This window comes from Balaenoptera ricei, chromosome 19, assembly GCF_028023285.1.
Source record: "Balaenoptera ricei isolate mBalRic1 chromosome 19, mBalRic1.hap2, whole genome shotgun sequence".
Classification (NCBI taxonomy): Eukaryota; Metazoa; Chordata; class Mammalia; order Artiodactyla; family Balaenopteridae; genus Balaenoptera; species Balaenoptera ricei.
The window spans coordinates 5,055,171-5,116,118 of NC_082657.1; the positions used below are offsets into that span (position 1 = coordinate 5,055,171).

Consider the following 60,948-nt stretch of genomic DNA (forward strand, 5'->3'; position numbering starts at 1 on the left):
TTTGTCAACTGCTTTTTCTGCATCAGTAGAGATGATCATGTTGTCCTTTTCTTTCATTCTGTTAACATGCTGTTTTACATTGAACGATTTCCGTATGTTGAACCATCCTTATATTTTAAAAATACATTCCCATTAGCCATGGTATATAATCGTTTTAACGTGCCATTGAGTTGTTAGGTATAATGTGTAGAGTTTTTTCATAGCTTCTTTATATCATTTTGATGTATTCATGTTCTGTAGTAATATTCCTTATGTCATTTGAAATTAGTAGTTTTATTTATTTATTGTGAACAGAGGAGGGACAAATTATTTGTGACGGAAGCTGCAGTATCATATATTGTAATAATTTCCAATTAATTATCACCCTGTGAGATTATACATGTCTGCCCTTTGATATCAAGATTGGCTGCTTGACTTAGGCAACCCTTACTTTCCTTTGAGAGGATTGGTACTTCCTTGCCCATTTATGCCTTTTGAGTTCCTTGGCCAATTTGGTGTGAGTAGAATGGCATGTTTCAACATGAAATCAAAGCTTTCAAAGCTTTTATTTGCTTCATATAACCCTGTCTTCTCTCTACTGCAAGAATGGTCTTGGATAGACTGAAATTTTACCCAGAATGACAGAATCAAATTATTGAAAGAAGCAAGAGATGAATAATGATTGATATAATATGAGGAAGCAATCAGTGTTTCTTGTTGTAAGCCATTGAGAATTCAGGAATATTTGTTACCATAGCAAAACTTGTAGACAGTTAACTGGTACACTTTCAATGACCTTTTCTTTTTGCATACCCATCTTAACCTCCCAACGTCAAGGTTATAGGTGAGAACTCATTATCTCCAGTAATTACTCCACCTTTAACCCTTGGATTCACTTCCTAAATTATTACCCTTATTCCTTCTCATATATTGCCTCTTGCCATTAGAATATGCATTTATTCTTTTTTAAAAAATATTTATTTATTTATTTAGGCTGCACCATATCTTAGTTGTGGCACGCAGGATCTTCGTTGTGGCATGCGGGATCTTTTAGTTGCAGCATGTGGACTTCTTAGTTGCGGCATGCATGCGGGATCTAGTTCCCCAACCAGGGATGGAACCTGGGCCCCCTGCATTGGGAGCTCAGAGTCTTACCCACTGGACCACCAGGGAAGTCCCGCATTTATTATTATTTATTTATTTTTAACATCTTTATTGGGATATAATTGCTTTACAATGGTGTGTTAGTTTCTACTGTATAACAGAGTGAATCAGCTATATGTATACATATATCCCCATATCCCCTCCCTCTTGTGTGTCCCTCCCACCCTCCCTATCCCACCCCTCTAGGTGGTCACAAAGCACCGAGCTGATCTCCCTGTGCTGTGCGGTTGCTTCCCACTAGCTATCTATTTTACATTTGGTAGTGTATATATGTCCATGCCACTCTCTCACTTTGTCCCAGCTTACCCTTCCCCCTCCCTGTGTCCTCAAGTCCATTCTCTACGTCTGTGTCTTTATTCCTGTCCTGCCCCTAGGTTCTTCAGAACCTTTTTTTTTTTTTTTTAGATTCCATATATACGTGTTAGCATATGGTATTTGTTTTTCTCTTTCTGACTTACTTCACTCTGTATGACAGACTCTAGGTCCATCCACCTCACTACAAATAACTCAATTTCATTTCTTTTTATGGCTGAGTAATATTCCATTGTATATATGTGCCACATCTTCTTTATCCATTCATCTGTCGATGGACATTTAGGTTGCTTCCATGTCCTGGCTATTGTAAATAGAGCTGCAATGAACATTTTGGTACATGACTCTTTTTGAACTATGGTTTTCTCAGGGTATATGCCCAGTAGTGGGATTGCTGGGTTGTATGGTAGTTCTATTTGTAGTTTTTTAAGGAACCTCCATACTGTTCTCCATAGTGGCTGTATCAATTTACATTCCCACCAACAGTGCAAGAGTGTTCCCTTTCCTCCACACCCTCTCCAGCATTTATTGTTTCTAGATTTTTTGATGATGGCCATTCTGACCGGTGTGAGATGATATCTCATTGTAGTTTTGATTTGCATTTCTCTAATGATTAATGATGTTGAGCATTCTTTCATGTGTCTGTTGGCAATCTGTATATCTTCTTTGAAGAAATGTCTATTTAGGTCTTCTGCCCATTTTTGGATTGGGTTGTTCGTTTTTTTGTTATTGAGCTGCATGAGCTGCTTGTAAATCTTGGAGATTAATCCTTTGTCAGTTGCTTCATTTGCAAATATTTTCTCCCATTCTGAGGGTTGTCTTTTGGTCTTGTTTATGGTTTCCTTTGCTGTGCAAAAGCTTTTAAGTTTCATTAGGTCCCATTTGTTTATTTGTGTTCTTATTTCCATTTCTCTGGGAGCTGGGTCAAAAAGAATCTTGCTGTGATGTATGTCATAGAGTGTTCTGCCTATGTTTTCCTCTAAGAGTTTGATAGTGTCTGGCCTTACACTTAGGTCTTTAATCCATTTTGAGTTTATTTTTGTGCATGGTGTCAGGGAGTGGTATTTGTTTTTTGTCTACTTGATATACAGTGCTGTATATCTGTTAATCCCAAACTCTAATTTATTCCTCCCCCACTTTCCCCTTTGGTAATAAGTTTGTTTTCTATGTTTTTGAGTTTATTTCTGTTTTGTAAATAAGTTCATTTGTATAGTATATTCATTTGTTTTTAATTCAATTACAAATATATTACATTCATTGTCTAACTACCCTTAAAGGACTTTGTGTTTTCAGTTATAAAACTTCCAACTGGTTTATCATGATCAAATATTTGTAAATAATCTCACTGAAATTGCCCTATTTCATGGTGCTGCCTTCATTTGAGTGAGGAAGCCTCGGAACTGGATGAGCTCAGTTAAGACTAAATTTTGGTCTGAAAATATCCTCTAGGATTTTGTTCAGTTTATGGTTCATAGACTTCTGACTTGGTGATTTAGAGCAACATATTTCAGCACTTAATGATTTCTCTTGTATGTGACAGGGAGAGTCACAACACAGGCACGACGAGTATGACGGGTCCTTCAATACCATTCAAAGTCATAAACGCTAAGGTTCCTGGGCAAGTTTGTTATTACCAGTATTAGTTTAAATTTTCTAATATTCCTTTATTCAAATATAACACGTGTATTTATTATTTTTTGAATTTCACTTGATGTCATATTACGGAGTGAAAATGTTAGACTTTACTTAAACTCTGTAACTTGAAAATAGCAAAGGTTAAAGAGCTCCTTTTCTTCTTTTGTGCTAAAGGAAACAGCTTACTTAGCTAAGAACTACACCTCCCTGTCAATTTCAATGACTCATGATAGCTCCCTTGTTTCCTTAGGAACCAGCCAGATAGGAATACTCCAGATTCCCAGCCTCAGTGTCGTCCTCAGTTGTTCTCAGTGATCACTGGGTACAATGACCGTTACCATGATTTAATCAAAATTTAGTATGCTTTTCTCCTCTCCCAAGGTCACTATTTTAGACCGCTTTTGAGCATTGTAATTCAGAACAATAGCACTGCCTGAACATCTCCTCCAAGTAAGAGACTTTAGTGTAAAACATCCCCTGAGAATGTAGCCTCAGGCCACCTAATCATCCACTCTTCCATATGGGGGCTTTCCTACCTTGTTGACCTCTCGGTGTAAAAGAAAAGCTGTTCATTGGTCTGATTTTTGAGGCTTTACAGACTTTTATGGTTGGCAAGTTTCCTACATTGTAATAACTCTTTGGAATAAAATCTATCCTTACCTAAGTTTGACAGTGGTAAAAATTTCAGTCATTCAATCTAGACTCAAAAATATATATGTTTAAAAATTTTCTAGGACACGGTTTGAAAGCCTGCATATATATATTTCAAACTATATCTTTCTTTTTACATTCTTGAATCGTTCATAATTTGCATTTGTTACATTATGATATACAGGGTGACATCAAAATCTTCCTGTGATTTAGGAAATTTCCTTTTTTCTTGTGAATTTGTTCAGTTTGATGCCTTGTTAATTATATAAGCAATAAAACTCCCCATTCAAAAAAATGATTCATGACTTTCCCCTATAATTGGCTTCTCCTCTCCTGTTCTGTGTTTAATGAAAAGTTCCACCGCCAACTCATTTCCTTGTGTGGAATCATGGAAGTCCATGCTGAAATGTCTTTTTTGCCAACATCGCTAGTGAGCAATACTGTATAATACAGAGTAATCTACCTAATAAAGTTCACAAAATTTATTTGAGTCACTGCATCTTTTAAAAATGTGAAGGACTTCCCTGGCGGTCCAGTGGTTAGGACTCCTTGCTTTCACTGCCATGGGCCTGAGTTCAATCCCTGGTCAGGGAACTAAGATCCTACAAGCCACACAGGGTGGCAAAAAAAAAAAAAAAAGTGATATATCTTCTTGTATTCATATGTGTGCTATACCAGGACATTCTGCTCATCTTACCTGAAAATATTTTAAATACACTAAGTTCCGTATCTAAACATCATCATATTTCAATTTATTCCCATGTCTGTATGGATGAAATGTTTCACATGCACAGATGTGATAAAACACACATAGTAGTAGATGTTATCTAACAGATAGTGCCTTAAAAATATTGAGGGCTGAAATGAAGTTATTGCATATTTGACAACCTAGTTTTACTTTTTTAGGGTTCATATTAAAGAGAGTGTATCTCCTTACTAAATATCCTTAGAAACATTGCAACTTAATTATTCTTTACATGGAAATAAATCCCAGTGTCTTCTGAAGACTATATGTTTTACAGACTTTGTTATCCACATTTGACAGAACTTTTAGAAGTAGAAAATAAAGAGCTAAAATATATTACAATTTAAAAATAAGATGTGAAACTTTCTAATTACCTGTATAATGGACGTATAGTCAATTTGAAATTACATTGTGTAGTTATTATATATTTAAGTATTTTTCATAAACAAGTTTTTGTGAAAGATACTTAAAGGTAATTAAGTGTGGGATAGAGGAAGTATTTTAAAGAATAATGCAGTTATTCTTATTGTGGTAGTTATTTCAATATATGTAAATCAGAACATTATGCTGTATACCTTAAACTCATACAGTGATGTATGCCAAGTATGGCTCAATAAAGCAGGGGGGAAAATGTGGTTTTAAAAGGCAAATAAAACACTTTAGCAACAAGCAGGAACTGTAATAGGGAAGAACACTTTGTATTCCATGACAAGTTCATCCCTGAAGGCATGTTGCCTAGAAGCTTAAATTATACATAATGGCCCATCTCTGGGAACCCTGCCTCCCAGGTCATGAGCGTTAAGCTAAAATACCTTTGTTTAGCTCAAAGGAAGCCTCCTGACCAGACCCACCTGTGAAAGACTGCAGAGAGGAAGAAATTAACACATTCCCCCTCTGGAGGCTGATGGGAACCAGGAAGTGTTTGACTTTACTGCCTCCCCTTTTAGTATAAAAGGAGCCTGAATTCTAACTCAGGCAAGATGGTCCTCTGGGGGGCATGAGCCCACCATCTTCTTGGTTTGCTGGCTTTCTGAATAAAGTCGCTACTCCTTGTCCCAACAACTCGTCTTTCGATCATTGGCCTGTCATGTTGCAAGCAGTACGAGCTACGTTAGACTCGGTGACAAATTTTGGTGAAGCCAGCCAGGAGCCTTGCTGCTCGTGGCCAGCTGGCCCCGGCTGGGGGATTTTCGGGTAAGCCCCTACAGCTTCCAGGACCACTTGCCCTGAGGATCTGCCCTCCAAAATTCCCTGCTGGCAGTTGGAGCAAGGAATCGACATTTGAGAGCCGACAGGCTCCATATGGTAGGGTAAGTCGCTCCTGTGTGTACAGCCAGGAACATTATTTTCTCTCCGTTTGGGGCTTTTTCTCTGGAATAAGCCAATTTGTTTTGTATTTGAGCGGGGTACCCTGCTGGAGAGAGGAAAGAGTTGTTGGACTTCTACCCAATTTGTGAATGGGTTCATTGGTTTCTCTGGATGCTAGCATTTGTTTGTGTTTTGTTTGTCTTGAAAAGGGGGGGATGTTTCAGCTATCCCTAAATAAAGTCCTCTGAGGCACATTTTGGATAACGGATCTGATTATAGCTATGAGCCCATGGGTAAGAGGAAGATGTTATCTTGTTGTAACAATGTGTGGCCACAGTACCTGTTAGGATCTCCACTGGGGGTGTAGAAAGGGTTATCTTGGGACCCTGTGCACCATGTACTGCTACTCTTGCTGTGTTAATTACGTCGTTTGTGGTCTCCTGTGTTGTTGATATATGTAAAACCCCAAGACCAAACTTGGAGGTTTATTTAGGATTTTCTGTCTGTTCTTTGGGCTTTTTGTTTCATTTTGTGTGGTACTGTTTCTCCATTTACAGCCAAATCAGTTTGTGGTAATTAAAACTTTTACTGATATCAAACGGAGGAAAAGAACAGGAAAAAACCTGTCTGTTCTTGTCCAAGAGTGGGACATTCTGATGAAGAAGAGAAAGCTTCCACTTGGTTCCTAAAATCACCAAAGGCTACAAATAGAAGTGTCTTTTCCACCATAAATACTATTAAAAGGGTTTAGCTATGTAGACAGGTGACCTTGATTTGTCCCATCTGCCAGAAGCCCAATTTGAATCCAGCCTCTTTGTAACTGATGGGTTTTATGTGGTTGTACCTGATTCATGGCTAAAATTTTGGAATGGGAACTATGAGGTCCCTGTGTTTGTGTGTTTGTACATGTGTTATAGAAGTATGGCATTGCCAAAATTAATTTTAAAAGAGCTCTATTTAATTGGCTTAAAGGAAATTAAGTGCTTATATAACTACTCAAACATAAAGAAACTGGCCAGAATGAGTTTCAGGTTCACATGATGTAGGAAATACTCAATATTGAATTAATATCTGGTGTTAAAAAGTCAGCTTAAGCTCGTTGGTTTGATACAGTTTAGAGTCATCAACATTAAGTATAATACTTTCATTGTACCTGGGTTTACTAGAAGTCAAATACATTATTCCTGTTACAAAGTTTGTCAGCAAGAAAAATAATAATGAGACAAAGCTTTTAAGTAAATAAAATAGAGGCAAATGAAGTAGAGAGTTCTGGGGTATACTATATGGGAATACTGTTTTGAGAATGTCTATATAGGATAGTCTCTCCAGATTTTCATAAATTGAAACTAAGTTCTAAGATTGAACTTAATTAAGAAATAAATCTTAAAGTGGTACAAAACCTCAATTTCATTCTCTAAGAGGACAAATTTTTTCTTCAAATATTGAACTGCTTTTGGTAATAGATTATGAGTTTCTTTAAGTGATCTGTATTTACCATTGAGATCTCTTCCACTGGTTAAAACTTTTTGATATTTTTGACAAACTTCCCAAAGATCAAGTTCTAAATGGGGTTCATTTGACCTCTGGCTAACTTGGGGGTTTTCTGGAGGGTCCCTGGAACACCTCAAATTATTTGTTTTCTCTCCATCTCAGAGAGAGGAATATTAAACTAATTGGGCTTATTTGGTGTGTCGAAAGCATGGGAGACATTGTCAAACGAGTGATAAACTTCTTAGATTGTTATCATATGGGTAAACGTTATCAATATACATATTTTAGAAATTATATGGAACTCCTAAAATCCTGGTATATCCTGGTAAATGATGTCAGTCATAATTTTAGTAATTATATTAAGTGGTTTGTCACAGCAGTAATTAAGTTTCTGTTCAATTGCATCGTAATCCCAGTTGTTTGATCCCAAATCAAAAAGTCACCCTTTGGGGCTTCCCTGGTGGCGCAGTGGTTGAGAATCCGCCTGCCAATGCAGGGGACATGGGTTCGAGCCCTGGTTTGGGAAGATCCCACATGCCGTGGAGCAATTGGGCCCGTGAGCCACAACTACTGAGTCTGCGCGTCTGGAGCCTGTGCTCCGCAACAAAAGAGGCCGCGATAGTGAGAGGCCCGCGCACCGCGATGAAGAGTGGCCCCCGCTTGCCGCAACTAGAGAAAGCCCTCGTGCAGAAACGAAGACCCAACACAGCCATAAATAAATTAAAAAAAAAAAAAAAAAAAAAAAAAAGGCACCCTTTGAGACCTTTCTGCCCTTGGATGCCTCCGAGTCAGCATCGTTGACGTCTCCCCCCCCTCCCCCCCCATCGTGTCTAAGTCAGAGTCTCCCAAAGAGCCCGAACAGCTGCGGAAGCTCTTTATCGGAGGTTTGAGCTTTGAAACAACCGATGAGAGTCTGAGGAGCCATTCTGAGCATGGGGAACGCTCACAGATTGTGCGGTAATGAGGGATCCAAACACCAAGCGCTCCAGGGGCTTTGGGTTTGTCACATATGCCACCGTGGAGGAGGTGGAGGAGGCCATGAATGCAAGGCCACACAAGGTGGATGGGAGAGTTGTGGAGCCAAAGAGGGCCGTCTCAAGAGAAGATTCTCAAAGACCTGGTGCCCGCTTCACTGTGAAAAAGAGTTTTGTTGGTGGCATTAAAGAAGATGCTGAAGAACATCACCTAAGATATTATTTTGAACAGTATGGGAAAACTGAAGTGACTGAAATCATGACTGAGCAAGGTAGTGGCAAAAAGAGAGGCTTTGCTTTCATAACCTTTGATGACCATGACTCTGTAGACAAGACTGTTGGTCAGAAATACCACACGGTGAATGGCCACAACTGGAAGTAAGGAAAGCCCTATCTAAGCAAGAGATGGCTAGTGCCTCATCCAGCCAAAGAGGTCAAAGTGGTTCTGGAAACTTTGGCGGTGGTCACGGAGGTGGTTTTGGTGGGAATGACAGCTTTGGTCATGGAGGAGACTTCAGTGGCCGAGGTGGCTTTGGTGGCAGCCGTGGTGGCGGTGGATATGGTGGCAGTGGGGATGGCTATAATGGATTCGGTAACGATGGAAGCAATTTTGGAGGCGGTGGAAGCTACAATGATTCTGGCAATTACAACAACCAATCTTCAAATTTTGGACCCATGAAAGGAGGAAACTTTGGAGGCAGAAGTGCTGGCCCCTGTGGTGGTGGAGACCAATACTTTGCCAAACCACAAAACCAAGGTGGCTGTGGTGGTTCCAGCAGCAGCAGGAGCTATGGCAGGGGCACAAGGTTTTAACTACTGCCAGGAAACAAAGCTTAGCAGGAGAGGAGAGCCAGAGAAGTGACAGGGTAGCTCCAGGTTACAACAGATTTGTGAACTCAGCCAAGCACAGTGGTGGCAGGGCCTAGCTGCTACAAAGAAGACATGTTTTAGACAATACGCATGTGTGTAGGGAAAAAAAACTCGAAGACTGTATTTGTGACTAATTGTATAACAGGTTATTTTAGTTTCTGTTCTGTGGAAAGTGTAAAGCATTCCAACAAAGGGTTTTAATGTAGATTTTTTTTTTTTTTTGCACCCATGCTGTTGATGGCTAAATGTAATATAATCTGATCATGACGCTGAATACCTGTGTTTTTTTTTTTAAAAATGTGCTGTGTAAAGTTAGTCTACTCTGAAGCCATTTTGGTAAACTACCCCAACAGTATGAACTTAGAATTCCTTCAGGGTGATGCCAGGTTCCATTCAAAATTTATTTACAACCTGGTTTGGTGGAGAAGCTATTGTCTTCAGAAACCTTGGTGTAGTTGAACAGACAGTTACTGTGTTGTGACCTAGAGTTCATCGTTAAAAGAGTCACCCAAGCAAAGTCATGGAGTTTTTTGGATATTAATATGATTGTTAATTGGGTGATTGAGATTGACATGTATACACTGATGTGTATAAAATTGATGACTAATAAGAACCTGCAGTATAAAAAAACAAAACAACTAATACTAAACTTTCATTGGGTTATTTGTATGGAAATATGTTGAGAACCTCTGCTGCCAGTGTCCTTATCCCCACGGTGAAACAGAGCCACCACTCGCCTCTGCAGGAGACCCCCCAACACCAGCAGGTCCTTTTCTTCTCTTGTGTTTCCCACTTAGAGAAGTTACAGAAAGATAGAGAAGATGAAAAGGCAGAGGGCTATGTACCAGATGAAGGAACAAGAAAAAACCCCAGAAAAACAACTAAATGAAGTGGAGATCAGCAACCTTCCAGAAAAAGAATTCAGAATGATGATAGTGAAGATGATCCAGGACCTTGGAATAAGAATGGAGGCAAAGATTGAGAAGATGCAAGAAATGATTAACAAAGACCTAGAAGAATTAAAGAACAAACAAACAGAGATGACCAATACAATAACTGAAATGAAAACTACACTAGAAGGAATCAATAGCAGAATAACTGAGGCAGAAGAACGGATAAGTGACCTGGAAGACAGAATGATGGAATTCACTGCTGTGGAACAGACTAAAGAAAAAAGAATGAAAAGAAATGAAGACAGCCTAAGAGACCTCTGGGACAACATTAAACGCAACAACACTCGCATTATAGGGGTCCCAGAAGGAGAAGAGAGAGAGAAAGGACCAGAGAAAATATTTGAAGAGATTATAGTCGAAAACTTCCCTAACATGGGAAAGGAAATAGCCACCCAAGTCCAGGAAGCACAGAGAGTCCCATACAGGATAAACCCAAGGAGAAACACGCCGAGACACATAGTAATCAAAGTGGCAAAAATTAAAGACAAAGAAAAATTATTGAAAGCAGCAAGGGAAAAACGACAAATAACATACAAGGGAACTCCCATAAGGTTAACAGCTGATTTCTCAGCAGAAACTCTGCAAGCCAGAAGGGAGTGGCATGATATACTTAAAGTGATGAAAGGGAAGAACCTACAACCAAGATTACTCTACCCGGCAAGGATCTCATTTAGATTTGATGGAGAAATCAAAAGCTTTACAGACAAGCAAAAGCTAAGAGAATTCAGCACCACCAAACCAGCTCTACAACAAATGCTAAAGGAACTTCTCTAAGTGGGAAACACAAGAGAAGAAAAGGACCTATGTCACCCTTTTTCATTTGTATTTCTTGAAATAATTTCTTCTTCGCAAAGAATGATTACTTTTAGTATCAGAGACAGAGACACGGTATATTAAAATGGAGAATAGTACAAAGAAGTCACTTCCAAAATTTTGGAGTTCTGTGGAAATTGCTAGTGGAATCATCAGCTGTTTGAGTGTGACCCTTTTACTTCAAAGGTGACTCGTCATTTTTAAATGTATATTGTGGAAAATCCCATTAGAGTCATCTGGCTCCATTCCATTCATAATAAATCAGGATCCTGGGGTAGGCTGAAAGGTAAAGAAGACCATAATCTATATATGTTTAAAGCTCCCCTGGTGATTCCAACCAGAACTGGAAACCAATGCAATAAATATTTTCATCCCCCCACCAAAAAAAAAAAAAAAAAGAAATATGTTAATATAAATGTTTCAGACATTACATGAAATTTCTAAAAATCTTATATGTTCTGGTATAATGTTATAAGTCATAATCCTAGTTATTACTTTAAAATGTATATCTCAGAAATAATGCAATTGACAAGGAAATTTAGTTATTATGAACTTTCATCAAATCTTTAACCGTGGTCATTTTTAAGTCTTTTGTCATTTACAGACAGTTCTGGGTGTACTCTGATGCTTTTGCAAATATGTTCCTATAAAAGGGTTTCATCTTCAAGAAATTCATGGAAAAGACTCTGACAAGTACAGGTTTCTGGTAACTGACTGTACTGCTGAACTGAATGAATAAGCATTTTCAGAACTCTAATGAAAAACTGATGAACTCATAAAAGTGCTAACAAAAGATCAAGATGAAAAAAGAAAATTAATTACATGGGACTGAGTGAACTGATGAGGATGAGTATAATTTTTGTGACTTTCTGTTTCAATTAAAAAAAAAAAATCCCACAAGGACTCAGAGGCAAAGAATATACAAATCAATTTTCACTGCAAAGTAAAGGAGCTGTTACAGTGGAGGATTACTGGACGGAATGTCAATATTATGACATAGTATGAGTGTGTTTCATGTTTGGTAATTGCAATCATTGTTGCTTTTGTTGTGGTCACCCATGTACAATGCTTGGTGTCAGTCTATTTATCTCTTGTAAAAATAAAATACAGTGTGTGTGTGTGTGTGTGTGTGTGTGTGTGTGTGTGTGAAAAATAAATAAATAAATAAATTTAAAAAAAGAGATTACCCTGAACAGAGGGCAGGGCCAGATGATACACGGCCTTGAGAGATGGCAACCAAGGAAGCACCTTAGAAATGATGTGATCATTTCTGCCTCTTCTCTCTTGCACTGAGGATTCCAATAAAAACTTTCACCCCCATCATTTTCAAATGCCATGTTCTGCCCCCTAAGCCAGCTTTATCCTCCACTTAGGACCCAGCCAGACAATGTCCTTCACACCTAAATCAGAGCCCGGTGAGTAAATGATTCACCCTACTCAAATTATTCCCAGCAGCACCCTGAAACTTCTTTTCCCTTCCAGCCCCACCGCGGCCTCCCCATCCAAATTAACATGGAACTTTCCAAGGCACTTTGTTATGGATTCCCCACAGGGGTGACAACCATTGGTAACCTGGCCCCGTTGTTAGATATCATACAATTTTTTTTTTAAAGAAATTCAAAAAAAAAATATGATTGTTGGCACATCCTGTGCAATATATCTAAATTGAATTATGATACCAGGTAAAGTTATAGATGGGAATGAAGCTTGTGTATCATCCATTATCATGTGTAATCAATAAATGATTTAATACCCTCTTAAAAAGAAATTCACCCTTTTAATGGTTATATGATCAATTGTTATCTATAGTTTTACAGTGGCTGTTGAATGACTCTATAGCTATTTTGTGAAAAAGCAGGGAAGAATGATGACGTCCTTTATGCGCAAGGATTGGTACTATTATCAGGGAAGGTACGAAAAGGCAGGGAATGAGAGCGAGGCTGTGTTGCTCCAAACCTTAACTCCTCTGGCCGAGCCAGGTGTCCCAGCTGCTCTGGCAATTATGCCACCCCTTCCACCACTTTCCGTTCCCATCCAGCCCCTATTCCTTACACTGAGGCCCAGGACTTCCCCTCCTTATAGGGATCAGTTAGAAAATCCTGTGTTAGTTTCAGGGGTACAGGGACTTGGTCTGGTATTGCCATCTAAGACCCAACAGGGCACCCAATTTGGGCCAGGAGCCATATCCGGGATGGGCAGTTTCCCTTACGCTGTTATCTCACAGGGGGCCTAAATGCAAATGAATAGCTGGCTGGGTTTCTCAGACTTGTTTAATTGGAAAGATTGCAGTCCTCATAAGATCGCAGCCCTCCTTATAGGGAGGATCTCCTACACCTGAAGCGGGACCCCAGTGAGGGAAGAAGACCCTTATTAGAGCACTACTCATTAGTGCACCTTGGCAGGGCCTTGCAAAGGGAAACCAAAGCAAAAGCGTTTGAGCAACATTCAAGACATTCAGCAAAACAAATGAAGACCCCTCTGAAATTTTGGAAAGGATTTACCAGGCCTACAGACGTCATACTAATGCAGATCCTGAGGCCACTGAAAATATTAGAATGGTACATTTGAGCTTTTGGGGCAAAGTGCCTCCGATATCAGGAGAAAGTTGCAACAATTAGATGGTACATTTGGAATGAACCCTCCTCAATTGGTAGATGTTGCTTTTAAAGTGTTCAACAGGGAACAACAACAGAAAAATGAAGATGCAAAACGACATGCCACTCTTTTCGCAGTGGCATTGGATTCCTGGGAGGTGAGTAACCTGAAGAGAGGTGAGCGCCCACTGGGGAATGAACAATGTGCTTACTGGAGGGAGGCGGAACACTGGAGAAGATTGCCCTCGGCTAAAACAGAAGAACAATAAAAGACAAGAACCTCTCATATGGTAGAAAGAGAGGAACACTGAATGAAGAGGCCCAGGGGCTCCCTTGGCCTTGAGGCACCTAATTCCCCACAGAAGTCGGGGGTGAAGTTGACAGTGGGGAATGAGCTGATTAACTTTCTGATAGACCTCACCCTGAAGTTTTTCCACCAGAATAGCTTGACATCAGAGTCCCACCAGAACACGCTTTAAGCCTACAGATGGGGCTCATGAAAATCCCTGGAAAGGAGACAGAGCTCTTTCCCGCAGGGTCTTAAAAATAACCCAAAGACTGCTGTCAGACCTCCACAGATGGGGACTCAACACAGGAAACTGCCCCACCCAGGACTGAAAAACAGACTTTCCTCAAATGCCTTGAACTGCAAGAAATTTCAGATAACCTGCTAGTGTTTGTGTGGACACTTTTTCAGGATGGGTGGAAGCATATCCCACGGACAGAAAATCTCTGAAGTGGTTAAAGCCCTTCTAAAGGATATTATCCCCTGATTTGGAAGAAGGCATTAAAACTACATTCATCCTGGAGACCATAATCAACAGGAAAAACCAAGAAAATGAATCATACATTAAAAAGGAACGTCGCTAAAACATGTTAAGAGACATTGAACTTGGGATAAGGCCTTGCCAGCTGCCCTGCTATGGATCAGTGGCTCCCAGAAGCAGGCTTAAATTAAGCCCCTTTAGAATATTGTATGGCAGGCCATTGCAGGTGTGTGCCCAGGCAGGAGAATCTATAAATGCTAAAGACCTAGTGGTGGCCAATCACATTAAAACTGTGGGCGCTATTTATTCATGAGTTTACCTCCAACAGGTCTGCCCATCCAACCGAAGTAGACGGGAATTCCATCGCCATTGCCCATTGGAGAAGGGGCAACCAATTTGTTTAATTGTGTCCAAAGAAATAGCACCAGAATTTAGTATATGTATTAAACTGGAACCAAAACCCCAAGTTCAGTTACGAATTAGACAAGAAACTGCTAAGAGGTTTCATCAGGTTTAAATAGTTGTAGATAAAAAGGACTAACTAAAGATTCTAAGGAATATTCCTCACCTCCGTTCAGCAGAAGGGTCTTCATTCCTTTTCCCACACGATTGTGGGATGGAAATTGATAGTGGGGAATTGTAATAGGGAAGAACACTTTGTATTCCATGACAAGTTCATCCCTGAAGGCATGTTGCCTAGAAGCTTAAATTATACATAATGGCCCATCTCTGGGAACCCTGCCTCCCAGGTCATGAGCGTTAAGCTAAAATACCTTTGTTTAGCTCAAAGGAAGCCTCCTGACCAGACCCACCTGTGAAAGACGGCAGGGAGGAAGAAATTGACACGTTCCCGCTCTGGAGGCTGATGGGAACCAGGAAGTGTTTGACTTTACTGCCTCCCCTTTTAGTATAAAAGGAGCCTGAATTCTGACTCAGGCAAGATGGTTCTGTGGGGGCATGAGCCCACCATCTTCTTGGTTTGCTGGCTTTCTGAATAAAGTCGCTACTCCTTGTCCCAACAACTCGTCTTTTGATCATTGGCCTGTCATGTGGCAAGCAGTAGGAGCTTAGACTCAGTAACAAAAGAACAGTGTAATTTATATCAGTTTTTGAAAATGTATTGCTCTTTTTAAAGCAGTGGTTAGTAAAAATGTTTTTAATTTAAAAATTAAAAAAGAGGAGACAGGACAAAGGAAGGAGACACAGGACTGGAGTGACCTCAGCTGGGGGCGGGGTTTCACAGTGTTGGGTGCTGCAGAGAGGTAGTCAGCAGGAGCAGGGGCTGTGTACATCATCAGAGGCATTTTTTATTTTATTGTTTTTATTGACGTATAGTTGATTTACAATCTTGTGCCAATCTGCTGTATGGCAAAGTGACTCAGTTATACACATATAGACATTCTTTTTTTATATTCTTTTCCATTACAGTTTATCACAGGATATTGACTCTAGTTCCCTGTGCTGTAGAGTAGGACCTTGTTGTTTATCCCTCCTATATATAATAGTTTACATCTGCTAATGCCACACTCCCAGCCCTTCCCTCTCCCACCCCCCTCCTCCTTGGCAACCACAAGTCTGTTCTCTATGTCTGTGAGTCTGTTGCTGTTTCATAGATAGGTTCATTTGTGCCATAGTTTAGATTCCACATGTAAGTGGTATCACATGGTATTTGTCTTTCTCTTTCTGACTTACTTCACTTAATAATCTCTAGTTGCATCCATGTTGCTGCAGTCATCAGAGGCATTTTAGAAGAGGCTCTGCTTGCCATAGCTTCTGGCAGCGTTGCTTCCTACAGTGGAAAGAAGAATGTTGTTGATGGGAATTCCCAAAGTTAGGCTAAAGTGGGGGTGAAGTAACTTTTCTAGGTGAAGAGGTGATCTTTTTTTTTTTTTTTTGATTTTTATGTGTGTGTTTTATTATATATTAGTCTCTTAAATCAAATAGAAGACAAAAAGTGGAGCTACAAACCAAAGTTACAACAGTACTAGCTTTTCTCGTCGCCCGTCTGTCTACTTTTACCAGAGGTCTTTATTTCTTCATAAGGCTTTGAGCTACTGTCCAGGGTCCTTGACTCCAACCTGAAGAACTCCCTGTGGCAGGCGGGTCTGGTGGTTAAGAACTCTCTCAACTCTTGATTAACTGGGAATGTCTTGATTTCTCCCTCATTTTCGAAGGAAAGTTTTGCTAGATATAGGATTCTTGGTTGACGGTTTCTTTCCTTCAACACTTCAAGTACATTGAGTCATGCCATCTGGCCTCCGAGGCTCCTGATGAGAAATCTGCTCAATGACCTTCCTGGCAAACCTTCTCTCAGCTTCATAGACTTTCATAATGTACCGTATCATGTCTTATGCAACAGAACATTTTGTATAGTATCGTGAAGTCAGTTAAGTTGTAACGTTATTTTGAGACCAGAATTTAAGGAAAAGGAATTGAACATTTCAAGTGTAGACATTATGAGGTCTCTAAAATTATTACACATTTTCAAACTAGAAATAAAAAGGCCACTGAAGTATCCTGCAGATTTTTATTTATAACAAAGTGAATACCAATATCTAATAACACACGTAAAGAAAAATTTCTTCGGGATCCTTTTTCCTAAGTGTAAAGGGGCCTTGAACTCAAAAAGTGAGAAAACCACTGTGGTGTATCCCCAGCGGTGATGGGTCCATTTCTTGCTCTGACCTCAGAGTGCACCATTGTGATGTACTTCACAAAGCCCTATGAAAGAGAAAGGTGGGCCCAGGTTTTTGGTCCTTAGAGCCCAGGAAGCTGCTTTTGGTGACCTGACGGCCTTGGACCTACAGTTAGCTTGTGTTTTCCTTGTTTCTGCCATTTTGTTGATTTTCGTTTCTCTTTTCTCTACTCTTTTTTATTTGTGTCATTGTTCTTTCTACAGTTAGCATAGTGAGTATTGTTGGTATAGTTAATACTTGATTAGCATAGTTAGTGTAGTTAGTACTAGTTAGCGCTGTTGGTACAGTTAGCGTAGTTAGCGTTGTTAGTAGAGACAGCATACTTAGCCCTGTTAGTACAGTTAGCATTGTTAGTTAGCGTAGTTAGCGTTGCTCGGTAGTGCTGTCAGTCAGTGTAGTTAGCAGATCACCAGGATGCAGGGCCTCACAGCCAAATCTGCTGGCAAGGCGGCTCATATTGATGACTTCGAGATCCTCCACACCATTGGTGAAGGCACCTTCGGTAAAGTGAAGTTGGCCCGGCACGTTCTGACCGGGACACGGATGGCTGTGAAGGTCATAAAGAAAAGGCGTCAGAGCTTCTCAAGTGTCCAGGCACTTTTCTGGGAAGTGTGCAGTCTGAAGGCTCTGAATCACCCCAATATTGTAAAACTGCTGGGGGTGATTGACACGGAGGAGACATTTTTCGTGGTGATGGAGTACCTCAGTGGGGGGGACATGTTCCGCTACTTGAAGATCCATGGCCGTATGACAGAGGCGCAGGCCCGAGGCCCGTTCCGGCAGCTGCTCTCCGCCCTGCAGCACTGCCACCGGAGGGGCATCGTGCACCGGGACCTGAAGCCACCGAGCCTCCTCTTTGATTCCAAGATGAATATCAAACTTACAGACTTTGGCCTCAGCAACAAGTGTGATGACATTTTCCCACTGCACACGATCTGCGGCACACCCCCTTATGCTGCCCCGGAACTCTTCCTGGGGCAGAGCTCCAGCGGCCCTGCGGTGGACGTGTGGAGCTTGGGAGTAGTGCTCTACACCATGGTAACTGGGTCCCAGCCCTTTGTGGGAAAAGACTTCCAGGAGCTGCGGAAGCAAATCCTACAAGGGCAATACCCCATCCCACCTTATCTGTCTTTGAAGATAAGGGATCTGTTACAAAAAATGATTGCCCTCAACCCCAGTGACAGAGGCACCTTACCTGACCTCATGAGGCATCCATGGGTCAACATGGGCCAGAAGGAGCCACTCCAGCCACCCTGTGAAGAGGACCTGGAGGTGACAATGGTGAGGACTCCGGGCTTGACTTGCGACCAGATCCAGGACACTGGGACAGGCAGTGTGAGCTCCAAGAAACCCAAGGTGGAGGTCTCCATCGTAACTCTGAAGCCCTTCTCTTGTGGGGACCTCTGTGGCAGTGAACTTGAGCCTCCTCCAAGCCCTGTGGTGTCCTCCCTGCAAACCAGGTGGCTCTACCACAGAAAAAGTGTGCAGCTGCAGGAAGACCAGCAGGCGGGGCAGAAGACCGGTGAGTCTGCCTGTCCCCCACCCAGCCTGGAGTCGAGGACTGCCACCCCCAGCCCAGCCCCCCAGTGTGGCACTGGGACATCCACCTCCAGCAGCAGCAGCAGGATTGGAGCCCCAGAGGGAAGCAGCTGCCCCCTGGGTGTGTCCAACACTGGAGGGTCCTCCCACGCTGGGCAGCCTGAGAGTGTGTCCTCATCCACTCTCTCTGGCCAGAGCCAGAAAAAGCAAGGGGTGGCTGGGAGAATCTGGAACTTTATTTTGAAACATCTTTGTTGCAAGCTGCCCAGCATGAGGCGTCATAATAAAGTGAGCCCATGTGAACCCCATGGATGACCGAGGCAGGAAGGTCAGGCCGCCGCGCTCCCTGGGGCCCGGTGCAGGGGAAGAGGAGTGTGTTCTCTGCACGGCCTTCAGAAGCATCGTATCCAAGACCCTGGCCAGCTCAGAGGATGGTCCGGAGCAGCCCGGGCGACCGAAAGCGAGGCCACCGTGGCTGCAGGTCTGCCCCTCAACCCCCACCTGGGTGAAACTTGAGAGACTGGACTGTCATTCCTGGGGCACGTCTCCCCTCCCCCACTCTTCTGTCTTCCGTGTTGGTGGGGGAGGGGGATAGTTCTTGTTCCAAGAACTCCTCGGTTCTTCCAATTCTAGTTAATAAACTTGATGCTCCAGAGGAAAAAAAATAAAATAAAATAAAATAAAATTTTTTAAAAAGTAAAGTAATCATTACTGACAGAAGTTATCACATACCTTAGTCCTCCAGTCTCAGACCCTGGGTTTTGTCCCTGAGTCTCTGGAACTGAGCAGTGTTGAGTTGGCCTCCTGGCTGAATAAGGAACAGAAAGGACAAGTTGTTCTGCAGGGTGTCAGTATGAAATGGCCCATTCTCCCCAGGGAGAGTTTTGTATTTATTTATTTACTTATTATTTATTTGTTTACTTATTATTTATTTTTGGCTGCGTTGGGTCTTCTTGCTGTGCGCAGGCTTTCTCTAGTTGCAGCGAGTGGGAGCTACTCTTTATTGTGGTGCGTGGGCTTCTCGTTGTGGTGGCTTCTCTTGCTGCAGAGCACAGGCTCTAGGAGCACGGGCTTCAGTAGTTGTGGCATGTGGGCTTCAGTAGTCGCGGCCCGTGGGCTCTAGAGCGCAGGCTCAGTAGTTGTGGTGCACGGGCTTAGTTGCTCCGCGGCATGTGGGATCTTCCTGGACCAGGGCTCGAACCCGTGTCCCCTGCATTGGCAGTCGGATTCTTAACCACTGCGCCAGCAGGGAAGTCCCAGAGTTTTGTATTTTTTATTCTAGTTTGTAATACAGAGACAAGTCAAGCTCTTGTTTTTTTAAACTGCTTAAATTAATACTAATTGCAGGAAATGTTCCACATCCAATGACTGCCCCACAGCTACCACTTGGAGACCCAAGTTCCCAACCACTGAATTGCTTGAGCCTCAGCAGCAGGATTTGTGAGCAACATGCTGGCAAAAACAATTTTTTATTAAAATCATTTTCTGCTTGTTAGGAGGAAACATCGTAGTTTCCAACATAACTGGTCCCCAAAGCTATAAGCTTTTACCTGAAAACTGTAACAGCCAGTAACTTAAGGGGTTTCAAAGTACTGGGAAGCACCATTCCCTGACTGCCCCCTACCCCCTGTCCCACCCCCTGTCCCGCCTGTCGGGCTCTCGGGCTCAGACCTGGACTCTCCTCGCCCCGCCCCTCACCTTCAGCGCTCCGCCCAAGTCCCGCCTAGAAGCCTCGCCTCTTAAGTACGTCCCTCGTGCGCAGTTTCTTACGGAAGCGGAAGCGGAGACCTGAGAGTGAAGGTCGCGCAGCTGAGCTTAAGTTTTTCCTTTCTAGTGTTCAGTCTGTGCTGCGCGGACCCCCTTACTCCATCTTTAGGGTCTCCGAGGTTCTGCGGGCGTAACAGCCCAGCTCCCGCCGTCCGCCCCAGGTAAATCCAGAAGTCGCCCTTACAGGTCGAGTATTAATTTCTTTTGGGTTTGAAACTGCTGTGAGGTTGGTCCTTGCCCTTTGCTTTTCGGCCTTCGGTCCACTGAGACACCGCCTTTCGCGACATTTTCCTGCTTACAATCCTTTATTACTTCCGCCTGCGCCTTGTGAAGTCGCCTTCTGCGAGGTGGATTCGCGCGCCCCCAGCTTCGCTCTCTCTCCCCGCCCCCCAGAGGGCAGCGCCGGCCGCCCCGCTCCCGGAGGGGCCGCGTCCTCTCCCCGGTCCTGGGGTTCTGCAGAGCCCGCCCCTCTCCTGAGACCCCCCTCCCTCCCTCCCAGCGCCTCTGTCTTCGCCTCCTCCTCAGGCCGGTCCTTCGGCTCCCCCGGCCTCCCCTTCGTAGTCAGCCCTTCCCCTCACCCCGCGTGGGGGGCGGGGAGTGACCTGGGCCAGCCTTGTGACACCCAGTGTTCTTCCGTCACAAGTTCATCTCGCTGGAAATTGTTCTCAAAGGGATAGTAAAGTGAAACAGATTTAGCTCTTAAAGTAGCAGGTGGATAAAATAGAGAAGTGAATAAAGGAGTGTGATCTCCTGGGATTGGAGAGCAACGTGGGGACAGGGGCCCTGCGTCAGGTGTAACAGGAGGGACAGCAGCGGTGACAGCACTTCACGGAGGGGGGGGGGGGTAGGGGATAAAAGAGTTAGAAGTAAGGCCTTCGGAGCATCGTGGTCCTGGGAGAGAAACAGAGAGGACAGGTGTTGATTAGAAGAGCAGAGGAAGACAGAGCAGGAAGGAAGCATAGCCGTCTGGGGTGCCGTAGAGTGGGGGTGTAACAGGAATAGAAGGAGTGTAATCTGGAGGGCAGAGAGGGAGCAGAGATGGAGGAAGAAAGAGGCAGAAATACATGGATATTTAGGACAATCGGAAAAGTTGGGCGTAAAGTGCAACAAGAGGGGGAACGAGTTGCAGAGTAGTGGGGCAGGACAGGTGTGATAAAATAAATAGGAGGGCAGGAACAGCAGGAGAGTAGAGGGGAACAAAGAGAAATAGGGAGATAGATAAAGAATGAAATAGAAACACGTAGTAGTCAGGTAGAGGGGGAAACTGGATACAGATGGGGGGTGAGTTCTTTGGATATGGATGATTAAGTTGTGACATTTTAATTTGTTGCTTTAGAATGTAAAACATTTAAAGTTTATTTGCTTAAGTTTTCCACCTCTGGCTAGATATCCAAGGGAAATGAAATCATTATAGCGAGGGAAATATTTGCACTGCAATGAACATTACTGTATTATTCACAACAGCCAAGATGTAGAAAGAACTAAAATGTCTGACAAATGAATGGATATAGAAAATTTATTTCAGCCATAAATTATGACATTATTATGACAGAAAAAGACAGATAGTATATGTGGAAAGTAGAAATGTCTTACTCATAGGGCCATAGAGTATAAAGGGTATTAGGAGGGGGTTGGATGGTGGGGTAAATGGGGAGATGTTGATCAGAGGTTACAAACGTTCAGTTGTAAAATGAAAAAGTACCACATGTATATCTAATGTACAGCATGCAGACTATAGTTAATCACACTGCGTTTCTATATACTTGGAGTTTGCTCTGAGCGTAACGCTCAAGTGTTCTCACTACGCAGAAATAAAATGGTAATTGTAAGTTGATGGAAACGTAAACTACTTTATTGTGATAATTATTACACAGTGAATATACATCTGTCAAATAATCATATTGTATGCCTCACATGTACACGGTTGTTTCTCATCAATTCTACCTCAGTTAAGCTGGGAAAGAAAAAGAAAGTGAGGGCTGTCCTGGCCTTGCCACTGCTGAGTGGTGCTCAACCCAGGCTTCATATTAGATCGATGAGGCATTTTACATATACATGTTTTGTACCCTCTAACGAGGGATTCTTCATTAGATTGTCGGTGTGAGGCCAAAGCTCAATAATATTTAAAGTGCCCCAATTAATTCTAATCTGGATCCCTCACTGAGCATCGTGACTCTGGGTCCCCCCGTTCCTGAGGGCTGAGATCTGGGCTGAGGCTGAGGGGCTCTGCTCTGCGTGGGGGTGGATCAGGGCTGGTCTGTGACCTGCAGGGGGTCGTCGGGTCCAGCTGAGGTGCCCACTGCTGCTGTGTACGTGGGGGCCTCACCAGGAGGGGAGCCTGATCTGAAGGAAAGGGTGGGGAAACTCCCGTGTTGGTCTCTGTGTGGGAGTTTACTGTCCTGAGCCCCTCCTGGGACAGTGGGCAGCAGGGGACTGTCTGTTCCACATGCTGAGGTCTTCCCTGTGTGCGTGGTGGTGACTCAGGAAGGGGCTGTGTCGATTCTAAGCATTAAACAGCCTGTTTTCAACTTTCAAGATCGACCTCTAAAGACTCATGTTGCCTGAGGAAGAAGCCCGGAAGAGGAGGGAGAGGAAAGAAAAGGAGTCAGGAATGGCTCTTTCTCAGGTAAAGTCATATTCTCAGTTGTTTCTTCTGTCTGTCCTTCCTGAAATGCCCTTCTTTGGACTCGCTAACCTCTGACTCTGAAGTATCCTGCCTGACACCTGTACATTCACACTCACCCGGGTCCTTCCCTCAGGGCCTGTCATCTCCACTTAGATCCCATCTCCCCATGACCCAGTGACCTGGAACTTGTGAAGAGGCTCCACTGGGTGCAGTCCTGGGCAGGGCTTCACACGCACAGGTTCAGGCAGAGTGTCAGTGCTACTGGGTGGGAGGGATTGTTTTGGGCCCCATCTGGATGGATTGTCTACTCTCTGTAAACCAGGATAAAGAAACTGCACATGAAAGTCAGTTATTAGGTGCACAATACCTGGTAAAATCTGGGAGTAGACCAACAAGGGGAAATTTGTTCTGACTTTTTCTAAGGCAATTGAAGTTAAATGAGTGAGTCACTGACTTCAGAATCTTAATGATGGGGAATGGAATGAAAAATTCAGAACCGGACATCAGTGATAGAGGGTGTTTTATTCCATCATCTATTTCAAACTATGAAATCAGTCTAAATGTCTGAGAGGTGGAAATTCCTTAAATCACTTTCATCACCTTCATTCTTCAGATTTTGTATTTTCACTGTGCTGGTTTTGTTCTTTGGCACAGAGAAATTTTTACGTTTGATGAAGGTAAGGTTTCCTCTTCATTGTTTATCACATAGGTATCCAGTTTCCCAGCACTATTTGTTTTGTTTTGCTATAAATTTTATTTATTTATTTATTTAGTTTTGGTTGCGTTGGGTCTTCATTGCTGCACGCAGGCGTCTCCCAAGTTGTGGCGAGCGGGGGCTACTCTTTGTTGCGGTGCACGGGCTTCTGTTGTTGTGGAGCATGGGCTCTAGGCATGTGGCACGCCAGCTCAGTAGTTGTGGCTCGTGGGCTCTAGAGCACAGGCTCAGTAGTTGTGGCACATGGGCTTAGTTGCTCTGCAGCATGTGGGATCTTCCTGGACCAGGGCTCAAACCCATGTCCCCTGCATTGGCAGGCAGGTTCTTAACCACTGCGCCACCAGGGAAGCCCTCCCAGCACCATTTGTTAATGGCAGCTGTCTTTTTTCCACTGTCTAGTCTCAGCATCCTTAGTATCAGTAGATTTTAAATATATACAAAGGATCATTTCTGAGCATTCTCTTCTGTTCCATTGGTTTATATATCTGTGTTTATGCCAGTACCACACCATCTTGATTACTTTAATATGTTTTGAAAATTAAAGGGTGGCCTCCATCCTTCTTCTTATTCAAGAGTGTTTTGGCAATTTGCGGTCCCTTGAGTTTCTATGATGTCTGGCCTGTGTTTTTTCTATTTCTGCAAGAATTGCCATTGTAATTTTGATAATGGTTGCATTAAATATGTAGAACAGTTTGGGTCGTTTGTTTGGACATTTCAAGAGTTTTGAGACTTCCAGTCTATGAGTATAGATTTATTTGTATCTTTGGATTTCTTTTTTTTTTTGAGGCAACTGAGGCAACTATTTTCTCTTTTATTCTTCAACAGACATGTTCAACATTATGGGCAACATTCTTAAAACCTTAAGCTTCACAGACTTTCAGACATTCAAATACTATGGTCTCCTTTTCTTTGACGTGAAGGATTATTCAGCTAGAAAAATAAAAGCATGGTAGACAATACATTTTCACCACATTCAAAGTGGTACAGAAATTAAGACTACAGAAGTACACATCGTACCTAATGTGTCATTAAAAATAGAAGGCAGTATTTTCTTCAGCAAATAAAACAGCATACTGGTATGCTGTTAATGCATAAACCTTTTAATGTATACTGTCATTCACAAATTATTTACAACTTCCACTGTGTGAAGAGAACTAGAATGTAAATCTTCTGCAAAACTGGAAAAAAGCAATACAAAATTTGTGAAAGCCTGTGTTTCATATTATACAGAAGCAAGTTTTTCTCTTCAAATACCAGATATTGTACACAGTGATGTTTTGGACATATTACAGTAATTCTTGAGGATGTTTTAATGCTGGAGGTAAGTTTACAGGCCTTGACTCTTCATCGAGGAGTACTAAGTCTTCGATTTCACTGCCTCTGTATTTCCTTTTACATATTTTTACCACCATCTTTTTCTTGAGAAATAACTTCCAGGCTTCTCTTGATGCAACTGCTTTTGTGTTTTCTTTGCTTTTTCCACAGCCAGTGCCCAAATACACAGGCTTACATCTCAATTCACAAACAATACTTTCTTGAGAGCTCTTATTTTGAGGCAGATCTGCCAGTTCTATTAGCGGGACAAGAGACACATCCAGTGTTGCTTTCAGAGCCTTGATAGCTGCGTTTCAGAGCCATGATTCATGCTGGGACTGAAGTCACCAACGGCCACCAGCTTCCATGCCACCATTTTGTACAGTCTATTGACAGAAGGCTGCTTCTGTTTCACATCTTCATTGGTTAACTTGCAACAAGAGAATCTGCCAGAACTCTCGCTCGATTGCGAAGTACTTTTAGAACGCAGCTGTGACGTGCTGGTCTGAGAACGACTCTTAGAAGCCAGCTGGGACACACTTGCTATGGAAGTGCTTTTGGAAACCAGAAAGCCGCTGGTCTGGGAGCTGTTCTTGGAAGCTAACACTGATGCAGCTGCCTGCGAAGTGCTTTTGGAAGTCAGCATCGTGTTTGCTGAGGTGGTGCTCTTGGGGGTTAGTAAAGATGTGCCTGATGAGGAACTGTTTTTTAGAAACGGATGACGAAACACTTGCCTCTGAACTAGTTTTGGAAGTTAACCGCTTGAAGCTGTCTCTAGGTTTAGAATAGGTTCTAAGGTTTAGAGTACAACAGTGGCAACTCTACTTCTGAGCTTCCTGAGGAGCCCAACAAGGGCACCTCAATCTCTGAGATGCTTTGAGAGTCCAAGACTGAAGAGCCTTCCAAAGCCCTCTTTTTCGGTGATCCACTTCGTTCTCTGGAATCAGTGGATTGGGTCACGTGACTGTTCACACTGGATTTCAACAACGAAGAAACAAAGGATGCTGAATCATGTTTATCTGGAGCTTCTGGTTCAGAAATTTTTCCAGACCCTACCGTTGTTACCAGAGAGGGAATGCTGCTGCTGCTTTGGCTGGAAACAGATCGCTCTCCATCACTTGTGGAGCTATTCTGACTCAGGGTACCAGAGCTCCGTATCATTTCTTTTTAGATTCTGCATATAAGTGATATCATACGATATTTCTTTCTCCGTCTGACTTACTTCAGTTAGTATGACAATCTCTAGGTCTATCCATGTTGCTGCAAATGGCATTAATTCATTCTTTTTAATGGCTGAGTAATATTCCATTGTATATATGTACCACATTTTCTTTATTTTAATTTTATTTTATTATTTATTTTTGGCTGCCTTGGGTCTTTGTTGCTGCACGTGGGCTTTCTCTAGGTGCGGTGAGTGGGGACTACTCTTCATTGCAGTGCGTGGGCTTCTCATTGCGGTGGCTTCTCTTGTTGCAGAGCACGGGCTCTAGGCGCACAGGCTTCAGTAGTTGTGGCACGTGAGCTCAGTAGTTGTGGCTCGCGGGCTCTAGAGCGCAGCCTCAGTAGTTGTGGCGCATGGGCTTAGTTGCCCTGTGGCATGTGGGATCTTCCCGGACCAGGGCTCGAACCCGTGTCCCCTGCATTGGCAGGCGGATTCTTAACCGTTGCGCCACCAGGGAAGCCCCGTACCACATCTTCTTTATCCATTATTCTGTTGATGGATATTTAGGTTGCTTCCGTGCCTTGGCTCTTGTGAACAGTGCTGCAGTGAACCCTGGGGTGCATGTATCCTTTTGGACCATGTTTCTCTCTGGATGTATACCCAGGAGTGGGAATGCAGTGTCATATGATAGCTCTGTTTTTGTTTTTTTTTAAGGGACCTCCATAGTCTTCTCCACAATGGCTCTACCACTTTACATTCCCACCAGCAGTGCAGGAGGGTCCCCTTCTCTCCACACCCTCTCCAGCATTTATTGTTTGTGGGTTTTTTGATGGTAGCCATTTTGACTGGTGTGAGGTGATAGCTCATTGTAGTTTTGATTTGCATTTCTTTAATAATTAGTGATGTTGAACAACTTAGCAATTTTTTACTGAAGTATTCTTTTTTTTAACATCTTTATTGGAGTATAATTGCTTTACAATGGTGTGTTAGTTTCTGCTTTATAACAGAGTGAATCAGCTATACATATATCCCTATATGAAGTATTGTTGATTTACAGTGTTTGGTTAGTTTTGGGTGTACAACAAAATGACTCAATTTTATATATATTCTTTTTCAGATCCTTTCCCCTTATAGGTTATTACAAAATACTGAGCATGGTTCCGTGTGCTATATAGTAGGTCCTTGTTGGCTATCTATTTTATACAAAATAGTGTGTATGTGTTAATACCAAATCCTAATTTATGCCCCTCCCTTCTGCTTTGGTCACCCCTAACTTTCTTTACTATGTCTGTGGGTCTATTTCTGTTTCATATATAAGTTCAATTGTATCTTCTTTCCTTCAGTTTCACATATAAGTGATATATTTGTCTTTCTCTGTCTGGCTTACTTCACTTAGTATGATAATCTCTGGGTCCATCCATTTTGCTGCAAATGGCATTATTTCATTTGTTTTTATGGCTGAGTAATATTCCATTGTGTGTGTGTATATATATGTGTATATATATATATGTGTGTGTGTGTGTGTGTGTGTGTGTGTGTGTGTATATATATATATATATATATATACACGTATACACCACATCTTCTTTATCCATTCATCTGTTGATGGACATTTAGGTTGCTTACATGTCTTGGGTATTGTAAATAGTGCTGCAGTGAACATTGGGGTGCATGTGTCTTCGAATTATGGTTTTCTCCAGATATATGCCCAGGAGTGGGTTTGCACGATCTGAATCTTCCTTATTTAACTCTTTTGTTCTGCCAAAGTTGGATTCAGTTTGTTCTCTTTCTGCTTCATTGAGATGTAAAAAATTCTTGAGTGGAGATCTTTTCCCTTTTTGTTGTAACGGTTTAGCCGTGTAGATTTCTCTTTTATTATAGCCTTCAAGTAAAATGGGGGTGTTGAAGTGTCATATTGTTACTGTGCTGCTGTTTCCGTCTTTTTTTTTTTTTAATTAATTTATTTTTGGCTGTGTTGGGTCTTCGTTGCTGCGCGTGGGCTTTCTCTAGTTGCGGCAAGCAGGAGCTACTCTTCGTTGCGGTGTGTGGGCTTCTCACTGCGGTGGCTTCTCTTGTTGCGGAGCATGGGCTCTAGGCGTGCGGGCTTCAGTTGTGGCACACGGGCTCAGTAGTTGTGGCTTGCAGGCTCTAGAGCACAGGCTCGGTAGTTGTGGCGCACGGGCTTAGTTGCTCCGCGGCATGTGGGATATTCTCGGACCAGGGCTCAAACCCGTGTCCCCTGCATTGGCAGGCGGATTCTTAACCACTGCGCCAGCAGGGAAGTCCCTGTTTTCCTCTTGATTTCTGTTAACGTTTGCTTCATTTGGGGGGAAGCTCTAATGTATACATATATTTATAACTGTTACATCTTCTTGGTGAATTGACTCGTTTAAGATTGTATAATATCCTTTGTGCCTTCTGTCAGTTTTTGCCTTTGCTTTGTGTGATATAATATACTCACCCCTGCTCTCTTTAGCATGGAATATCTTTTTCCTTTCTTTCACCTTTAGCTTTTCCGTCTCATCTGATGTGTGAATGTTCACATTTCCAGCTGTCTGACATACTCTCTCTGTGTCTCTTACACCTGGTCTTCGTTTTTCCTCCTGTTACTTCCTCCAGTGGTCCCCGCTCAGGCACACTGAGCAGTGGTGAAAGGCTGGTGTCCTGGCCAGCCCCCTTCATTTCACTGTAATTACAGAGGATACGTATCAAGTGTTTACTTTTCATGACATTTGGTGAAATGTTCTTGCTTAATAACAATATATTTTTTCCATACGCTTTTTTTGTCATGATTTTTAATTCTCCAAGAAGTTTTTAACTTTACCACTGTGATAATTTTCTTAATCTGTGAAAATAGTTTATAACACTAAACTTCTCTAATTTTGTGTCAGTGTTTTATTAGTGGAAAACAAAAAAACCGATGATAAAAAAAATTGTCCTGAAATATGTAAAGAGATAAGTCTTCTCATTCCAGTTGATTTAGTGTTGACGTGTGTGATGGGTGCCATGGATGTGCAAGCCATTCATTTAGATAGAAGACATGATTTCAAAAGCATATATCTTTTTGCAGTTGAAATTATATCTTCAATATATTCCGTGGCCTTGGTGGTGGGATGAATTGGGTGATTGGGATTGATATATATACATTAATATGTATAAAATGGATAACTAATTAAAAAAAAAGACGTATTTAAGTAATAGAAGACATGAAGAGATGAAACAAATTTGAATCCTTGTTTTAATGATTTAAGGTACATATACATAAGCAAGTGTCTGCAATCCAAAGTAAAAGTAATAAATGCCCTAACCAAGGAATAAAAAAATATATATGTGTATGTATATATATATATATATTCCGTGGCCTTGAATTTTTTCTACACCATCATGTTAATGGTTTAAATAGTAGTAAGATTGCTAACACTTTATGTGTATGTGCTTGTGTGCCCACATCTATAATGACCTTTCATGCTATTCCATGTCGTTCACCTTGGATGTCTTTCAAGCTTTACTCAGGGATCTGTCAATGTACTTTTTTTTTTTTTTTAAAACATCTTTATTGGAGTATAATTGCTTTACAGTGGTGTGTTAGCTTCTGCTTTATAACAAAGTGTCAGTGTACTTTTAATGCTCTCCTTTACTTAACTGATTTTTAAGCTTCAATTCCAGGGCTCAACCACCTGAGTTCAGGTGCTTGCTGTGTCATTGCTTAGCTTCTTGACTTGGTTCGAGTTTCTCTTGGTGTCTCTGACACAGTTTTCTGCTGTGTAAGATGGGAACATATCTTTCTCGAATGAGCTGTTATATTGATAAGAAGTTCGTGCTTGTAAAGTACTTATTTTGAGTAATGTTTTGTCTATAGGAAGTATTCAAACACTTTTAGTCATTGCTGTTTCTGTCATTATCATAATTGCAGATTTTGAGTTTTCTTTAAAGCCATTGTGGACTTTGTCATCTCTGAAGCCACCACTCATAGTGTAACTTATTTAAATATTGAATATCACTCAATGTTTAGAACGTAGTATCTGACACTTCTGCATAGACAACCTGTTGTTTAGTATTATTTATATATGTTTTATGGATTCTCCACAAAGATGACAAATCCATATTTATTGGATGATATGATAATCTCTTATGAAAAAGCATAAGAATTTAAAATAAGGGACACAGTATTTGCTTCAAATACCTTAACACAGATCTTTCAGAACATATACTTGAACCAAATCGATCCTTACCCCTCTCTCATCTTTCCATTTTGTATGAAGATAACTCTTCTCGTGACCCGTTGTTGAAATGTATTTTCATTTCAGGAATGGTTGACCTTCAAGGATGTGGTCATTGAGTTCTCTCAGGAGGAGTGGGAATGCCTGGACCCTGGTCAGAGGGCCTTGTACAGGGACGTGATGTTGGAGACCTGCAGGAACCTGGTCTCCCTGGGTGAGGATAACTTCCCTCTAGAAGTTGGGATTTCCCCTTGAGTGTTTTGCATTTTTCCCTGTGTGCTTCTTGGGAGGCCCTGTTTTCGTTATGTGATCTGAAAGCCCTGTTGACACAGACATGATGTGGCATCACGAGTTTAAACTGACCCTTTCTTCAGATGATCTGCCCGTTTCATGTTACATTAGGGGTTGTTCAAGAGCTTAATTATGTATAAAGCTCAATGGCAAACTTTTAAAAGATATCCAATTTCTTGTCTTCTGCCCTGTGGCTTTGACTGACTATTTCTTGGAAGAGTGTTAAGATACGTGTATTACACTGTTACCGATGCATTTAGAAGGAGGAGGTGGATGAATTTGTGAAATATTTTTCCTGACCCACCTGTAATGTCCTCATTCCTCAGCTGAACAAAGAGCTGTGATTTTGGAAAAGCCACACCAATTTACATTTCTTTGTTCTGATAAGCAGAAATTTCTTTTTCTGATCTGAACATTATCTCCATTTTTGGAGCAAGAGGGCTCTGGTGAGTGGTGCGAAAACAGCAAAAAAAACAAATGGGTGGGAATGTATCAAAAGTGTGAACACAGGTGGGATCTCAGGGCAGAGAGGAAGCCACAACATTAATAGTGCTTGGGAAACTCTTCTCATGGTGGAGAGTTCTTTGGGAAAACCAAAGTTTCTTTATTAAACTCTCAGAGGAGACTTTTCTTCTACCCGAGTTATCACTCTATCCTTCCAAATGTGAAATGTATTCTTTCACCCTCCAGTGGTGCTGCAGCTTCTATAGAGACAAAGGCAAGGTCTTCATCAAGGTCCACAACACGCCGCATCTGACTGCTGTGAACTGGTTGTCGCTTGACTTTGAGGAGCATAATGCGGGCTGTGTTACTGGGTTGTCTTGCCCCCTCTTCTCTCTTTACGGACTTGATTCTATTGGATGCTCAGTTCTTAGTCCATATAGATCAAAGCTGATGCTTCTAGTGTCTAACCCCTGACCCTATCCTGGTTTCATGTCTGTTGTATTTGGAAGATATAATCAGAAGATGGAAAATACCGGCTGCTATTTAATTATTATTATTTTTTTGGCTGCATTGGGTCTTCGTCGCTGTGCGTGGGCTTTCTCTAGTTGCGGCAAGCAGGGGCTACTCTGTTGTGGTGCGTGGGCTTCTCATTGCGGTGGCTTCTTTTGTTATGGAGCACGGGCTCTGGGTGCATGGGCTTCAGTAGCTGTGGCACGTGGGCTCAGTAGTTGCGGCACACGGGCTTTGTTGCTCTGTGGCATGTGGGATCTTCCTGGCCCAGGGCTCGAACATGTGTCCCCTGCATTGGCAGGCGGATTATTAACCACTGTGCCACCAGGGAAGTCCCTGCTATTTGATTTTATCTGGCACCTCAGAACGTGTATGGAGCTGTCTCAGCCCCTGTCTTCCTGTTTAGATCTGTCAGCCATTTCTTCTGTTCTGCTTTTGCCACACATTTCAGGGGTGTGTGGAATAGCCAGGTGCACTGGATCTTCTGTGATTTTTATTTAGGAAAACTGTAAGGACAGTGGACAGAGAGATCCTCTTTTTGATCCCAAATCCAGCAAGGGGAACATACATGAATCTTTCAGGCTCTTAGCTTGGCATCCCTGGGTCGAGCAAATGGTCCCATCTCAAGATCTTACAATATCTTACTCCCATATATTGTATTTTTTTTGCTCCTGTACTGCTCTATTAGTCTGGGAATGTAGACTCTTCCTGACTTTACTGTCTCCCTAGTTTGTATAAGTTTTCCTCTTAAACTTGATTTTGAAGTATGTAGTCCTAGAGTCTGAAATCGTATCCAGCTTCTTTGCTGTGGTAATCCACCTATGTTTAATGGGCAGCTTCTAGTGGATTCTCTGTAGAGTGGGTTTACTGGGTAACAGAAAATTTTTGAAGGAGAATACTTTCCCTCATATGCTGTAATATTTTCCCGTTACATACAGAATCACCACTTGAAGCTACTTAGTAGAGTGGTCAGCATGTTCTGAGATACGAGACAGAAAGTGTCTGAAGACCTTGACCTATAAGTCTTTCCAGTTTCTTTTTCTGGCTTCGACCAGTGTCACAAAAGCCTGTGTGAAGGGCACTGTGACAGTGTTGTTCACATGTACTAATGTCCATCCCCTTTGAGCCTCAGTAAGTGGTATAGCAGCTTCTCCGAACAGCAGTATTGTCCAAGTGCACATCCTCATGTTTGTGAGGCTGTTGACTGAACTGTTGTTCATGCCATGCCACGTGTGCCATCACCTGTGTGCCATTGTTCTTTCTGCCTTCACACATAATTTTGAAGCAACTTAATGAGAGACCTTATGAAGTAGAGTGGTACCTTCAGTGATAACCCATCATTTGTTCAAGGCACTGCAACTTTCATTTTGTATATTTTTATGCATTATAAATGACTGTCTTTTATTTTTATCATTAGGTTTCTGTTTTTTGTTCCTCTTCGTTTTTGTTTTTTATTTGCAATATGTGGGATGGTTGGTTGAGAAAGTCCCCCACCCCATGGTGGAATTGGTGATCAGTTCTTTTTAGAATTCTTTATGTAGTCTTTTTTTTTTTTTTTTTAATTTAGTTAATTTTGGCTGTGTTGGGTCTTCATTGCTGTGCACGGGCTTTCTCTAGTTGCGGTGAGAGGGGGCTACTCTTCATTGCGGTGCGCAGGCTTCTCATTGCAGTGGCTTCTCTTGTTGCAGAGCACGGGCTCTAGGCATGCGGGCTTCAGTTGTTGTGGCGCATGGGCTTAGTTGCTCTGCAGCATGTGGGATCTTAGTTCCTGGACCAGGGCTCAAACTGGTGTCCCCTATATTGGCAGGCGGATTCTTAACCACTGTGCCACAAGGGAAGTCCCAAGATCACTTACCAAAGAAAAATATATTATTTTTGGTTGAGAACAAATTCTAACTGGAGAATATAGGGTGTCAGTTGTCAAGTTGGAAGTAGCACAAATCTTATTTTCTCTGCAAGATACTTTGGCTCTGAATGTCACTACATCACTGGAAAATGGCAGGATAGCTTCCAGGCATTTGGCAATGGAGAGTCTCTCCTTGTCACAAACTATAGTTGGAATTTTGGGGTCTTTCTTTTTTTTTTAAAAAAAACAAATTTATTTATTAAATAAATATTCTTGATGTTAAACTATTATTGAATATATGATTTACAAATATTTTGTATTATACCATACATTGTTTTTTCACTCTGCTGAGTATGGTTTAGTGCACAGTAGTTAATAGTTATGATGTAGTCCAATTTATCTGTTTTTAGTTTGTTGGCCTGAGCTTTTGCTGTTATATCTGATAAATCATTGGTGAATCCAATGTTAAGAATCTTTTTTTGTAAATTTACTTGTAGGAGTTTTATTCACTAGGGACTTAGGTTTAGATCTTTGAAGCATTTTGAGTTAATACAATAATGGTCCAACTAAATTCTTCTGCATGTGGATATCCAGTTTTCTCAACCCTTTTTGTTCCATAGACTGCCCTTCCCCCATTATGTGGTCTTGACAACCTTGCGGAACATCATTTGACCTTATACACGAAAGTTTTTTTCTGCATCTCTTGTGTTCCACAGGTCCCTCTGTTTTTATGCCAGTACCATACTGCTTTGATTAGTGTAGCTTTGGAAAAAGTTTTGAAATAAAGAAATGTGAATTGTCTGACTTTGTTTTCAAGCTTGTTTTTGCTATTCATTGTCTCCTGAAATTCCACAGGAATTGTAGGATTGATTCATCTGTTTCTTCAGCAAAGCGGTATTGGGATTTGGGATTACACTAGGGATTATTTTGAATATCCTGATAACTTTGGCTATTTTGACATCTTGACAATATCAACTTCAAATCCATGAACTTGGGGTATCTTTGCATTTATTTGTGTCTTCTCTAATATGTTTCAGAAGTCTTTATTTTGCAGTAGTTATAAATCCTTCCCTTCTTGTATAATGTTACGTTTAAGTATTCTTTTTTTTTGATTCTATTGTAAATTGAATTGCTTTGCTTGTTCATATTTAATGTTTAGAAACCCAGTTGGTTTTTGCATGTTGATGTTGTATCTAGTAATTTTTTTGAAATCTTTCATTATTTCTATAAGTTTTTTTTACTTATTAATGTTGCAGAATGCCTGTTGTGGGTATGTCATTTTGTAGAAGATATTTAGAAAAATGTTTTGTTTTCATAAAATCTGTTCTGTTGAATTCTTTTTCTCTATGGTATATATGTTTTATAATTCTAAACAGCGACATATTATTAGATAAGCTTGTTTTGGATTTTTTAGCATTACAGTATATTGTGTGTTCATTAACGTTTATTTATGTACACCAGGTATGCAGAATATATCTATAGTATAATGTATTTTTCTCAGTTAGAGACAGCAGTATGTTTACTGTTAATTGGTACATGCTTTGGAGTCATGGTGGAAAAATTGCGTTCTTTTGAGAACTGACATCAGTTTTTCCTGTATGAGTGTTTTTGTCATAGAGGGTTTGCAAGTAGTCTCCTCTAAAATCAATTTGAATTATATTTTATAACTCTTTTTTTAGTAAACAATTCTCTTGCTTTAGTGTTTCTAATAATTTTAAGATCATAGTTGGGAAATTTCAAAATTTTCAAAAAATGAAAAAAAATTTAAAAAATGCATAGTTGGGAAGTTTTACAACTGTGTTTGGTATAAGTATTACTTTTGGTGTAATATCATATATTCAACATGAAACAGTTAAGTTTGAATTTATCCCTATGGCTCTTTATGTCTTGTAGATATCTGTCCAATACATGTGGTCAAGCAATTACAACCCAAAGGGAACAGTGATCCAGGAGAAGTATTTCAAAGAGTGATCTTGGGAAGATCTAAAAGTCGTGAAATCAAACATTTTTACCTCACGGAAATCCAGGAAAATATGTATGACTTTGAGTGTCAGTGGAGAGATGATGAAAGAAATTACAAAGGAATGCCTATAACCCATAATGGAAATCTCACTGATAGGATAGATCCACATGGTAGAAGGGCTGCAGGAATCAAGCCCATTAGAAATAGGCTTGGATTAAACTTTCAGGGTCAACTGCAGGTATTTCAAACTGACAGGTTAATTTCTGAATGTAATGAAGTTGAGAGGTCCATCAACAATAGTTTCTCATTTTCACCACTTCAAAGAATTCCTCCTAGTGTCCAAACTAACGTTTCTAATGTATATGGGAATGATTTTATGCATCCTTTAGTACTGACACAAGATCAGAAAACACACAGGGAAAGAGATTTTAAATGTACTGAGTGTGGGAAAACCTTTAGTCATGGCTCAATTGTCAGGAAGCATCAGACAACCTATTCAGAAGAGATATTACATAAATGTGATGTATGTGTCAAGGGCTTTAGTACAAATTCACACCTTGCAGTTCATGAGAGCATTCATACGGGAAAGAAATCTTACAAGTGTAGTGAGTGCGGCAAGGTCTTCAGTCAAAAAACGGCCCTTGCAAATCATCAGAGAATTCATACTGGGGAGAAACCTTTCAAATGTAACGAGTGTGGCAAAACCTTTAATCGCTACTCAAACCTCAGTAGGCATAAGATAATTCATACAGGAAAGAAATTATATAAATGTGATGTATGTGGCAGTGTCTTTAGTCGAAAATCAAACCTTGCAGATCATCGGAGAGTTCATACTGGAGAGAAACCTTACAGATGTAACGAGTGCGGCAAGCTGTTCAGTTACAGTTCACACCTCTCAACTCATCTGAGGATTCACACCGGAGAGAAACCTTACAAATGTAATGAGTGCGGCAAGGTCTTCAGTGAAAAGGCAACTCTTGCAAAGCATCAGAGAATTCATACTGGAGAGAAACCTTACACATGTAATGAGTGTAGAAAGGCCTTTAGTCAAAAAGCACATCTTCAACTTCATTGGAGAGTTCATACCGGAGAGAAACCTTTCAGATGTGATGAGTGTGGCAAGGTCTTCAGTCGAAATTCACACCTTACAAGTCATCAGAGAGTACATATCGTAGAGAGACCTTTCAAATGTTTTGAGTGTGGAAGAGCCTTTACTGAGGTCTCAACCCTCACTAAACATCAGAAAATCCATACCTGAGAGAAATTGTGTAAGTGTGATATATGTGGGAAGGTCTTTAAATCTCAAAGTAGAAAAGAAACTCTACAAATATCACGAGTGTGGCAAAGCTTTTATGTGTGTAAGCCTCACTTAGGATCAGATAATTCATACTGGAGTGTTATATTACAAATGCAATGAGTGTCTCAAAGTGTTTAGTCAAAATGCTTACCTTATGATCCATGACAGAATTCATATTGGAAGGAATGGTGAGAAATGTAATGAGTGTGGTAAGTTCTTAAGTGTGCTTTCAGGCCTAACTTGCCATCAGCTGACATATACTGGTGAGAGCCCTTAAAAATATAATGAAGGTTGTAATGCTTTTAGCAGCTGTTCACATCTTAGGCTTCCTGAGAATATTCATACTGGATAGAGCCCAGATACATGTATTTAATGTGGTCAGGCCGTTGATAATGCATTCTGGAAAGAATCTTCACCAGTGCCATGAATGTGAGAAATCTGTTCTCATGGCTCACATCACACCAATAATCAGGTAGTCTGCACTGGACAGAATGTTACAAATGTACTGAATTTTGCAAAGCTTTTAGGTTGTGCCTTAAACTCAGGGATCATCAAATACTTCATTCTTTAAAATGCAATGAATATGTCAAAATTTAATATATTGCTTACTCGTACTTAAATACCAGAATATTTATCTTGGAGAGAAACCGCACAAATGTAACGTGTGTGGCAAGGATTTTACCCAAACATCACAGTATGTTTTACCCAGCATACTGGAGCGATAACTCCCAAATGCAATGGGTGTGCAAAACCTTTACGTTGAGTTCAAGTATTAGGGAGCAGCAGAGAGTCCATATTGAAGAGAAGCCATGGAAATGTGAATCGAGGCTTTATCCAGGCCTCCCATGCACTGAACTTTAGAATACACATCTTTAAGAGAAACCACAGAAAGCAATATGCGTGCTAAGGCTTGTAACTGAAGAACAAAACTGTGGAACACAGGATTTATGTTGGAGAACAAGATTTCAAATGTTATGAATGTTGTAAATATGGATACATCCAGTAAGTTTGGTGTAATGAGAGAATTCATACAGGTTATAAAGTGTATACGTGGAAAACTCTTCATAAATCAGTGCATTCTCAGCGTTTAACAAAAAACTCACGTTTGGGGGAATTCTTACAAATGTAATGAATTTGTTGAGTTTTTTCAGCAGTTTTTTCAACAGACCACACATCAGAGAATGCATACTTGGAATAAACAAGTCTTTAGTTGTCTGAGGTTAACCTGAGATATTATATACTGCAGAATCATTACAAGTCACAGTGTGTTAAAAGTTGATGTGTATGTGAGAGGGAGAAGGGCATGTGTTGAAATGGCCCATTGTCTTCAGTGTATAAATAGTCAGTTATTAGGGTTTTCGTGAAGAGGCTACATTCATATTTACGCCTTTCAACCTGAAGTTTGAAGTAACACGGAAGAACAAATCTGAGTCCATATCGGACCTGTTTTCTTTTACTTTAACCTTTGTATTCTGTTGCTTTCGTTAGAAGTGAATCAGTAAAGGGATGTTGCCTGTAAGCTTAAATTATACATCATGGGCCATCTCTGGGAACCCTGACTTCCTTGTAATGAGCATTAAAGTAAAATACATTTTTTAGCTCCCAGGAAACATCCTGACAAGGCCCTCCTGTGAATGCCTTCAGGAAGGAAGAAATTAACACAACCCCTCCGGAATGTCAACAAAAAAATCAATCAGTCAGTCTAAGAAAGAAATGGAAAATTTTATTCAAGCCAAATTTGAGGATGATAACCTGGGAGGAGTGTCTGAGAAAGCTCAGAACTATTCTGCCCATTAGAAATCAAGGCACAGGGCTTCCCTGGTGGCGCAGGGGTTAAGAATCCGCCTGCCAGTGCAGGGGACACGGGTTCGAGCCTTGGTCCGGGAAGATCCCACGTGCTGCGGAGCAGCTAAGCCCGTGCGCCACAACTACTGAGCCTGCGAGCCACAACTACTGAGCTCGTATGGCACAACTACTGAAGCCCGCGCACCGCAACAAGAGAAGCCACCGCAATGAGAAGCCCGCGCACCTCAACGGAGACCCAGTGCAGCCAAAAATAAATAAAAAATTAAAAAAAAGAAATCAAGGCACAGTTACATAAGTTTTCTAAGACAGAGAGCAGTACGACACGTGACATATTGACAGTTTACATAATCCAGATCTAAGCGTCATCGCAGTGGGTCGTGTGACCCTTACAAGATCAAGAAGGAATGCTATCTTTTAAGTTTTCCTGTTGATGCTAGGAGAGTTGCTCTTTATGGTTGAGTATGTATTCTGCTGATGGGGGAGGTTTGCTTGATACATAATGCAAATACACAGTTCACAGTGGGAGGAGAGAGGAGGCCAAAGGGCCGAGAGGAATTAATGTTTAAATATTCCTGTCTTGCCATAATAGTTGAATTTTATTTCACAGGAGTCTGACCTGAACCAGGACTTTACTCCCTCCGCTTTTACTATAAAGAGCCTGATTTCTATCTCAGGACATGTGATTCTTTGCATTGCTAGTCCCCCATTTTCTCGGTCTGCTGGATTTCAGAATAACGTCACTATTCCTTGCCCGCAAAAGTAGTCTATTTTTTGGCCCGTTGTGCAGCGAGCCATAAGAGCTTGGCCTCGGTGACAAGATAATCTTATCTCTTCATTACAGGCCTTTGTTGATGGTCTCTGGGAAGAATCAGTAACATGAGGGGGCCAACTTCATTAGGTGTGGTTCATGCACATCCATGTTCCCTGGAAAAACAAGGACCCTGAATTATCAAATTCAGTACCATGTGGATTAGCAACAGGGAGAGGCAGAGAATAATGTAAAACTGTGAGTTGACTCATCATGGTGATGTTCAGGGTGCCCTTCCATAGATAAGCCAGTGTGGGTATAGTGCAGAATGCTCTACCAGCTGACCATGAACAAAGCAGGAAGGACATGCAGGGACTGGGCTTTTCGTGGGAGGAGAGTGACAGGTTATTAGGGACTGATTATGTGGTAGGAACAATGCACAAGAAAACTTAATCACTTTATCCATTGCACGAGCGTATGTGTTGTCTCCATCTCTGACCAAGGAAGAAATTGTCTAATTTTTGGATATTGAAGAGAGCATTTATCTTCAGAGTGAAATTTAATCAGAAGCACCAGAAGTATGTGTATGTTTATGATTCACGTTTTAATTGCTGCCATTACATTTTGCTACCGTTTTATTGAGAATGTACCATAGGTCTCCTGTTTTAAGTAATAAAATTTAATCATCTTTTAAATCCTGGATGCATTATGTTCCTTTTACCAATACAGTTTTATCCCGCCTCAGTACTTTATAACAGAAGCTAGGAGTGCACCATTAGGTTCTCAGTGTTGAAAGAATCTATAACAATTTCTTCCCAATATGGGATCAAATAACATACAAGTTGGAGATTATAAACTCATAAATTGTACTTGAGTTATTCTCTCCACTCTGTCCCAGAATATTCAGCTGGCTGTAGTGCAAATAGCATAGCAGTGAATGTCATACTCTCTGACTTCCATTAATGTACAAAAATTGAATCAAATAAATTTAAAGACCTAATTGGCTTTATTGAATGATTCCTGCGTTGGGCAGCATCCCACCTAGTAAATAAAGAGGTGCTGCAAGGAGCTGTACAAAGTGGAAAAGCCCATGATGTTGAGCATCTTTTCATGTTCTTTTTGAATGTGTATTATAGATATTTGGTTTGTGGTTACTATGAAGTTTTTATATGGATATGGGACTCTTTGCACTTCCTGGACTTGCGTGATTTCCACGCTCTGTCTTCCAGCTCACTGGATCCATTCTTCTGCCTCATTTAGCCTATTACTGATTTCCTCTATTGTATTTTTCATTTCAGTATTTCTTCTATTCTGTTTGGGGGTTACTTATGTTTTCTACACCTTTGTTAAAAACCCTCATTTCTCACTCTGTGCATCCATTCTCCTCCCAAATTGTTTGATCATTTTCCCGAGCATTACTCTGAGCTCTTCCTCGGGTAGATGGCGTATCTCCACGTCAGTTCTTCTTCTGGGTTTTTGTCTTCTTTCTTCGTCTGAAACGTATTCCTCTGTTGCCTCATTTTGCCTAATTTGCTATTTGTATTTTTACGTATGCGGTAGGTTTGTTATGTTTCTTGACCTTGGAGAAGTGGCCTTGGTAGAAGATGTCCTGTGCATCTCAGCAGTGTACTCCCCCTCATGTCACCCAAGGGCCAGAAGGCAGGTGGTCCCAGGGTAGTGTCCGGACTGTATCTGTGGACTGTGTCTGCAGGTTGTATGACTGTAGTTTTCTTGCTTCTGGTGTCTGTGCCCTGGTTGGTGAGGCAGGTCTAGAGGCTTCTGTCTGTCCACTGTTGGTTGGACCTGGATCTTGGCCCTTTGGTGGGCAGGTTTATGTCTAGGGGCATGTAGAGAGGTGGCTGCCTCAGGAAGCCTTTAGGCAGCCTGTCTGCTGATGGGTGGGGCTGTGTCAACTGAGACGATCGGTAGTTTTTGTTTTTTTGGTTCATTCTCTTTTTGTATTTTCCATTGGAAGATTTTTATATGTGGAATCATCCTTACATTTCAATAATATATTCCCTTTAGTCATGGTATGTAAACTTTTAATGTGATTTTGATTTTAGTTTACTATTTTTTTGTTTTTGTTTTTATTTTATTTTTAGCTGTGCAACGAGGAATGCGGTATCTTAGTTCCATGACCAGGGGTGGAACCCGCGTCCCCTGCAGTGGAAGCGCAGGGCCCTACCCACTGGGTGGCCAGGGAATTCCCTGAGTTTACCATTGTTTTATTGATGATTTTTTGCGTCATTATTTGTTAGGGATTTTGCTGTGTGGTTTTCTTGTAGTGTCACCGCCTGATTTTGTATTAGAGTAATTCTGGACTCAGAGTTTGGAACTGTTCCCTTTTCTTCAATATATTGGGGAAGAGTTTAAGGAAGGGAGGTCTTAATTGTTTTTAAATGTTGGGTAGTGTTCTGCAGTGAAGCTCTCCGACTTCCCTTGGTTGTATGGTTTTTGAATAGTGATTCAGTCTCCTTTACAATGTGTAGGTTTGTTCAGATTTTAAATTTTTTCATGATTCTATCTTGGTAGATTTTGTTTCTCTAGGAATTTATTTTAGGTTAGCCAATATTTTTTTAAAATTATTTATTTTTGGCTGCGTTGGGTCTTTGTTGCTGTGGGCAGGCTTTCTCTAGTTGCGGCGAGTGGGGACTCCTCTTCGTTTTGGTGTGCGGGCTTCTCACTGTGGTGGCTTCTCTTGTTGTGGAGCATGGGCTCTAGGTGCACAGGCTTCAATAGTTGTGGCACACGGGCTCAGTAGTTGTGGCTCGTGGGCTCTAGAGCGCAGGCTCAGTAGTTGTGGCACACGGGCTTAGTTACTCCTTGGCATGTGGGATCTTCCGGGACCAGGGATCAAACCTGTGTCCCCTGCATTGGCAGGCGGATTCTTAACCACTGTGCCACCAGGGAAGTCCCTAGGTTAGCCAATATTTAGACATAGAATTGTCTAAGTATTTTCTTCTAAATTAAAAAAAAATTTTTTTTGTAGGGTCCGTTGTAATCTTTTATAATGTCCGCTCTTTCATTTCTGATTCGGTAATTTGAGTCTTCTCTCTTTTTTAAATCTAGATAAGGATTTGTCCATTTTGTTCTATTTTTCAAAGAACTGTTGTGCTGTCTTTTTCTGTAGTTTTATTTTCTTTCATTTGTCTAATCCTTTTTCCTGCCTTCTGCTAGCTTAGGCATATTTTGTTCTTCTAAGATCTTTTTACTTTGTTCTTTTTCAAAAAAAGGAATTTTTTATTCACAATGTAAATTCACAAGGGAATTCATCACAAGTGTGGAATAGGATAAGTATTTTAAAGAGCAGTGCAGTTCTCATCAACAGAAAAGAATTCCCCCCCCCCCATTTCACTTTCTCTTTAGTTTGCACCCATAATTTCATATAGATAAAATAAACTTACTGTCATAATCGTTTCACAGTATATATAAGTTCATTATGCTCTACACCTTAAACTTACAGAGTGATGTATGTCATTGTATAAAGAGTTGTTTATACAACTCATGTTACTCTGTAAATAGTTGGTTTTAAAAAGGCAAATAATTAAAACACGTTGGACAAAACAAAGAATAATGCAGTGTATAACAATTTAAAAATATGTATTGCTCTTTTTAAGGCAATGGTTAGTGACCTAAATGATCACATGCCTTAGTCCTCCAGGCTCAGACTCTAGGTCCTGTTCCTGAGTTTCTGAAACTGAGTAGTATGTTGAATTTGACCTTCTGCATTAATAGGGAATAGAAACGGAAAAGCTGTTTTATAGGGTGTCAGTAGGAAATAGATCATTCTACCCAGAGAGTTTTGTATTTGTAATACAGAGACTAGTCCCATTTCTTTTTAAAAAAATTTATTTATTTTGGGCTGTGTCGGGTCTTAGTTGCGGCATACGGGATCTTCGTTGCCACACACAGGCTTCTCTCTGGTTGTGGCCCGCGGGTTCCATGGCGGGTGGGTTCTGTAGTTTGTGGCTCTTGGGCTCTAGTTGAGCCGCGCCAGCTCAGTAGTTGTGGAGTGCGGGCTTAGTTGCCCCACAGGATGTGGGATCTTAGTTCCGTGACCAGGGACCGAACCTGGGTCCCCTGCATTGTAAGGCGGATTCTTTACCACTGGACCACCAGGGAAGTCACCCCATTCTTATTTCTTAAAGTTACTTAAATTAATTCCCATTTAGGAAATATTCCTGGATCCAACCAATGATCCATGTCAACCCTCCCTCTGCTCCAGGAGACTCAGGTTTCCAGACCACTGAATTGCTTCCGCCTCACTAGCAGGAAGTCAGAACAACCTGAGGGCAAAAATAGCTTTTTATTTAAACTCTTTTAGTCTTAAGAGGAAACATCTTGGCTTCGGACGTAATTGGCCCACACAGCCGTAACCTTTTACCTGCAAACTCTTGCAGACAGTAACTTAAACCGTCCAAGGTACTGGAAGCACCAACCCCTCTCTGCTCCCAGTTCCTCCCTCCGGCGCTCAGTGAGCACACCTGGGTGCTCTGTTCGCCCCGCCCCTCACCGGTAGGGCCCCGCCCAGGCCCCGCCCCGGAAGCCCCGCCTCCAACTCCGGAAGCCCCGCCTCCAACTCCAGAAGCCCATTCCTAAGGACCCGGAAGCGGAGAGCGCGGAGCCAAGGTCACGGAGCGGAGCGTAAGTGTCTTTTTTCTAGCCTAAGTCTGTAGTGCGCGGTACCGCTCTACCCCGTCCTCGGAGTGTGGGAGTTTCTAGGGACTTTAAGTCCCAGCACCCGGCCCTCCGCCCCAGTAAATCCAGACGTCGCCCTTACGGGTCGGGTAATTTTTTCCCTGGGTTTGAAGTCTGGCTGAGGCTGGTCCCTGCCCTTGACTCTTCTGCCTCTGGTCCACGTAGACACCGCTTTTCGCAACATTGTCCTGCTTATAACGTGTTACTTTCCCGGCCTCCCTTGTGAACTCCTCTTCCCCGAGTTGTATTCGAGACCCGCAGCCTCGCCCCTTCGCCCCCTCGGCCCCTGGAGGGCAGCGCCGGCCGCCCCGCTCCCGGAGAGCCCGCGTCCTCTCCCCGGTCCTGGGGTTCTGGAGAGCCCGCCCCTCTCCGGAGACCCCCTCCCTCCCTCCCCGCCGCTCTGTCCTCGCGTCTCCTCAGGCGGGTCCTTCAGCTCCCCCGGCCTCCCCTTCGTAGTCAGCCCTTCCCCTCACCCCGCGTAGGGGGACGTGACCTGTGCCAGACGCGGGAACACCCAGTGTAGTTACTTCCCCAATGCCACCCCGTTAGAAAATATTCCCTTCTGGTAGGTGGGCATTTTATACGTGAGTGAATGGAATCAGGAAAAGCAGAGACAGAGAGGCTGAGATCGAAGTAGAAAAACTGAGGAGAAAAGAATGAGGGAGACCCAGTAGGAACATGGAGGGTGGCTGAAGGACGTGCAGAGAGATAGTAAAATGAAAGTGATTAAGTCTCGAAAGTAGCAGGTGAAGATAATGGAGAAAGAAATTAAGCCGGATCTGCAGAGATTGCAGGGCAACCTAAGGAAGGGGACCTGGATCAGCCTTAGAAAGGGGATAACAGTGGAGAGTCACTTCACACAGAGTACGGGGAGATGATAAAAGCGTTGGAACCTTGGCCTTCACAGCATCACGGTGCTGGGAGAAAAACCGGACAAAGGGTGACAGACAATAAGAGCAGAGGAAGAGAGAGAGCAGGAAGGAAGCACAGCCACTTGGGGCGCCCGAGAGTGGGGAGGAAGGGAGAGTAACAGAGACAGAAGGGGTGTAACTGGAGGCATGGTGTAACCGCAGCGATGGGGGAAGAAAGAAATACATAGAGATTTAGGACAGTCATACGGGTTGAGGAGAACGGGTTGCAGAGTGGGGCAGGCCAGGTGTGAGGGAGGAAATGGAGAGGAGGGCAGGAAAGGGAAAGTAGAGGAAAAGAAAAAGAGAAACAAAGGCAGAAATGAAACGGAGACAGAGAAACAGAATAAAATGGAAACGCCTAATAGTGCAGGTGGAGGGGGAAAGTGGATCCAGATGGGTGGTGAGTTGTTTGGATGTGGATAATTATGTTGTGATAAGATTGATTTGAGTCTTTAGAATCTAATGTATTTAACATTTGTTTAAATTATACAGGTGAGGATGAGAATGGCACAACTCCTGTCTATAAGGCCTGTGCATTTTGTAATTATGTGTATCAGAAGAAAACTTCCATTGGCAAACCCTGTTGAGCAGAGAGGCAGTGACTTGATTCACTAAGATGTGGGTCACCCCCTTCCCTTTTCCTGGTGTGGGGTAGAGCTCAGGGGAGAGAAGTGGGGCAAGAAAAGACTGACTCCGTCACTACATGGTGCCTTTTTTTTTTTTTTTTTTTCTCTTTTTTTCTCTTTTCTTTTTTCTTCTTTTTTTTTTTTCTTCTTTTTTTCTTCTTTTTTTCCTTTTCTTTTTTTTTTCTTCTTTTTTTTTTCGTTGGTGCCTTTTAAAGGAACATTGAAAGTGTGTTTTGGAATGGATTTACTTCTTTTCTTTTTTTTTAAACTTTTGGGTTTGTTTGTTTATTTATTTATTTATTTATGGCTGTGTTGGGTCTTCGTTTCTGTGCGAGGGCTTTCTCTAGGTGTGGCAAGCGGGGGCCACTCTTCATCGCAGTGCGCGGCCCTCTCATTATCGCGGCCTCTCCTGTTGCAGAGCAGAGGCTCCAGACGTGCAGGCTCAGTAGTTGTGGCTCAGGGGCCTAGTTGCTCCGTGGCACGTGGGATCTTCCCACACCAGGGCTCGAACCCGTGTCCCCTGCATTGGCAGGCAGATTCTCAACCACTGCGCCGCCAGGGAAGCCCACTTCTTTTCTTTTTGTTTCTTTACATTTAATTATTTTGTAGCTTGAAATAAATCTTAGTTCATTCAATTTCTTTGTTCCTCTGAATAATTTTTAACTTCTGAAAGAAGCTTTGCTGGCCTCCAATATTCTATACATGTCATTCATTGCGTCTTTAAGAAGGAGCTATGTAATTTCCGTATTTAGGGGATTTTCCTGTTTTCTTTACGCTTTCTGTTTGTAGTTTTATTTCATTGTGGTTAGAGAAGATACTTTTTTTTTTTTTTTTTTGGTCTTGTCCGATCATAGTTCCCTGACCAGGGATCGAACCTGTGCCCTTGGCAGTGATCGTGTGGAGTCCTAACCACTGGACCTACCATCAGGGAATTACCATATCCTCAGTTTTGTTTTTTTCAAAACTTTGACACCAGTCTTTTAGATTAAAAACAATAAACAAATTATTGCTTTTTAAAATTTGTTTCAAATTTATCCCTGGCCTGAGTGACTTAGTGACTCTGAGTCCCCCCATTCCTGAGGGCTGAGATCTGGGCTGAAGCTGAGGGGGCTCTGCTCTGTGTGGGGATGGATCAGGGCTGGTCTGTGACCTGAAGGGGATCGTCGGGTCCAGCTGAGGTGCCCGCTGCTGCTGTGTACGTGAGGGCCTCACCAGGAGGGGAGCCTGATCTGAAGGAAAGTGTGGGGAAGCTCCCTTGTTGGTCTCTGTGTGGGAGTTTACTGTCCTGAGCCCCTCCTGGGACAGTGGGCAGCAGGGGACTGTCTGTTCCACATGCTGAGGTCTTCCCTGTGTGTGTGGTGGTGACTCAGGAAGGGGGTGTGTTGATTCTAAGCATTAAACAGCATCTTTCCAACTTTCAAGATTGACTGCTAAAGAATCATGTTGCCTAAGGAGTATACCCGGAAGAGGAGGACAAGGAAAGAACTGGAGTTTGGAATGGCTCTTTCTCAGGTAAAGTCATATTCTCAGTTGATTATTTCATCTTATTTCTTTTTTTCTTTTTTTTTTAAACTTTGGGTTTATTTATTTATTTATGGCTGTGTTGGGTCTTCGTTTCTGTGCGAGGGCTTTCTCTAGTTGTGGCGAGTGGGGGCCACTCACTATCGCGGCCTCTCTTGCTGCGGAGCACAGGCTCCAGACGCGCAGGCTCAGTAGTTGTGGCGCACGGGCCTAGTTGCTCCGCAGCATGTGGGATCTTCCCAGACCAGGGCTCGAAGCCGTGTCCCCTGCATTGGCAGGCAGATTCTCAACCACTGCGCCACCAGGGAAGCCCCTCATCTTATATCTCGAAATGCCCTTCTTTGGACTCACTAATCTTGTCTGACTCTGAAGTATCCTGCCTGACACCTGTACATCACAGTCACCCAGGGCCTTCCCTCAGGGCCTGTCCTCTCCACTTGGATTCCATCTCCACACAATCCTGTGACCTGGACCTGGAACTTGTGAAGTTTCTGTGCTGGGCATAGTCCTGGGCAGGGCTTCACACCCTTGGATGGGTCAATGCTGTTGGGCACCAGGGACTGTAGAGGGGCCCCATCTAAATGCACTGTCCTCTCTCTTCAAAATAGAATGAAGAAGCTACACGTGGAAGGCAGATATTAATATGCAGAAATGCCTGGTACGTTCTGGAAGAGACCAATAAGGAGAAATTTGTTCTGAGTTTTTATAATACATTCTCAGCCAAATGACTGTGTCACTGATTTCAACATCTTCATGATTGGGAATGGAATGGAAAGTTCAGAAATAGACATCAGTGATAAGAGGGTGTTTTATTCCATTATCCATTTTAAACTATGAAATCAACCTAAATTGTTGAGATTTGGAAGTTCTTGGAATCAGTTTCGATACCTCCATTCTTCAGTTTTTTGTCTTTTCACTGTGTTGGTTGTGTTCTTTGACACATAGAAGGTTTTACCTTTGATGTAGGTAAGGTTTCAGCTTCATTCTTTTGCAGGGAGGTATCCAGTTTCCCAGCAGCATTTGTTATTGAGACTGTCTTATTTTCATTTTGTAGTCTTAGCACCTTTATGGATACATTTTACATATATGCAAAGGATTATTTCTGAGCATTCTCTTGTGTTCATTTGGTTTATGTATCTGTGTTTATACCAATACCACACAATCTCGATTGCTTTGTGATATGTTTTGAAATCTAAAAAAGGGAGGTCTCCATCTTTCTTCTTATTCAAGAGACTTTTGGCTATTTGCGGTTTTTTGAAATTCTCTGTGACTTTTAGCATGATTTTTTCTGTTTCTTCAAAAATTGCCATGGGAATTTTGATAATCATTCCATTGAATCTGTAGCACACTTTGGGTAGCTGGGGTACTTTAAGAGTATTAAGTCTTATAGTCCATGAATATGGGATGACTTTCTATTTATTTGTATCTTTTAAAAGTCCTTTTAGCACTGTTAAGTAGTTTTCAGCGTACACTTTTTTCACCTTCTTGGCGAATTTATTCCTAAATATTGATATTTCATTTGTTTTTAATGCTATAATAAATAAGATTGTTTTCTGATTTTCCTTTGATACTGTTCATTGTGTATAGAAACGCAACTGAAAGTTTTTGCATGTTGATTTTGTATCCTGCAATTTTTCAAAACATGTATTTTGATGTAGCAGTTTTCTTGTCCAAAGGTTATGGCTTCTTCATATCAAACCTTGTCTAGGAAAGAAGATAATTTTACTTCTTTTTCAATTTGGATTACTTTGATTTCTTTTTCTTGTCTAATTGCTGTGGCTAGTGGTTTCAGTACTTTGTTGAAGAGTAGTGCAGAAAGTATGCATCCTTGCCTTCCTCCTGATCTCGGAGGAAAAGCTTTCAGTCTTTCATGTTTGAGTATGACTTTAGCTGTGCTCTTTTCATAAATGGTGTTTATTATGTTGAGATAATTACTGTTTCTAGTTTGTTGAGTGTTTGTCTCTCTCTCTTTTTTTTTTTAATATTTACGTTTATTTATTTATTTGGCTGCACTGGGTCTTAGTGGTGGATCCCGATCTTCCATCTTCACTGTGGCATGGGGGATCTAGTTCCCTGACCAGGGATTGAACCCAGGCCCCCTGTATTGGGAGTGTGGAGTCGTAGCCACTGGACTTGGACCACCAGAGAAGTGTTTATATCTTGAAAGTTTGTTGTGTTTTGTCAAATGCTTTTTTCTGCAGTAATTGAGATGATCCTTTGTGACATTTTTTCCTTTATTTTGTTAATGTGGTGTACCACATAATTGATTTTTGTATGTTGAGTCCTCCTTACCCCTTACAGTGATATAAATAAAATGCGCTTGATTGTGATGTCAGATCTTTTTAATGTGGTGTTGAATTTGGTTTACTGGTGTTTTGTTAAAGATTTTGTATCAATATTCATCGGAGATATTGATTTCTAGTTTTCCTTTCTTCTGTTTTTGTCTGGGTTTGGTATCAGAATCATGCTGGCTCCATACATTGAGTTTGTGAGTGTTCCCTCTTCAACTCTAACATTTTTAGCAAGATTAGTGGTAATTCTTTTGTAAATGTTTGGTAGAACTGGGTCCTGGGTTTTTTTTGTTTGTTTGAAGTTTTTGATTACTGCTTGAATGTCTTTAGTTATAATTGGGTTCAAATTTTTTTTATTTCTTAAAGATTAAGATTTAGTAGGTTATATGTTTCTAAGAATTTACCTGTATCTTCTCCATTCTATAATTTGTAGGCATTATTGTTCATAGTACTCTTTTATAATCCTTTAAAAAATTTCTTTGACATTATTTGCAATCTCTCCACTTTAGTATCTGTTTTCAGTTATTTGAATCTTTTTTCTTAGTCCAGCTAAGTGTTTTTCCATTGAATTTTTCGAAACACCCACGCTACTTTGCTTTTATATTTTTCTGCTTTGTATTTTGTTTATCTCTGGTCTAATCTTTATGATTTACCTCTTTCCTTTTGCTAAATATGGGTTCAGTTTGGTTTTTTTCCCCTACTTCATAGAGGTATAAAAATAGATTTCTGGTTTGAGATCTTTTCTTTTTCTTATTTTAAGCATTTAGACTTCCTTTTTAGTACTGCCTTCATTGTGTGTTAAAAATTTTGGTATGTTGTGTTTTCATTTTCAGCCCAATATTTAAAAGTTCCCTTGTGATTTGTTCTTTGACCCATTGGTGCTTTAAGAATGAGTTGTTTAGGGAATTCCCTGGCAATGCAGTGGTTAGTGCTCCACACTTTCACTGCTGAGGGCCTGGGTTTGATCCCTGGTTGGGGAACTAAGATCTCACAAGTGGCGTGGTGTAGCCAAAAAGGAAAGAATGAATGAATGAATAAAATATTTCAACTTAAAAAAAAAAAAAGAATGAGTTGTTTAATTTCCACAATTTGGGGAATTTTCTTTTTTCCTCTGCTGTTTATTTTTAGTTTTAATTTATTATGATAGAGAACATACTTTTTATGATCTCAATCTCTTAACATTATTAAGATTTGCTTTTTGGCCTAACACATGGTCTGTCATGGAGAATGTTCCATGTGTGCTTGAGAAGCATGTTTCTGCTGCTCTTGTTGGCTGGAGTGATCTGTACATGTCTGTTATGTCTACTTGGTCTACAGTGTTGTTCAAGTCCTCTGTTGCCTTGTTGATATTCTCTTTGGTTCCATCCATAAGTAAACATGAGCCATTGAAGTCTCATACTATTCTTGTGCTGTTTCTCTCTTCATTTCTGTTAATGTTTGCTTCCGTTTTCTTGGACATCTAATGTTATATTCGTATATTGTTTTTGTTTTATCTTTTTGATAAATTGACCGTTTTATCATTATATGTTTTTTGTCTTTTTATTTTTTCTGGTATTATGGAGTCACCCCTGCTCTCTTTAGGATGGAATATCTTTTCCATCCTTTCACTTTTCACTTTTCCGTGTCTTTAGATGTGTGAATGTTCACAGTTTTAACTCTCTGATATGCTCTCTCTGTGGCTCTCGCTCTCTGTTTTCCTCCTGTTACTTCCTGTAGTGGTCCCTGCTCAGGAAACCTGTACAGTGGTGAAAGGCAGGAACCCTGGCAGCCCCCTTCACTGCACTGTAACTTCAGAGGGAATGCATCAAGTATTTCCTTTTCATCATGACGTTTGTTTGAAATGTGTTTTTTAATAATAATTTTTTTCCACATTCTTTTTTTCATGATTTTTAATTCTCCAAGAAGTTTATAACTTCACTGTTGTGATAAACTTTTTCTTAATCTGTGAAAATAATGTAGACTACTACTATTCTAATTTTGAATCGATTTTTTTAAAATTAATTAATTAATTAATTTATGGCTGTGTTGGGTCTTTGTTGCTGCGTGTGGGCTTTCTCTAGTTACGGCCAGCAGGGGCTACTCTTCGTTGTGGTGCACTGGCTTCTCATTGCAGTGGCTTCTCTTGTTGCAGAGCACGGGCTCTGGGTGCGTGGGCTTCAGTAGTTGTGGCATGCGGGCTCAGTAGCTGTGGCTCACGGGCTCTAGAGCGCAGGCTCAATAGTTGCGGCTCACGGGCTTAGTTCCTTTGCGGCATGTGGGATCTTCCCGGACCAGGGCTCGAACCTGTGTCCCCTCTGTTGGCAGGCTCTCAACCATTGCACCACCAGGGAAGTCCCGAATCAATGTTTTATTATTAGAAAAAAGAAGGAAACTCTTGGCCTGTTGTTAATGCCCAAGTATGTAAATTTTAATGGCTGGAGTTGTATTTATATTTTTGAATATAGTTATTTTATTGAGATTGGAGTTAAAGTATTGGGTTTTTTTTCATGATCATACCATTTTTCTTTTAGTAGCCTATTACGGAATCATGTTGACAAACTAAATTCAGTACAGTTGATACATTCTCATTGTCTGAAAGATGCTGAAATACCCGTGAATAAAAGGGTGATTAAAAAATTGAAAATATGTCAGGAAACAACTACCATTTCAGTAATTTAGTGTGGACATGTGTGTGCATAATTTCATGGATGTGCACGACATCCCTGGTTTAGATAAACAACATGATTTTAAAACTATGTATTACATCTTTTGTAGTCAAAATTATATCTTCAATATATTCAGTGGCCTTGAATTTTTTCTATGCTATCATGTTAATGGTTTAAATTGTAGTAAGATTACTAAAAATTTTAATATATGTGTGTGTGTGCACACATTTATAATGGCCTTTCATGCTTTTCTGCGTTCACCTTGGACTTTTCTCAAGTTTTCTCAGGTATCCCTCTGTCAATGTCCTTTTAATGCTCTCCGTTACTTATCTGTTTGATTTTTAAGTTTCAGTTTCAGAGCCCAACCCTCTGAGTTTAGGTGCTTGCTGTGTCATTTGTTAACTTCTTGACCTGAGTCAAGTTTCTCAGAAGGTCTCTGACACAGTTTTTTCTTCTGTAAGATGGGAACAGATCTTTCTCTAATGAGCTATTACATTGATGATATGTTCATACCCATAAAGCACTTTATAGAGTAATGTTTAGATTAATATACAGTAATTTAGAGCAATAAGAAGTATTCCAGGGACTTTCCTGGTGGTCCAGTGCTTAAGAATCCGCCTTCCAATGCAAGGGATGCGGGTTCGATCCCAGGTTGGGGAACTAAGATCCCCCATGCCACAAGACAGCTGAGCCCCTGCGCCACAACTAGAGAGAATCCCGTGCGCTGCCACGAAGAGCCCACGCACCGCAACGAAAGATCCTGCGTGCCACAACAGAGATCCCACTTGCCGCAACTAAGACCCAACGCAGACAAATAAATAAAATAAATTAATTAAAAAAGAAAAGAAGTATTCCCAAACTTTTAATCATTGTTGTTGTCATCATCATAATTGAAGATTTTGACTTTTCTCTAGAGCCACTGTGGACTTTGTCTCTCTCAAGACGCCACTCAGACTGCAACTCATCAAGATATTGACTTTCAGTTACTGTGTGGAACATAATATCAAACGCATCTGGATAGACAACCCATTGTTGAGTTTTATTTATAAGTGTTTCATGGATTTTCCACAAAGATGAAAAACCCTTAGTAATTGGAAGATATCATAATCTCTTATGAAAAAGCATACAAAGTTAAAATTAGAGACACATAATGTCTCCCAATACTTCTACATGGACCTGGTAGCACATATACTTCAACCAAGTCAGTCCTTACCCCTTACTCCTCTTTTCCTTTTGTATGAAGATATGAACTCTCCTCATGGCCCCTTGGTGAAAATATATTTTCATTTCAGGAACGGTTGACTTTTGAGGATGTGGCCATCACATTCTCTCAGGAGGAGTGGGAATGCTTGGACCCTGCTCAGAGGGCCTTGTACAGGGACGTGATGGTGGAGACCTACAGGAACCTGCTCTCCCTGGGTGAGGATAACTTCCCTCCACAGCTGGGATTTGCCTTTGCATCTTCCCCTCTGTGCCTCTTGGGAGGCCCTGTTTCCTTTTATCTGAATAGCCTGTGGATTCAGACATGAAGTGCCATCATGCGTTTAAACTGACCCTTTCTTTGGATGATCTGTCCATTTCATGTTACATCAGGAGTTGTTCCAGAGCTTAATTATGTATAAAGCTCAACGGCAAACTTTAAACAAATACCCAATTTCCCATTTTCTACCTTTTGGCTTTTGACTTAGTGTTTCTAGGAAGAGAGCTCAATATCTGCATATTATATACTGTTCCCGATGCATTGAGAAGGAGGCAGTGGATGAATTCGTGTAATATTTTTCCTGACCCACCTGTAATGTCCTCACTCCTTAGTTGAAGAAAGAGCTGTGATTTTCGGAAAACCGTAGCACTTTACATTTTTTGTTCCGAATCAGGAATTTCTGTTTTTGATCTGAATATTATCTCCCTTTTGGAGCAAGAGAAAGAGCCCTGGATTGTGGTGAGTGATGTGAAAATACCCAAAATCCAAATGGGTGGGAATGTGTGAAAAGTGTGAACGCAGATGGGATCTCATAAGGGCAGAGAGGAAGCCACAACATTAATAGTGTTTGGGAAACTTTTCTCACGGTGGAGAGTTTTTTTTGGGAAAACAGAAGTTCATTTATTGAAAAAGTCTCAGAGGATATTTTTCATCTCCTGGAGTTATCACCCTGTCCTTCATCCTGTAAAATGTTTTCTTTTACCCTGCAGTGGTGCTGCAGCTCCTACAGAGACAAAGGCAAGGTCTTTATCCTGATCCACAACACTCATCATCTGGCTTTTGTGGACTGGTTTTTGCTTGACTTTGAGGAGGATGATGAGGGCTGTTTGATCGGGGTCTCTTGCCCCTTCATGTCTCCTTCTGGTCTTGATTCCCCTGGATGCTCAGTTCTTAGTCCACGTAGATCAGAGCTGATGCCTCTGGAGTCCCACCCCTGAGCCCATCCTGGTTTGATCAGAGTTGCTGTACTTGGAAGAAGTAATCAGAAGATGTGGAAAAACTGGCTGCTCTGTATTCCACGTGGCCCCTCAGCACCTGCCCTAGCTGTCTCAGGTCCTCTCTGCTGGTTTAGATCCCTCAGCCATTTCTTCTGTTCAGGGGTGTGTGGAACAGCTAGGTGGATTGGATCTTTTGTGCTTGTACTTAGGAAAACTGTAAGGACAGTGGATGCAGAGATCCTCTTTTTGATCCTAAATGCTACAAGGAGACCAGTGGTGAATCTGTCAGGCTCTTAGCTTGGCATCTGTGGGTTGAGCACATGGTCCCATCTCAAGATCTTTTAGTGTCTGACCCTCACATGTTGCATTGTTTTTTTGCTCCTGTAATGCTCTCCTTAGTCTTGGAATGTTGACTCTTCCTGATTTTACATTCTGCTTAGATTGTGTGATTTTATCTCTTAAATTCCTTTGCAGTATAGTCCTAAGGTCTGAAATTTTATCCAGTTTCTTTGCTCTGATAATGTACCCATGTGTTATAGGGAACTTGTGGTGGATTCTCTATGGAGTGTGTTTACTGGTTACCAGAAAATATTTAATGGAGACACTTTCCCTCATATGTTGTAATATTTTCCTCCTCCGTTCATAGTCACCACTTGAAGCTACTCATTGGAGTGGTCAGCACGTTTTGGGACATGAGGTAGAAAGTATCACGAGAGCCTGTCTGATAAGTCTTTCCAGGTTTTTTTCTGGCTTTGGGGACTGTCACAAAAGCCTGTCTCAAGGGCACTATGACAATGTTGTTCACATATACCAGCGATCATACATTTTAGTCTCTGTAAATGGTGTAGAAATTTATCCCAGGATGTTATATATGAACTAATCTGTTGTTGATGCCACATTTTTCATTGCCTGTGTGCCATTGTTCATTGACCTCAGCAGCTAATTTTGAAGAATCTTAATGAGGGAGCTTATGAAGTGGAATGATACTTTCAGTGATGAAGCACCATTTGTTTACTTTAAGACAGTGGTACTTTCATTTTGTATATTCATATGTATTATACATGATTCTTATTTCTATTTATTATCAAGTTCATATATTTTGTGTTAATCTTCGTGTTTTTGTTTTTATGTTTGCAATGTGTGGGTTGGTTGATTGGGGAAGGCCCCCTCCCGCCATGGTAGAATTGATCAGTCCCTTTTAGAGTTCTTTATGTATTCTAGATGTTAATCTGTTATCAAATATATAATTTGCAAATATTTTCTCTTATACCATAGTCTTTTCACTTAGAGCATGCTTTAATTCACAGTATTTTATAATTTGGATATAGTCCAATTTATCTGTTTTTCTTTCGTGGCCTGTGTTTTTTGGTGTTATCTGATAAGTCCTTGGTGAATCCAATGTCAAGAAACATTCCTTGTATGATTACTTCTAGTAGTTTCATACACTTGAGAGTTAGGTTTAGCTTTTTGAACCATCTTGAGTTAATTTTTTTCTGTTGTGTAAGATAGTGGTGCAACTAAATACTTTTGTTAGTGGGTTTCCAGTTTTCTCAACACCTTTTGTTCAGTAGACTGCCCTTCTCCCACTGAATGGTCCTGACACCCTTGTGGAACATCAGTTTAGCATATACACAAGTTTTTTTTTCTGATGTCTCTGTTCTGTTTCAAGGATCCCTCTACCTATCTTGATGCCAGTACCACATTGTTTTGGTAAGTTTAGCTTTGGAAGAAGTTTTGAAGTAAGTGTGAGACCTTCAACTTTGTTTTTTTTCAAGCTTATTTTTGTTATTCAGGGTCTCTGGAGATTCCATATGAATCATCGGATGGATTTTTCTGTTTCTTTGGGAAAAAGCTATTGGGATTTCACTAGGGGATAATTTGATGTGTTGACCAGTTTGTGTAGTATTGACATCTGGACAGTATTGACTTCAGTCTATGGACTTGAGATACCTTTGCATTTATTTGTGTCTTTTATAAGCTTTTGCAGCGGTCTTTTTTTTTTTTTTAATATTTATTTAATTATTCGGCTGCGCCAGGTCTTAGTTGCACCACTAGGGATCTTTAGTTGCAGCATGCAGGATCTTTTAGTTGCAGGAATCTTTAGCTGCGGCATATGAACTCTTAGTTGCGGCATGTGGGGTCTAGTTCCCTGACTAGAGATGAACCCCGGGCCCCCTGCATTGGAAGCGCAGCTCCTTAGCCACTGGACCACCAGGGAAGTCCTTCAGCAGTCTTTTTAATTGGCAGTGTACAAATCTTTCCTGTCATGTATAACATTATGTCTAAGTATTTTATTTTATTATTTGATGTTATTGTAAATGGCATTGTTTTCTCAATTTCTGTTTTGATTGTACATTTTTAAGGTTTAGAAACCGAATTGATTTTTGCATGTTGACTTGGTGTCTTGTAAGTTTATTGCAGTCTTTCATTATTTCTAGCAGTTTTTTTTTTTTTTTTTTACAGAATCTTCAGGGTTTTCTACATGTTATATAATGTCAGAGATAATTTTGCTTCCTCTCGCTATTGGGATCCCTATTATCTCTTTTTTCTGCATCTGTGTTCTTTCTAGGACTTCGGGTATTATGTTTTTAGAAATACTGAGAGCAGGTATCCTCGTCTTGTTCCTGATCTTAGAGGAAAAGCTTTCATTCTTTCACCATTAAGTATGATGAGAGCTCTGAGGAGCTACTCCATTGAAGCATGGCTTTCATCATAGTCCTCTACCTTTTCTGAACAGAGAACATATTCAAACATAATGAGGTTGAACCCAAGTTTGTGTGCTCAGTGAGGCCAAACAAACTGAAACGTTGGAGTTTGGAGCAGAGAAAGTTTTATTAAAGAGACGCCAGCCCGGAAGATGGTAGACCTAAGCTTGCCTCAAATGCATCTTGCGGGTTGGCCAGGGTGTAAGATTTTTGGAGAGAAAAGGAGAGAGGGGAGGGGAGTGTCTGTGATCCCAGCTTCCCTGTAAGATCTCAGCTGCAGACTTTGGGCACCATGTTGTGCCATCTTCCTGATTATTCTGTAGGTTCCTGCAAAGCAAACTCCTAATCACAGTCTTCTGATCCCTTAACTTCCTTCTGGGAGAAAGCAAAAGCAATAGTTGTGACATTTTATTATTTACTTAGAACCGATGTGATGGCTTAAGAATTTTACTTCTCACTTGGCCCTCTGACTGTCATCAATTTTTTCAGTCCTGTTGGGGCAGCTGGTTGAAGCCACAGTTTGGGCTCATAGATCAAGGTATCAGTTTAAGTTACCAGTCATGGGAAAGATTATGTTGGGCTTGCTTTTCCTTTCTTTCTGCATTCCCTCCTTCCCCTAATGAGTATCTGCTTGAATCTGCTCTTTGGAACTCAGGGAAGATCCAGGAGACCGAAGCCTTTTTCTACCAAGAGGAATCACGGCACTTGGAAAGGCCTTTGTATCTAGGAGGGCCCTGCTGGGTCCTGTTTGTTTCAATCCCCCGTTTTCTTTGATACTGCTCAGTCTTGAGGGGAACAGGTGTGGGAAGACAAGAAATGGAATAAAATTTTGGATAGAGAGGTTAATCAAACTCAGCAGGGGAACACAGATTTAGGGAGACTCACTTTTACAATCATGGCCTCCTACTCTACTGGACTGTTTATTTAGTTTCTTTGTATCTGCACATGTGTGTACAGAAGAAACTCATTCTTCTCCTTTAGATGGCCTTTTCCTGTTTTTTTTTCTTCTGATTTTTGCTAAGAACATTCTTGTGCAATCTCCTGGAATATCATGTGTCGACATAGTAAAAGGGATGTCGGAATCAAACCCATTGGAAATAGGCTTGGATTAAATGTTCAAGAGAAACTGCAGATATTTAAAACTGATGGGATATTTTATGAATGTAATGAAGTTGAGAGATCTAGCAACAGTAGTTCCTCATTTTCACCATCTTTCAATACAGACACAAGATCAGAAAGCACTCAGGGAAAGACCTCACAAATGTAATGAGTGTGGCAAAACCTTTCTTCAGGGATCACACCTCATTAGACATCAGATCATCCACACAAGAGAGAAATTACATAAATGTGAGGTATGTGGCAGAGTCTTTAGTCATAATGCAAAGCTTGCAACCCATCAGAGAATTCATACTGTGGAGCAGCCTTACAAATGTAATGAGTGTGACTAAACCTTTCTTCAGGGATCTCACCTCATTAGACATCAGATCATCCACACAAGAGAGAAATTACATAAATGTGAGGTATGTGGCAGAGTCTTTAGTCATAATTCAAAGTTCACAACCCATCAGAGAATTCATACTGTGGAGCAGCCTTACAAATGTAATGAGTGTGGCAAAACTTTAATAGCTCATACCTCAGGAGACATCAGATCATTCATACAGGAAAAAGTGTATATAAATGTGATGTATGTGGCAAACTCTTTAGCCAAAACTCACACCTTGCTGCTCATCAGAGGGTTCATACTGGAGAGAAACCGTATCAGTGTAATGACTGTGGCAAGGTTTTTAGTCAGTATGGAACCCTTGAAAGTCTTCAGAGAGTTCATACTGGAGAGAAACCTTATGAATGTGGTAAGGCCTTTAGTCAAAAACCATATCTTCAAGTTCATTAGCGAATACATACTGGAGAGAAACCTTTCAAATGTAATGAGTGTGGCAAGTTCTTCAGTCTAAAATCACACCTTACAAGTCATCAAAATTCACATCTTACAGGTCATCAGAGAGTACATAACGTAGAGAAAGCTTTCAGATGCAATGAGTGTGGCAAGGCCTTTAGTGTAAAGGGAACCCTTTAAGTTATCAGAGAATTCATAGTGGAGAAAAACCTTACAAATGTAATGAATGTGGTAAGGCCTTTCGACAAAAGTCACATCTTCGAATTCATTGGAGAATTCATACTAGAGAGAAACCTTTCAAATGTAATGAATGTGGCAAGTTCTTTAGTCGAAATTCATATAAGTCATCAGGGAGTACATATTGTAGAGAAAGCTTTCAAATGTAATGAGTGTGGCAAGGCCTTTAGTGTAAAGGGAGCCCTTTTAAGGCGTGAGAGAGTTCATACTGGAGAGAAACCTTACAGATGTGATGAGTGTGGAAAGGCCTTTTGTCGAAAATCACATCTTCAACTTCATTGGAGAATACATACTGGAGAGAAACCTTTCAAATGTAATGAGCGTGGCAAGCTTTTCAGTAGAAATTCACACCTTACAAGTCATCAAAATACACACCTTAGAATTCATCAGACAGTGCATATTGTAGTGAAACCTTTCAAATGTAATGAATGTGGCAAGGCCTTTTGTCAAAAATCACACCTTCGAGCTCATTGGAGAATACATACTGGAGAGAAACCACACAAAGCAATATGGTTTGCTAAGTCTCATTTTTGAAGATCAAAAATGTAAAACAATGAGAATTTATGTTGAAGAGCGAACTTTCAAATGTAATGGATGTTGTAAATTTTTACATCAAGTATGCACACCTTTGGTGTTGAGAACATTCATACAGGTCAAAATGTATACACATGGAAGCTCTTTGAAATAGTGTGTCCGTATGGTTCACCCAAGAACACATATTTGGGAGAATTCTTAAAAATGTAAGGCAGGGCTTCCCTGGTGGCTCAGTGGTTAAGAGTCTGCCTGCCAATGCAGGGGACACGGGTTCGAGCCCTGGTCTGGGAAGATCCCACATGCCGCGGAGCGGCTGGGCCCGTGAGCCACAATTACCGAGCCTGCGCGTCTGGAGCCTGTGCTCTGCAACAAGAGAGGCCGCGATAGTGAGAGGCCCGCACACCGCGATGAAGAGTGGCCCCCCACTTGCCACAACTGGAGAAAGCCCTCGCACAGAAACGAAGACCCAACACAGCCAAAAATAAATAAATTAATTAATTAATTTAAAAAATAAAAAAATAAAAAATAAAAGGGAGGCCTTGTAAAAAAAAAAAAAGTGTAAGGCATCTGGTGAATATTTTGAGCAATTCTTACAACAGACCATACACTAGAGAATGCATAATAGGAATAAATCTTTACCGCTTTGAGATATTACATACAGCAGAACCATGACAAGTCACCAGCTGTTAAAACTTATGACATGATGTGTATATTTGAGGAAGAAGGACATGTATGGAAATGGCCCATTGTCTTCAGTGTGTAAAATATTCAATTTGATTTTTCTTGAAAAGCATACATTACTAGTTGTGCCTTTCAATCTGAAGTTTGAAGTAATAGGGAAGAACAGGGACTTCCCTAGCGGGCCAGTGGTTAAGACTCCGTGCTTCCAATGCAGCAGGTGTGGGTTTGATCCCTGCTCGGGGAACTAAGATCTCAAATGCTGCACGGTGTGGCAAAAAACAAAAAAAAAAGAGAATGAAGTAATAGAGAAGAAGAAATCGGATTCCATATTGGACTTGTTTCTTTTACTTTAACCTTTGTATTCTATTGCTTTTGGTAGAAGTCAGTCACTAAAGGGATGTTGCCTGTAAGCTTAAATTATATATAGTGGGTCATCTCTGGGTACACTGCCACACTTGTAATGAGTGTTAATGTAAAATACCTTTGGTTAGCTCCCAGGAAGCGTCCTGACCGGGCCCACCTGTGAATGGCTTCAGGAAGGAAGAAATTAACATACCCCTTCCAGAGTGTCACCAAAAAATAAATCC

The 60,948-nt window shown here is 41.2% G+C and overlaps 2 protein-coding genes, 1 long non-coding RNA gene and 3 pseudogenes across 3 annotated transcripts; 4 read left to right on the forward strand and 2 right to left on the reverse strand.

The window, feature by feature from the left end:
* Positions 1-8,199: 8,199 nt before the first annotated feature.
* Positions 8,200-9,072, forward strand: LOC132353403 (heterogeneous nuclear ribonucleoprotein A1-like; annotated as a pseudogene).
* A 9,416-nt stretch (positions 9,073-18,488) lies between these two features.
* Positions 18,489-19,686, reverse strand: LOC132353773 (uncharacterized). The gene is made up of 3 exons (XR_009499089.1): positions 19,413-19,686; positions 19,224-19,299; positions 18,489-19,139 (listed from the first exon to the last, which is right to left on the reverse strand). It is a non-coding gene; the product is annotated as an uncharacterized LOC132353773 (long non-coding RNA).
* A 588-nt stretch (positions 19,687-20,274) lies between these two features.
* LOC132353770 (zinc finger protein 160-like) lies at positions 20,275-39,895 on the forward strand. Its single transcript, XM_059905177.1, has 4 exons — positions 20,275-20,419; positions 22,795-22,884; positions 30,383-30,509; positions 35,280-39,895. Exons 2-4 carry the CDS (start codon positions 22,813-22,815, stop codon positions 36,605-36,607), a joined length of 1,527 nt encoding a protein of 508 aa, XP_059761160.1. The 5' UTR covers positions 20,275-20,419; positions 22,795-22,812; the 3' UTR covers positions 36,608-39,895.
* LOC132353839 (CDKN2A-interacting protein-like) lies at positions 24,881-26,074 on the reverse strand (annotated as a pseudogene).
* A 5,477-nt stretch (positions 39,896-45,372) lies between the features above and the next one.
* LOC132354252 (zinc finger protein 480-like) lies at positions 45,373-54,013 on the forward strand (annotated as a pseudogene).
* Positions 54,014-58,181: 4,168 nt separating this feature from the next.
* On the forward strand, positions 58,182-59,680 carry LOC132353923 (zinc finger protein 665-like). Its single transcript, XM_059905413.1, is given in 5 exon segments — positions 58,182-58,367; positions 58,476-58,635; positions 58,638-58,982; positions 59,078-59,263; positions 59,328-59,680. Coding segments are annotated over 5 exon segments (1,230 nt in total).
* The last annotated feature ends 1,268 nt before the right edge of the window (positions 59,681-60,948 follow it).

What these genes read in the sequence shown, in the direction of transcription:
- LOC132353770 (XM_059905177.1), top strand. Translation starts at nt 22,813, where the DNA reads ATGTTGCCTGAGGAAGAAGCCCGGAAGAGGAGGGAGAGGAAAGAAAAG. An exon ending in CAGGAATGGCTCTTTCTCAG is followed by an intron (nt 22,885 to 30,382) that starts GTAAAGTCATAT and finishes TTTTCATTTCAG; the next exon opens with GAATGGTTGACCTTCAAGGA. An exon ending in CAGGAACCTGGTCTCCCTGG is followed by an intron (nt 30,510 to 35,279) that starts GTGAGGATAACT and finishes TATGTCTTGTAG; the next exon opens with ATATCTGTCCAATACATGTG.